At 43.5% G+C, this 72,089-nt stretch overlaps 2 protein-coding genes across 2 annotated transcripts; one reads left to right on the top strand and one right to left on the bottom strand.

Moving 5' to 3' along the window:
- Nucleotides 1–25,858: 25,858 nt before the first annotated feature.
- Nucleotides 25,859–30,546, bottom strand: LOC119521177 (vegetative cell wall protein gp1-like). The gene is made up of 3 exons (XM_037819226.1): nt 30,542–30,546; nt 29,636–30,073; nt 25,859–26,932 (listed from the first exon to the last, which is right to left on the bottom strand). Exons 1-3 carry the CDS (start codon nt 30,544–30,546, stop codon nt 26,923–26,925), a joined length of 453 nt encoding a protein of 150 aa, XP_037675154.1. The 3' UTR covers nt 25,859–26,922.
- A 104-nt stretch (nt 30,547–30,650) lies between these two features.
- ACP7 (acid phosphatase 7, tartrate resistant (putative)) lies at nt 30,651–64,007 on the top strand. Its single transcript, XM_037819225.1, has 12 exons — nt 30,651–30,768; nt 48,635–48,835; nt 49,111–49,293; nt 49,916–50,039; nt 50,277–50,339; nt 50,436–50,550; nt 50,639–50,746; nt 50,841–50,898; nt 50,977–51,044; nt 51,141–51,212; nt 62,728–62,865; nt 63,942–64,007. The coding sequence occupies exons 1-12, from the start codon at nt 30,651–30,653 to the stop codon at nt 64,005–64,007; spliced, it is 1,314 nt and encodes a 437-aa protein (XP_037675153.1).
- The last annotated feature ends 8,082 nt before the right edge of the window (nt 64,008–72,089 follow it).

Genomic DNA, 72,089 nt, shown 5'->3' with positions numbered 1-72,089 from the left:
GCGCCCCGCGCCTTTCCTCCTGGCTCTCCAGCTCCCGCTGCTTCCCGCTGTAGCCGCTGGTCCCCGGGCGACCGGATCGCAGGGGCCGGGCCGGGCGCCGCCGGGGCCCAGCGTCCCCCTAGCGCGGCTGTAAAGGAGCCCCGGGGCCGAGCAACTGCTGTTCTTTTGGTCAGGAATCCGAGGGGGAAGTCTCACATCCGTTTACAAGTTTCCATCGCCTTTAGGGCCTGGCGTGGTTCTGCCCAAGAAAACTTGCCGGTGGGCACGCAGCTGGCAGGTGACAGAGCTGGGATTTGAACCCAGGCACTCTGGCTCCAGAATCCCCAGAAATGATTCTTGCCCACATGGGGGATTCCCAGTGAGCAGTAGACATAAGTAAATGATAGAGCGTTGGGGAGAGAATTAAAAATAAAATCTCCTGCCAACCCCCCCACCCCCCCACCAAATCCTCTCTACAAATGTAGAAAAGAATGAAACCGTTTTATTCTTGAATAAGCATCAGACATGATAAGGTAGGGAGGCATAATAAGGAAATTGGAGAGTGTGTTGGAGGGTGATAAATGCCCTGGAAAATCGGCATGAAAGGGGGGTCAGGCATAAGCTGGGGGGGGGAGTAAGAGAGGGAGACCCTCAATCCTGAGAGATGGATCTGACTACTTTGCTGGCCTAATTTCTTTCCAACACATAACATTTTTGATAAACTTGTTATTATTGAGATTTTCAAATATATTCTAAAGCAGAGAAATCTTCAGTCCAACAGTTAACTCCGGGCCAATCTGGTTCATCTCTACCCCCACCCACCTGCTCCCACTGGAATAATTTGAAGCACATCTCAGACATCACACTTTTCTGTCTACAACAGCACATTATTTTTCATGTACTGTAATGCATGCATGGTGAAACTCTTTTTGATAATGGGTTATTATGATCCTATAACCATATGATTAAAAATTGGTTTTAAAAAATGGTTAAGAAAAATTAAGTAGGACAAAAGGGGAGACACTGTCAAAGTCTGACTGACACTGTCGGTCCCCTTTCCCATCCCTCAGTTCTCCTCCTTAGAGGTCATGCCTGTTAATTCCTGAATTACATCCCATGCTATAGTCTGATTAAAAAGAAAAACAAATATAAATGGATTCAAGAAGGGTCTACCACCTAGAATATAATGATTAGAGAATAATGGCTTTCAGGAGGGAGGGAGAGCACCCAGAGGCCATTTGGGAGATTGATGGGGGCATTCTGGTGTCCCAATAATGGGGGGGGGGTGCTATTGGGATGCCACACCCAGGACAGTCCCGCCCGGTGGAGGGCTGTCCCCAATTCCTCTGACTCAATATCCTGTGCATGCTCATATTGGAGGAAAGCCTGTTCATTTGGGCCTAGAACCTAACTTTCATTTTTTTTAAATTAAGCTTTTTATTTTGAAATACTTTCAAAATACTTACAGGACAGTTGCAAAAATAATACAAATCCCATCCAGAGAACTCCAGCACCTCTCCACCCCACCCCAGATACCCAGAGCCATCATTTTGCCACATTTCCTGTATCATTCTCTTAATCTGTCCATCTCTATCTAACTATCTCTTCTAAACATTGGGAAACAGTTTGACATGTTTCTTGAACACTTAATATTTCCACGTACATTTCCCAAGAATAAGGATATCAGTTTGTAACCACCTAAATATGGCATAAGTCCCTTTTGCATGTAAAGCGAAGTACATCCTCCCCCTTCCCCCCCTCCACTCACGCCCTTCTCCCCCCTCCCCACTTCCCCCCCCAGTGTTAACAGACACTGAATCTTCCAAGAATGCAAAGACTGGGTCAATTGAGGGAAGATTGTGCTTGGCTTTGTTGGAAATTTACTGGTTGTTCTCCAATGCAGAAAACCAGAAAATCTCTTCATCTAGGCAAAGCCAACTATGGTTTTTACGTAGCTGTCGCTAAGGGACTCCTTACGGAGGGTGGAACATCATAAGGAATACCAGTTCTCTGGGGAGCCTTTTGTGAGAAACAAGCACTATTCCTAAAAGGAGTAAACGCTCACCCGATTGTGGAGAAGAAAAGAATTTATTCACAATCTTGCAAGAACGGGCACCCAACCAAAACGTGGGGTGTTGGTGCACAGAACAATAGACCCAGCAGTATTTATTCCCTATGCCTAACCACAAGTCCCTCCTGTTTCTCCAGTGGCTGATACTTCAGAGGTTACATTCTATTCCACAAGCCTAACTAGCAGGGGCAAATTTGAAACATGCAGCCCACCCAAAGTGGAAACATTGGAAAAAAGTCTCCTGTGCAAACTTGAAACATTTGAAACAAGCCTCCACCCATCTTTCCTTTGTTCTTTAACTGCAGAGCCAGTCTGAGCTAGTTTGGTAACAAGTTATGAGGCTATTTTAGGAATCTCTACCCCCATCCCCCCACCCCTGCCCCACAGTCTCCACCTTGCAAGGACAGTGGAAGGATAAACAGGAGGACCGGCCACCAATTATAGCTTGGCTTCTTGACCCTCTGCCATTCCCCTGAGCTGCCCCCACCCTGTGTGAAAACTAAACTTAATCTAATTCTCACACTTTAAAGTGCAGATTCTACATTTCTAACAAATCAATTCCCAGGGGATGCTGTTCCGCCACACTTTGAGTAGCTCAGTCATAGTGGAATGAAGTGCAAGCATCATTTGCACACTGAAATACATATTATTTTAATTATAAATTGCTCCCCTTTTATTTCAACTGTAAAGTTGGGGCATTTTGTTAATATTTGAAGAATTATCTGTGGAGGTCAGTGTTATCTTCTAAAGTATGGCATTTCCAAGATAGTAAAGGCTGCGTGAAAAATTATTTGCTCTAAATAGGGGGCGTTGGCTTGGAGAGGGTTGAGTGGCAGTGCTGGTGGAAGATGGGGTGAGTGGGGGGTGCAGGTGCATCTCTTGGCTGCTGGAGGTGCGCTTAGGAAGTTGGGGACAATCCTGCCAGTTCAGTTTTCAGAAGAAGAAAATTCCTGTATGCTCCGGGCCATGGGAGGTGGGCCACACAAACAATTCCAAGGCTGTCAGAGGCGCCACCCGCCCAGCTTCCCGGCCCCCAGCTCCCCTCCCAGAGGCCTGTCTTAATAGGACTGGAGTAGCAATTGTGGCTGTCTTCTGATCTGAGAAAACAAGGCTGCAAATGGGCCCTTTGGGCAGAGGGAAGGAAGGAGCTGGACATGTGAAGTCCAGTTCACAAACCTTCTCTGCTCTGGGAAGGGTAAGGAGGGACTGGGAAAGAGGCTGACTCCAGAGAGGCAGGGCCTGGTCGAACCAGCCCTGGTGGGGAGAAGGGTGATAGAGAAGCTCCTTCTCCCTTCAGCCGGGGACCGCCTGCCTCTCCTGGAGGAGGCCGGGCGCCTGCGTGTGCCTGAAGAGTGAGGAGATATCGGAATATCAGTGTAAGACCCCCTACAGCTCCCCGCCAACCCGGCCTCCCAGGGACTCAACGGCACACATTGCGTAAAACCAAGCCATAAAACTCAAAAGCTCTTGCCCCAAAGAGGTAATTCCTCCTACGGAAGCCACACTTAAAAATAAGAAAGACCTTAAGAGAAGTTTGGTCAGAGCCTGTTTGCAAGGTTAAATGGCTTTGAAGATCAAAACGCAGACCTGCCTGGATGTTGGAAAGAAAGAACAGGTAGGCAACAAGGCTGAGGGGAGGGGGTGGTCCTGCGGGGAGGGGAAGGGGGGTAGTCTGGAGGGCAGGGGCATCTGGGAGGAGGGGAGGGTGCGGAGGGATGGGACTGGAGGGAGGAGTGGGGCTTCCTCTTCCCAGAGGAACCCACTTTATCTGCAACCCACAGGGCAGTCTGCCCAGGAAAGCCAAAGTAGCAGACCACCATGTGATCCTTCATGATAGGAAGGGCTGCTGCCACTTCAGACTTTCTGGCCAGAAGCATTGCCATATGCTGGCAACCACCTGTTTAGAAGACGTAATTTAAAAATCCCATATATTAAAAAGACATTAATAATTCCTTAAATGTGGCAATGGTATTGTGGTTATGTTAAAAAAAAAAAGTCATCATTTATAAATATATCCTCAGGTATTTGGGAGGAAATGATATATCTGGGATTGCTTTAGAATAATCCGGTGGGGGTTGGGTGGAAGTATAAATAAAAAGATTGGCCATGAATTCCAATAAACACATGAAAAGGAGATCAGTCCCCTTAAGCATCAGGGAAAAGCAAATAATTTAAACCAGTACATACCCACCAGAATAGCTAAAATAAAAAGACAGAAAATATCAAGTGTTGGCGAGAATGTAGAAGAACTGGAACTCTCATTCATGACTTACGGGAGTGGAGATACGGTGCCTCCACATTGGAAAACTGTTGGCAGTGTCCACTACAGCTGAATGCAGGCCTACCCCATGACCAGCAATTCCATTCCTGGGTAATACCCCCAAAGAAATGTGTGCACAGGTGCAGCAAAGATAGATACGAGAATGTTCACAGTGACTTTATTTATTCTAAGTCCAAACTAGAAACCAGCCAACGTCCACTCACAGTTGGTGAATAGATTGCGAGAAGGGATAAACTATGGCTAGATGCAACAACATGGATGGACTTCAGAAGCACAAGATTAAGCAAAATAAAACAGACACAAAGGAACATATAACTCTCTGATTCAGTTTAATGTAGTTCAGAAAAGAAAAAATGTATCTATGTTGTTAGAAGTCAGGGTAGTAATTACCCTGGGGAGAAGAGAGGCCGTGCCTGATATATTTCTTCGACTGGTTGCTGGTTACAGATGGGCTCAAGTTGTGCTTTTCTGTATGTACTTGAGACTTTAATAATGTTAAAACAGAACAAGCATGTAAACAAACAAAATAAAACAAGATTGACCCTGGGTTGATAATTATTGAATCTAGATGATGGGGAAATGAGGGTTTATTATGCTAATCTCTTTTGTGTATGCACAAATGTTTCCATAATAAAAACTAAAAAAAAAAAAAAAAAACATTCAATGAAACGGAACGAAAAGCAACAACATCTGTAAGGTGGCTCACTATAAATCCAAAAAAAGGATGCGCAATACTTTATGAAAAAATTTATAAACCGTTATTGAAGGGCATTAAAGGCGAGTGGAAATAACTGGAGAGCTATGCCATGATTAGCCAGTGTTGACACATGCAAGACTATGAGATCTCTACAAAGCAACATAGACCAATCCAAAAGTCAGGTCGTCAGTGCAAAACTCAACTTGCAGGTTGGTGAGTACAATATACCATTGATGTAAAACTTAAAAACACATAAAGTGATATGCTATGATAATTGTGGGACAAACATATGTAAAAAAGGGAGAGGAAAACCCCCACGATAAAAATCTTTCCCCTCAACTTCAGGACAGTGGTTATTTCTAGGAAAGTCAGAGGAAGGAGGAAGAGATGGCGTGTTTTGTTTGTATCTATAACATTTCATTTCTTTCTTTTCTTTCTTTTATTTATTTTTTAATAATTCAATTTTATTGAGATATAGTCACATATCATACAGTCATACAAAGCGTGCAATCAATTGTTCACAGTACCACCATATAGTTGTGCATCCATCACCAAAATTAATTTTTGAACATTTTCATTACCACACACACAAAAGTAATAAGAATAAAAGTTAAAGTGAAAAAGAACAATTAATGTAAAAAAGATCACTGGGTGCTTTTTTTTCTTTTTTTTGCCCCCATTTTTCATCTACCCATACTCTGGACAAAGGGGAGTGTGATCCACATGGCTTTCCCAGTCACATTGTCACCCCTCATAAGCTACATTTTTATACAATCGTCTTCAAGATTCAAGGGTTCTGGGTTGTAGTCTTTTATTTTTTTAAGCACAAGCAAATATCCCCAAATGTCAACACGGTTAAATCTGGGTGTTGGATCCATGGGTATATGTAATATATTATTTTTGGTCCTTTTCTGTAGTTTAAAGATGTTCATCGTTAACATTAAAAACAAATAAAACTAAAAATAATCTCGTGACTGCTCTTTAGGAACAGAACTGGGTTTAGAAGGGCTCAGTATTATTATATATTATTGAGTGCCTGGTGCTGTTAGGCTGCTGGGGTAGAGCTGTAAGTTAACCCTGCAAATCACACAGGAGCTCCTGATCTGTGCCCGCTCCTCTGGAGACAGTGGAATGGGGCTCTGCAGCTTGAAGCCTTGGTAATTGGGGAGGTGGGCAGAAAAATCTCACCCCTTCCCGCAGGAGGCTTTTGCTGGCCCACATATAGAAGGGTTTCCAGTTTAGGGGAAGGGCGAGGCTTCCTGGCAGGGCTGGACTGACCCTTAAAGCAAGGACAGAGGGGACAGACCAGAGCCTGGGGACTGGAGGGCAAAGGGAATAGAAAGGGCATGGGCTCAAGGAATCATTCATTCAGTTCATCAAACATTCCCAGCTTCCTTTCTTTCCAAGTGCTTTCCATGTACTAAACCTGGGCTTCTTGACAACACTATGGCATAAATACTATTAACTCCATTTTACAGATGAGGAAACTGAGGCACAGAAAAGTTAAGTACACAGAGCCAGGATGTGAAATCCAGCAGTCTGGCCTCTGAATCTACCTGCTTAACAATTCCTCTAGGTTCAGTGCTGTGTTCGTGGATTGTTGGGGCAGGAGGGTTAGGTTGGGGGGGAGGGGCTCCAGCACATGCCTCTACCCAAGCCTAGAAACCAGCTCCCAGGAGAGGTGATAGGAACCCATTTTGTCTCTAAACCTCGGGTGACACCACCAACCCAGACCCCATAAGATGTTCCATTTTAAAGCATTTATGATGTACCAGGCCTAGTGCTAAACATTTTTCATAAATGATCTCACTGAGTCTTTCCAACAATGGGCATCTTGATCTCCCTTTAGGGAGAACAAACAGGGCCCAGAAAGACCTTGCCCAAGGTCTCAGACTGAGGAGGTAGCCCCGCCAGGAACCCAGATCCACTTCTCCCCCTTCCCATCCCGGGCCAGACTCCCTCCTGGAATCAGGGAGCAGAGGCGCCTCCCCTCTGCCTCCTGGAGGCCACAGGGCCTCATTCCTGTCATTTTAATCGCTTTGCTCAGATCCTCATGGCCCCAGCCCCGTGAGGAGTCCATCACCATGTCCTCCTCAGTGGGGACCTGAAAAAGAGAGCAGGGTTTGGGAAAGGCTGCTGTGGGTGTGTCAGACACAGACACCCCAGCTCTAAGCGTGGTGAACACTCTGGAGGACTTTCCACACCCCTTTCAATCCCTTCTCTATCCCGGAACACCCAAAGGGTAGGGGCGTGAACCATTCACAGGGGGCAATCCTATTAGTCTAAGCCAATCACAGTGAACCCCATCGTCCTTGTCAGTGATTGGTTCTGGAGTGACCAGCTGACCCAGTTCTGCCCAATGGGATGCAAGGGGATGTTTGCTGGGGGTTTCTGGGAAAATGTTGCAGAAAAAAGGATGGCGGATGTAAGGCTAGGTGTAAGTGTTTGTGGTTTACTAGAAACTGTGTGGAAGAAGGGAGGGAGAACACCTACAATTTGGATGACTACCAAACCCTCACTCCCTGAGAGGTGTGGATTGAGAGCCTGAAAAGAGGGAATTAAAAGATCGGACAATGGATTTCCTTTAGGACGGGCGAGGTTCGGGATCAGCTGCTTGTGGTGAAATCTTACATTTGGGAAGTGTGGGCAATTGACAATTAAGCCATAGATGAGGCACCATTTTGCAGGGTTCTTGTGAAGATGCTAACACGCTCTTCAAGGGATCGTGGTATTGGTCCGGGGTTGAAGAAAACCCAGGAATCTATCACATGGATTGAGATTTTTACTTTTCCTGTAACTGGCAGTCTCCTTGACACATGGATCTGTCTACTAAGGAAGCTGCTTTCTTCTTTGATGTATCTTTGGAAGGGGTCCTCTCATTCCCCACTTGTCATGTTCCCAAAGAAGGGAGATATTTTCCATTCCGCTCCCCAGCTTGTGTCTGCCCCTCATTCCTCCCGGAGTAGCAAAAAAATGGTTCCTAGTACCTTTAATCCCACCAGAGGGAGGCCTGCATTTTGGAGAGGAAGTTCAGTTTGGGGTTGCTGGGAAGCCCACTATGGTCATCCATCTAAGCCTTATCAGCAAGCAGATATTGTGATCACCCAGTCTACTTCCCAAACAGCTTCAAATTCAGACAGGAAGCAGGGAGGCAGTATGGTGAGGAGATCAGGGCTGGTCCTCTATAGCCAGGCTGCCTGACTTCAAATCCAGCTCCATCTCTAACAGGCTGAGTGATCCTAAACATGTTTAGTCTCTTTGACTTCAGTTTTCCCATGTATAAAACGGGGATGATAATGGTACTTATCTCATAGGGCTGTGGAGAGAATTAAATTAGCTGATATTAGGGTATTTCATTGATTCTAAGATGCTCATTACATTGTGAAATTGCGATGGGTCTTAAAGTAGATGGTCCATTGGTGGTTTATTTGGCACTTTTTTTTCTTTCTAACATACTTCTTACAAACAGGGCATCTTAGCATTGATGAAATAGAGTATACATAAAAGCTAACAGTGCTTGTGGCACAGAAAATGCCCTATAAGTGTTAATCAGTATTATTACTTTTAGCTCCTTCTGAACACCCAACAACACTCTTATGATGTTTGAGCCACAGGTGCTCTCTCTCTCTCTTTCTCCCTTCCTCCCTCTCTATCTTTCCTACTGAATTGGAACAAGGAAGTAAGCTGCACTGGTGTTGGCAGCCTTCCAGCAGTGTGAGGGCAGCCAACCTCAACATGAACCTGAGACTAGAGACCACAGAGCAGAGAAATGGAGGAATCTGGGATGCCAATGGCATCACTGACCATCTGGATAAACCAAAAAACCTCTGTATGTTTCCTGTTACTTGCAGCCCAGAGCATTTATATATATGTGTGTGTGCATGTGTGTGTGATGGTGGTATATAAACGTTCCCCCAAAGCACTGGTGGGCTTCTGAGAGCTCTGGATATGGGCTTTTTATTTTGAAATACTTTCAAACTTACACGACAGTTACAAAATGAACCCTATACAGGAAACTCCAATATATATCTCTATCCCTGCAGATACCCAGATCCACCAATTTTAACACTTTGCCACGTTTGTTGAATCATTCTCTCTATCTATACATTTGAATGTAGGTTGCATACATCATGCTCCTTGAACACTTAATACTGCCATGTACATTTCCTAAGAACAAGGATATTCATTTATGTAACCACCTTAAATGCAGTTATCAAGTTCAAGCCATTTAACATTGATGTGAACTTACAGTATATATTCCAATTTTTTCATATGTCCCAATAATGTCTCTTTGATTCTTTTCTTCTCACTTGCTAATTCCCATCCAGAATCATGTATTGCATTTAATTGTCATTGTCTCTTTTGTTGCTCTTTCTTTTTAAAAATTATGGAACATACATACAACATAAACTTTCCCATCTCAACCATTTCCTGGCATACCATTCAATGGGATTAATCACAATTCACAACACTGCAGTACTCTCACCACCTTCCATCACTAAAATGTTCCCACCTTCCCAAATAGAAACCCTGTAGCCATTATGCATTAATTCCCCATTCCCTCTGCCCCCACTCCCAGCAAACCATACTCTAATTTCTCTACTTATGAGCTTGCATATTCTCCAATATTTTCTTTGTAGTTACCATGGGGCTTAAACTTAACATCCCAAATCCATAACCTTAAGTTACTTAGACACTGACTTAACTCCAATGCTATGTACAAACTATACCTCTCCAACACCCACCTTTATATAGGTATTGTCACAAATTACACATGTTTACACTATCAGTAAAAAACCACTGATTTCTCATTATGTTTTAGGCATTTGCCTTTTAGATCCAGTAGGACATAAAAAGTAGAGCCACAAACCAAAAAGATAATTGTACCACATTTGTATTTACCCATGTCATTACCCTCATGAGAGATCTTGATTTTTTTCATGTGGCTTTGATCTGTTGTCTCTTTTCCTCTCCTCTCAACCTGCAGAACTCTCTTTGGCATCTCTTGTAGGACCAACTAGTGGTGAAGAACTCCCCCAGCTTGTGTTTATCTGGGGACATCTTAATCTCTCCCTAATTTTTGAAAGACAGTTTTGCCAGATATAGAATTCTTAACAGCTTTCTCTTTCTTTCTTTCAGCTCTTTAAATATGTCCTCCCACTGCCTTCTTGCCTCCATGGTTTCTGAAGAGAAATTGGCACCAACTCTTACTGAGGCTCCCTTTAACGTGACATGTTGCTTCTCTCTGGTGGCTTTCAGAATTCTCTATCTTTGGCATTTGACAGTTTGATTATAACATGTTGATGTGGGTCTATTTGGGTTTATACTGTTTGAAGTTTTTTGAGCATCTAGGATGTGTATATTCATGTCTTTTGTTAAATTAGAGAAGTTTTCAGTCATCATTTCTTTGAATATTCTCTCTGCCCCTTTCTTTTTTTACTCCTAGGACTCCCACAATGTGTATATTTGTACACTTGGTGGTGTCCCACAGATTCCTCATCTCTGTTCACTTTTCTTCATTCTCTCTTCTTTCTGCTCCTCAGACTGAATGATTCCAATTGTCTGATCTTCGAGTTCACTGATTCTTTCTTCTGCCAGCTCTAATCTGCTGTGGAACCCCTCGGGAATTTTAATTGCTATTCCCATGGTCTTCAGTACTGTTTGCTTCCTTTTTGTAATTTCCGTCTCTCTATTGATATTGTTTGTGTTCATCTGTCATTTTCCTAATGTCCTTTAGTTCTTTGTCCACGTTTTCCTTTAGCTCTTTGAGCATATTTAAGACCATTTTTGAAAAAGTCCTTGTCTGATATGTCCCAGGTCTGGTCCTTCTCAATTTGGTTTCTAATGCTTTACGCTTCTCCTTTGCCTGGGCCATTACTTCCTGTTTTATTGTATGCTTTGTAACTTTTTGTTGAAACCTGAGTATTCTGATATTTTCGTGTCTTTAAACTTGTATACAGCTTATGTTATGACAGAGCTTTCCTTGATTTCTAGGGGCCAACAACAAACAATACAAAAAGGCAAAAGAAAGCACCTTTCCCAGTCTTTGCAGATTGGCCTGTGCAGGTGCTTTCCTTCATAGTTTATCCATACAATGAGTTTAGAGAAGAGCTCTAGGCCAAAGTGCAGGGGCCTCCCTGGTCCTTTCTGCACATGCATCCTTTCCTGGATATGTGTGTAGGGCCCTAGGAATTCCCCCATTTGTCTGGTTCCAAATGTCCCGTCTTCCCTAGGAAACAGTTTCCTCTGGTCCTGGGCACTGCACTGTTTGTCCTATAGCCAGTAATCCCTTGCCCCAGGCAGCAAAACTTGACTGCTCTCCCACAGCCTTCTGTAGGAGAGTTCTCTGAGCCGCCTTTTAGATGCAGGGCAAGTTCTGGAATGGCAAGCCCCTGAGCCACCACTGGACTGAACTGGGCCAGACACCTTGCTCCCAGTATGTGCACGAGGGCTACACTGCTCCCTCCATAACCAGGACCAGGGATCCACACAGGAAGTGCAGGCCAGCTCTGCGCTGAGTGGAGCAGGGGAGGGGGAGAGGCAAGTCAGGGTGCCATAAGTTCCTACTGATTTTAAGTAGCCTTTTTCTTGATCCAGCGTTCATCCTGTTACTTCAGTCCTTTATCTGTTTTCTGGAGCTTGGAGAAAGATGTTTCTGCCAGTTCTTGCTGTTTTTTCAAAGTTTCTGGGGGTGGGGTGGAGGGATGGAGCCTGGCAATCATTTCTGAACCTGGCAGGAGATATGGGCTGTTTTTACTAGTGGTTTTTTTTAGCTTCTCTCTGACTCCTGAGCCCCCTAAGAAATATTCCCTCCAGTAAGGCCTCTTTCCCCACCATATGCTACCAATCTCTGGGGAGCTGAGCCCAGTGGTCTGATTGATGGATAACACCAAAGCACTGCTCAGTCAGAGAGACTCAGAGGGGCTCTGATGCCCCGTTTCCCTCACACCATTGCCAGCTTCAAGCCCTTCTCCCTCCGGCTCTGTGGAGCTCCCCCCTCGTCACCTCCCCTCAGACACCCATCCATTCATCTCCGTCTTCTCTTCTACATCTCTAGGCAGTTTCTCACCTTTGGCAAAGCAACTTCTCTGGAAATTGTGGCTTATTTCCTCTTAGAACAGTATCTCCCAAGGAGTGGAATATGCTAGTGAGATTTTTAGGTGATATACCTATAATAAATATTTTCTTTGAAAAAGATTAAGCAATATTGGTTTTTCCTGTATAGTAGTTATAAAGTTAACTTTTAAAATAAATTAAACTTAAACTTGATTTAGAAAAAAGATATTAAAGTAAATAGTAGTTTGGTTAGTCCTCAGATATGGCAAAAAATCACAAGTGATCCACTGAGGTTCGGGAAACGTGGCCTTGGGGAAAACTTGCTGCTCTATTTTTTTCCACAGGTGAAAGCCCCCAGTTTGGCTTGGGCGTGAGACTCACCCTTCTTCTTTCTTGGTCTTTTCTTCATGGGCTTGGTTGGTATCTGGCACCCAAATGGCCAAAGTCAGGGCCGATGGCTGTCACCAAGCAGCAGTGTCTCTCTGTTGGGAGCCTTAAAAGACATACAAATTTACAATGATTCAAAGTTACCTACAACTCTTAGGAAACATCTGCTGAAGCAGTGCCTGCAGGTAATGCCCAAACTCATGCCCGCGGGGAGGGCAGGGGCTATGAACCGCTGGGTTAAGCTGTGGAATGAAAGGGACCTGGGTTCAAATCCAGGCTTTGATAATCACGAAGTGTGTGATGTTGGGCAAGATACCTAATCTCTCGGGCCTCAGTTTCCTCATCTGTAAAATGGAAATCACTAATAACAAAACCTACTTCCTGTTACAGTGCCTAAGAGATCTCAAATAGAGTCGAGGGCTATCCTGGAGGTTTCTCTTAAACAAATTCCAGCTAGACATCCCAAATGGCCACAGTATGCCGTGCCCTTACCAACAGTAGTCCTGAGATACCTAGGTCCCTATCTGAGGTTCTGTAAAAGATTCACTCACTAGGATTTATCTTTCAGAAACTAAAATCCTCCAGAGTGCTCCTATGCCAGACAAGTCCTAAAACCCAGAGGCAATAGCCTCTTTAAGAAGAACAATCAGATGCAGCCCCCTTCCCGATACTGTCAACACCCCCATTCAATATGAACAAGTTAGGGTGCTCACTGCCTAGACACCCCTAAAGATCGAGAAAGTGATTAACCAGAGGAAGGGAACAACAGACAAGATAGGATTTAACAAAGGATTAAGAATACTGAAACTTTATATATATATATTTAGATGCTAGGGTATTATATTGCAGGATAATATCTCTACTGAGAAATCTGATAATGAGAATGCTGTTTCCTTCTCTCCATGTTGCTCTCATACACCACCTGATGTTTTCTGTTCTCATAGTGAAGAACCAGTTATTCCTTCTGATATAGAAGCATATTTAACAGAACTTCCTAAAAACACTCAAGTACAATTTCCAAATGATAAAAAGTGGAAAGGCCTTACTATAATAACTGGGACAGATGATTCATATCCTTCAAGTCTTGTATTAGAAAATTATACTGAAGGAGAAGCTAAATAGTTAAAAGAACTGTGAATATTTTCAAGAAAGCAAAAAGGTCCTCTCATCTTTCTTAGATATAGATAACATGCAATTGCCTGCATGGGGCTGCAGCTGTTACTTGAATCATAGAGAAGTCGTAAATAATGTAACAATGTAAATAATGTAAATAATGTAACAAGGTTGAATATGGTCCAAATCAAATGTATGTTTATCAATATAATCTAATGGCTAAACTAATCACAGAATAAAATGAAAAGAAAAACTATATTAACAAGTTAGAGACAAGTAATAGTAATCTCCTAATTTTTAGTCTTTATACAAGTAAAAGTATGTTATATTGCTCTTACAGAAATCATAGCTTAATTAGTAAAAATATTATCAGTAGAGTTTTACAGGCATTCAGGGCTAAGTCTCTGATAACATGGATACCTTCCTTTGATCTTGAACCACTCATGGATCGAGATGCTTTGCTTCATGAGACATTCCTGTTCATGAAGCATCATTGAATGTAAAAATAGAATATGACTTAATTAAAGTTACTCTAAATCAAGATGCTATAAATTTTCTGTAACTCAAACAAGAGGGAGCTCTCTGATCTCATGTCCAGCTACATCTAGAGGAGTGGGGGCTCCCAGGCTTGGTAATGTATCAATTAATTTTTACGTTGTAAACTTGTTCCTTTTACCTTAAGTGCTCCTTTAGTAAAAATGTGTTAGAGTTGAATTCTTGCCTTGAGTGCTCTTTGCTTTTAAACTATTGTCTGCCCTTATACTTTTAATTGAGTGGGAGTTTACTTCATGAAGCCCAAACATATTAAATCACAACCTGATTAGGCTCAGGCCTTTTCTAACGGAGATCATAGGTTTAAGGTGTAAAGAAACGAACCCGTGACAATTAGAATAGGCAGAAGGAAATAACTGAAATGGTGGAAACGTAACCTATAACATTCTTTGAAATTTGCTCTATAGCTATTCATTGAATTGTGCTTTGAAAGTTTTCACCTTTCTGCATATACCCTATATTTCACAATAAGGAAAGAACTGAAATTGTGGAACTGTAACCTATAACATTTTTTGAAATTACCTGTATAACTGCTTGTTGAGCTGTTAACTTTGGAAATTAACACCTTTCTGTATATATGCTATATTTTACAATAATGCAAATAACTGAAATGGTGGAACTGTAATCCATAACATTCTTTGAAATTTGCTAACTACTTATTAAATTGTACTTTGAAAGTTATGGATATATAAAAGTTCACCATTTAAAAAATACATTAAAAAAAAAACAACAACAAAAAACCTACTTCCCGTGCTGTGAGAACTAATGGAAATAAGGAATATAAAATGCTTTGAGTGCCCGAAGAGATGTAGGCTTAGTGGATGCTAGGAGTTACTGCAGATGGAGGGCCTGTCCGCCGCCCCCTGCATCCAGGGGCCAAAAGACACTGTGGCCAACCCCATAGCCAAGCCTTTTCTTCCCAGCTTTTCTCCAAATTGAGAGCCTCTATTTTGTTTAGGTACCAGATGACGCTGTTCTCAGGGAATCTGTTTCATTTGGGACATGGACGTCCAGGTCTGTGAGCAGACCACTCAGTGGGAGGGCTTTGGGGATTTTGTCCTGCTTGATAAAAATCATGTGCATTGTGTACACCCCCTATAGCTGCAGGGACTCTGATAAGGAGGGGGCAGGAGGAGGGGTCTCTGGTGAGGCCCAGAGTGAGGATATGATCATGCAGGAAACACCTGTGGCCATCTTAGGACAAGAGGCATCAGGTGCCAAGCTGGATGCCAACATGCTGAGGGTGCTGGAGGAGGAGAAAGAGGGACAGAGCTGTCTGTTGCTGCCATCGCTGGGCCACTGCACTGACCCAGGCATAGCTCTGCCTCAACTCTCCTGGTTATGAGGGAGAACAAATATCCTTGCTGTCAAAACCTCTTTGAATTGGGTTCCCTTTTATTACAGCCCAACACACCTTGGGTATTGTGGCAGGAGTCGCCAAGACCACCCTCAGGCTCAGTGATTTGCTAGACAGGCTCATGGGACTCAGAAGTTGTTATACCCACAGTTATGGTTTATCACAGTGAAAGGAGACAAAGCAAAATCAGCAAAAGGAAAAGATAAATGCCATCAAGCCTGGAGGAGATCAGGTGCAAGCCTCCAACAGTCCCCTCCCAGTGGAGTCACATAGGACGTGCTTAATTCCTCCAGCAACAATGTGTGATGACACGTGTGATCGGTTGTCTCCAGGGAGGCTCACTTGAGTCCAGGAATGCAGGGTTTTATTGGAATGCCTGCGTGACTGACTGCAGTTACTGAAGCTCCAGACCCCTAGAAGGAAGGCAGATGTTCACTGTAAAGGTTCACTGCTTGCACAAACTGCCTTGACACACTGGTACGGCATGGTTCAAGACCCCAAGGGTGCAGAACATTCCACGAGCTCAATTTCCAGGCACAGGCAAAGGACAAGAAAAAAGACAACAGGTCCTTCTGGGGAATGTGCAAGTTTGAGCAACTCCAGCCTGCTAAGTTAACTCTTTCTGGCACAGGTATGATCATCATCCTCATTTTCTTCTCTGAGGAAATGGAGGCCCCGTGAGGTTAAGAAACTCACCCAGAGCCACCCAGTTAATAAATGACGGCACTCTTAACTCCTTGTCATGGCTGCTTCAAATGTCCTTTTTTGACTTGGCCACACCATGGGGGCCCATCCTTGGGACAGAGAAAATGTGACTGAGAGTTGGATTGCCCCAGAGGCCTGCAGCCTGCATCCCTGGGACATCTGGAACACTGAAGTGACCAAAGGAATAAAAGGAGGGAAGCCGCCAACCAGGAAAGGAAAGGAACTAGGAGGAAGCCACTCAAAGAGATGGAAATGTCAACAAATTTCCTTAAGATGGAACTTGTTTGGGAACCTGTTGACACTGGGACAGAAAGAAGAGGCCCAGGCCCAGAACATTCAGGAAGTGTCTACAGGGTAGGAGGAAGCTGCAGACAAGTGGGCGAATGGGAAGGGTAAGTGAAATCGGGTTTCGGCTGTGCTAGTTGGCTGCTTATAGCCTTTTCTTTCCTCTTCCACTTCCCCCCACACAATGACCAGGCAGCCCAATATTTACAACCAGGACCCCAATATATGGGGTCTAAAGCAGTGCTTTGGAATTGTGGTAGACACTCACTCTCAGAGTGTCTGCTCTCCCTCAAGGGTGTTTGGGAAACTGGGGGGAGGTCTTTGGTTATCACAGTGATTAGGGGGAGCCATGGGCCCTTTCCTAGGCAGGGAACTAGGGGCTCAGGTGTCACACCGTGTCTGCAGACAGTCCTATGCCATGGCCCACCTGATGTTCATGCTGGAGGAGAGCCTGTTTATAATTACCTGGGCCCACAACTAAACTTCATTTTACTCACAAACAATATTTTAAATTTTCTAGGAATGCAACTATCGGGCAAAACAAGGGAAGTTTGTTGATTGTTTGGAACTTTCCCAAGAGCTGTTCACCATTTTGGTATTTCAATGGCAAATATGGTGAATTTGTATCTGTTTCCATTTACGACAGTCCTGACAGTATTTACGAGGATTCGGTCCCTGCTGCAGGAGCCTGACCCCATCATTATTTTTTTACAGCTTAATTAGGCCTCAGCCTTTCCATTATTTTATTATACATTACCTTCCTTTTATTCCTCCTTTATATTACACTAAGGACATTTATCTTGATTTTTTTAAAACATTTATGTCGATGGGTTATATTATACATAAATTTCATTTCAGTGTAGTAAAGGGAACATATAAAAATATTTATTACAAAATGACTCTATGATGAATTATGAATGATTACAATAGAATCTTCTGGCCTGATCTCCTCTTTGGACCAGTAGCAGGACGAGCTGTATAATTTTCAGGACCCAATGCAAAAGGAAAGTGTGGGACCCCTTGTTCGAAAAACAGGGAAAAAGTGCTAGTGTATATACTAAAACATAAAAACAAAAACCAAACCCCAAAAAACTTAATCGATGGTGTTAAAAATTGGCAAAGCAGTTGCAGAGGGCATGGGGTGGAGTGGGAGGGGTGGCAAGAGGATTGACTGCAAAGGGGCAGGAAGGAACTTTCTGGAGTTGATGGAAGTGTTCTCTACCTTAATTGGGGTGGTATACAATTGTCAGAACTCATCAAACTGCATGTTTAAGGTGGGTGCATTTTATTGTAATTATAATGTAAATTATACCTCACTCAAACTGAATAAAACTACATTTTTAAATATTTGCATAGAAAATTAAAAATTATATATTTATTATAGAAAGGAGTCATTGGACCTACTAGGGCCTTGAAATCTATTAAGTGGATTTTGACCAGCATTCAGAAGTAAAACTGCAAGAAAACAGAATAGACAATCTCACCCCACACTGCCCACGTCCCGAAGAAACTGATTTGTGAAACTTACCCAAGTTATATATAACTTTCAATTATATAATAGATGCATGTATATACGTGTGCACTGGGTTATGATGTAGATATATAATTTCTTATTTTGAATTATAATTTTAAAAGTTTAAAAAACACTCAAATAGTAGTTGTCAAACTTTTGACCATGTTTGCCTATTTCTCGGCATATATCTGCTCAGGGCAAAGTTTTCACAGATGAGATTGGATGTGAATGGGCCTTTCAAATCAGTTTCTTGATGATTTCTAATTCTTTTGTGTCTATATATCAGATGTGATTAGATTATCATTGTTTTACCCTGGAAACTTGCAAATCAGAACTTATCCTTGCAAAAGGAAGTTAGTATTTAACAGAAACCAGGAAACCAATTATTTTTGTAACTCCAATAACAGAAATTACAGGGAAGGGAGAAAAAAAGTGGTGGTATATGAGCTAAATCCTCATCTTTTAGAACGAGGAGTTAATACATAGTCTAAGTTTGATCAGTCCAGAAATAACAATAACAATATGGAAAAAAATACAAATTTTATCTCATACAAAGGGCTGATTTTCCTAAAACATATAGATCTCCCACAAGTCCAGAAGAAAACCAACAATCCTGTAGAAAAATGCACATAGAATATGGACAGATAGTTCATAGTAAAGCGGCACTTAAATATATCAGAAGAGATAAGATCTGACTTGAGAGTAAGATAAATAAATGCAGATTAAAACAGCAGAGATACCCTTTTCCAGTAAATCAAATTGGTAAAGCACAAAAAGATTGGCAACACCTTGCAATTCTCTTTCTCCAAGGGAAAGAGAAGACATCACCTGTAGGTGTGTGAAATTGGTACAACCTCTGCCGTGGACAATTTGAGGTATTCGTCAGAATTAGAAATGCATCTACTCTCAGACCCAGAAATTCATGCCAAAGGGGAATGGCTGATGCATGGAGTACAAAAAGACGGTCCAAGGCATTCATTGCAGCCCTGTTTGAAATAGCAAAAGATGGGGATCAATCTAAATGTCCCTCAATAGTGGACTGGTCAAATAAGCCACAGCAATTCCAAAAGACGGCGTAATGCACAGCCACGAGAAGCCAACGGATCCAGGTTCGTCGAGGTCACCACAAGCTTAAATCCAAAGTTCAATCCTCTTTCTTAACACCCTTGGCCCCCCAGCAGCATGTGACCCGGTTAAGCACGCCATTCTTCTTTTCCCCTTGGCCCCTGGAGACCCCGTCTGCTGGCCGCTCCTTCTCAGTCTCCAGGGCTCAGTCCGTGGTCCTCTCCTCTTGCCATCCTCACCCCTCCCTTGGTGCGCTCATTAGGTCTCCCGGCCTTAAGTACCACCCATAAGCTGTTGGCTCCCCAATTTCTCTCCCCAGCCTGACCTTGCCCCTGAACTCCAGACTCCTTATGCAACCACTTATTTGACATTTGATGTCTCCGTCTAGTAGAAAATAGAATTCCTGGTTTCTTGCCCAAATCTCTTCCCTCTTTCCTATCTCAGTGGGCAACTCATCCTTCCTTTCAATCAAAAGCCTTGAAGTGAGTCTTCTGTTTTCCTCACATCCTGTATCCAATTGGACATCACAATCTGTCATCTCGACCTTTAAAATCGATCTACAGTATGCCCACCCTTCCCTGCCTCCATGCCCCTCACTTGGCCGTGTCCACGCTCACCTCCTGCCCAGACCGTCACGGTGGCCTCCTCCCAGCTCTCCCAGCTCTCCCAGCTCCTGCCTGTTCCCCCCATGCTCACCGAGTTGATAAAAATAGACCCTTCCAAAGACACTTCACCGTGAAATTTCAGAACTCTGGCAACAAAAAGATTTGACAGGCTTCAGTAGGGGAGAAGGAGACAGAAAATATAAAAGAAGCAAGAATCAGAACAACAAAGAATCAAGAATCAGCATGGTTTCAGACTTCTTAAAAACAATTCTGCAAAATTCTGAAGGAAATGGATTTCTGTCCCTGAATTCTATCACCAGCCAAACTATCATTCAAGTCAGAGGGGAGGTTGAAGACATTGCCAGATGGGCAAGGTCTCAAAAATTTACCTCCCTTGAAACTTTTCTCAAGAAGCCACAGGTTATTCCAGGAGTTAGCTTAAAAAAGAAAGAAAGAGAGAGAGACAGAACGAACTATTCAGGTTTTCAGCTTTAAGGCATCTTAGGGCAAGTTTATTATTTTTTTCTCATCAGAAGTGACCAAATTAAGATGGTGAGACCTCTGTCTGGGATATCTTTGTCCCCTCCGTACTCTACCCCCCTCCCCAACCACTACAGGACTGATTATGTGCCCCTTATGTTGAGGTGACCACTGATGTACTGTCCTGCCTCCTTTTAAAAAAGGAAAGAAAATTACATTTTTGCCACCGATTTAGCCATATGAAACGTCTCATCACTCTTTTATGAGTCTGAAGCTACTGTCTCTTAAAAGTGCAATCTCATGCATTGTATCAGCCAGTGCTGGAGAAATCTTGAATAGCTTATGTACAAAACTTTTTTTAAATTTTATATTATTTCGAAACTTTGCTTCTTTGGGATTGCAGAGCACTGGCCACCCCATCTGACTGTGGGTGCTCTCTACAGTCTGGGCTGTCTGTATGCTGAATTTTACAATTCCTTTCCCCACCCAGGTTCCCTTTTTGGTGAGGTTTCTGTGAGGTCTATTAGGTGTGCATCCTGCAGCTTACTGGCTTAAAATGTACCCTCCTTGGTGTGGTCTCTTTTGGGGGCAGATTGGGAGAAAGAGAAACCAATAATGCAACTGTTTCAATATTGAAAATTGAAATTTCTTTTGGAAATAAAGAACCAGTCCCTCCAAAAAAAAAAAAAAAGAAGAAGCTACAGGATGTAGTAGCCCTACCCAAATGAGAACATCACCAAGAAAGAGGAAGAGCTGGGATCCAGCACACAGGGGAGCTAACACAGGAAGGAAGAGGGGAGTCTCCAGGATAATGATGAAGGAAAATCCCAGCCTGGCAGCCGGGCATCCGGGGTGGAGGGCAGTCCGTCCAGATAGGAACACGTGATTCCTGGGACAGGTGTGGTGAGGGCTGCCAGTGGCAGCCTGCCAGTCTGCCAGCTGCTGTTGTTTTGTTTTGCTTTGTGTTTTAACCTGAGGAGAAAATGGCCAGGTGAACGTGACCGCATTCTTGTCTGTTCTTGACTTGCTTTGACAATTGCAGATGGAGATCCTGCTCTCCCTCCATGTCTTACTGCCAGATCCACTGAGGATACTCATTTCCCCCCAAAAAATGTGCTGGTTGGTACACTCCTGACAGCTTGCGGAAGGCTGGGGTGTTCTCAGAAGCAGACCTGGCCCTGTGAGGGGCCCTGTTTGTGGGGAGCCATGTGTTTTCTAGGGCCCACTCGTGCCCTTGCCCACTGAATTCTCCAGAAAGGGCTCATGCAGACTCTCAGGGAAGCTGACGACAGATTTAGAGCCAGATGTGGCCCAGCTCCTCCTTGCTCAGGGGCCTTCACGTAAGACTGGCCAGACTGCCTTTTAATTATGCAGCCAGACAGCCCTTGCTCTCGAATCAGTTTTTAAAAACTCAGCCACATAGTGGAGAAACAGAAAACCCAAATAAAGCCTGTCGTCTAATTAAAAATATCGTACTCACGTAAATTTGATTTTGACCATGGTTCTATAAGATGCTGATTATTAGACAGAACCGGGCAAAGGGTATACTGGAACACTGTACTATCTTTGCAACGTGTCTATAAATCTTAAATTATTCCAAATTAAAAGAATTTTAAAAACTGTTCGATAGTATAGTGTTGGGGGATCCATGCATAGGTGATAAAATATAAAGAAAAGCAAGCAAATAATTAACAGAAGTCATGATAAAGATCCCAGGGGACTTGAGGGGGCGGGGCACAAAGGTGATGTCAGAGCCACTGATAATAATCTGCTTCCTTACAGGTTTTTAAATGGTTGTTCTTTAAACTGTACATACAGATTTTATATTCTGTTCTATGTTATGTGAAGCATAACACAGTTTAAAAATTGGGGGTAATATGTTGCTCAATGCCTAATTGTAATCTCCTACCACCAATGACAGTCCCAGCCAGAGCAAACAGGCAGCATCAAAGTTCTCAATTCTGTGTCCTTGGGAAAAAAAATCCTTCCCTTCAAACAAAACCAACTCCCAAGAGGCCGTTCCATTCCATGAACGTGTTCCATGATTTTGTTGTTCCTTTCCTAATATATCACTATTCGTATATTTAAGATATCATTGCTCCTAAGGGCAAGTCAACCACATTCAGTGTTATTCCATCATTGTTCTCAGATTTTTTTTTTTAATTAGGGAAGTTGTAAGTTTACAGAAAAATCATGCATAAAATACAGAGTTCCCATACGCCACCCTATTATTAGCATCTTGCATTAGTGCGGTGCATTTGTTGCAACTGATGAAAACACATTCTTATAATCATACTATTAACTATAGTCCGTGGGCCACTTTTGGGTTCACTGTTTGTGGTGTACAGTCTTATGGATTTTCTTTAAATTTTTATTCTAGTAACATATTTATGACCAAAATTTCTCCCTTTTAACCACATTCAAAACTGTATTAGCGCTTGCACAATGTTGTGCTACCATCATCACCATCCATTATGTTTTCAGATTTTTAACCCCAGCTCTAGCTTCCTCCCAAACCACCATTCAGTGATCACTCCCAACCCTTGAGGAAAAACAGGCTGTCTGCATGCGGCTCACCCAGAAACAAAAACTTTCTGCTCGTCTTTCTTGGTTGTTACAACCACCTTGTAATGAGGATGCATAAAGCACCCAACACTTCCTGAGTGCTTTAGAAATGTTGATTTTTTTTCCGAAGGTAATTTTTAATAACATTGACTTTTATCCCTTATATATTGACTTTAAAATCTTCCTCCACCCCTCGAGAGGACTCCAGTGGAAAAATATAACCAATATAGTACAATAAGTACTTGGGCAAATAAGGAGAGCTTACATTTGGTGAGGGCTTGTTTTTCTCGAGGCCCTAATTCTGGATCATGGGGAACCCTCTTGCCCACCCCATGATAGGACAGTGCTGGGCAATGCCCCTGGCTGCCACCGAGGATGTAATAGCAGGTGTTCTTGGGCAGAGGTTTGACGTAGAGACAGTGGAGCCCAGCATTGAGGCCCCAGGGGCAGAGGGTCCTGGGAATGAATTCCAGTTGCTTCTCTGACCCTCAGTTTCCTCTTCTAGAAAATGGGGCAAGGAATGTACGTAATCATGCACATCATGCCTGACACATAGTGAGCACCCAACTGGCTGTGGCCATGATTATGACAATGAGGCCTCAGATGAGTGGGAGACTGAGTGCAGGAGGGCTGCTCTGAGTCTGGCACTGGAAGCTTCCATATCTGAGAAGGGAGTCACTCTTCCTTCTTGACCCAATTCGAGGCAGGGTGACATCTCTCTCCCAGGTGAGCTGTGTCCTGGGCACGCCCCTCACCTCGGTGGCTCACAGGTCCCCTGATGTGTGACATCACAGACAGTCAGGCTGAAGTCATGGGGGCCAAAGGCTGGGATGGGAGGAAGTGGTTCTCTGCTTCCCTCTTCTTCCTGGTCTCAAATTCTTAGTCTATTTTGGAGACCCAGCACTTAGCTGAAGCAGAGGCTCTGGGGTGTGGGTGCTGGCCAAGGCAACCCCTGGCAAGGAAGGCGGTATAAAGGGGCACTATAGAAAGTGGGTCCATGCTTCTCGTAGTCATGAGGATTCATTCATTTACCCAATCATTTAACAAATCTTTATCGCACACCTATGGTGTGTCAGACAGACAAAATCGCTGCCTTGCTGAAACTGACAGTCTAGGAGGGAAGTTAGACAATAAACATAATAAATAAGCGAATATTATAGTCTGTATGAAGGTGATGGGTGCCGTGGGAAAATATGGTGCAGGCAAAGGCAGGGGGTCGGCAAACTACAGCCTGAGGAGCAAATCCAGCCCACCATCTGTTTCTGTACAGCATGCATGCTAAGGAAGGTTTTTACAATTTTTTAATGGTTGGGGGGGGGGTCAGAAGAATAATATTTTGTGACATGTGAAAATTATATGAAATTCAAATTTCCATCTCCATCAGTAAAGTTTTATGGGTACGCAGCCATACCCATTTGTTTCCGTGCCGTCTATGGCTGCTTTCAAGTGGTAAAGGCAGAGCTGAATACCTGTGACAGAGACCATGTGACCCACAGAGCCTAAAATATTGAAGATCTGGCCCTTTGTAGAAAAAGTCTTCAGACATTTGGCTCAGAGCGTCGGGAGAAGTGTGGGGAAGGTACTGCAATTTTATGTTACATAGGAAGGATCCTGAGAGGGTTGCACTTGATTCAAGTCCAAAGGCAGGAGGGAGGGCTTTAGCTACCAGGTATTGGAGTTGGACCTAATCCTGGCCATCTGGTTCCAGAGGCCTGGCTTTTACCTGTTCATGCCATCTCCCTTCTCTGTGTGGATGATGTAAGCCACACAATGAAATGTCATGCAGCAATTATAAAAGAATGTTTAGAAGAGTCCAGTAAAAATAGAGTCAAGCAAAAATAAAATCAGGCTATGGTATGATCACAACTCAACCTGAATCCTGTGCCCAGGTTAAAAAAAAATGCTCCATTGACGGGTATCCACTGTTACCAGAGGTAGCTTATGGACACTGAGTGGTGGAGTAAAATCCTGTTTCAGAATAATTGTAGCTACCATTTGTTGAGCTCTTTCTTTGCACCCTGACCTGCATTAAATGCTTTACATGTTGTATCTTTCCAAGCACTTGTGAGGCAGGCACTGTTATGCCCATTTTAGAGATTAGGATCCTAGAGCTTAGCGAAGGGAAGGCACACCCAAGAAGTGGCAGAACCAGGACTCAAACTCAGGTTTGTCGATTCCCTGAGTCATCAAACTCCTCTGGCTCTTTCTACATTCTAATTTTTCAGTAATGAGGTGATTTTTCTTTCATAATGGAAAAATACTTCAAAAAAGAAGTCTCCTTAAGAAAGTAGACTCATTTATGTTTATTTTATTAACCCTGTGTATTAACTACTTTGATAAAACTTAAAAAGCCCTACCTCACACCATATACAAAAGCAGTTCCAGAGAGTTTGCCAAGCTAAATGTAATGAAAAATAATAAAGCTTTTGGAAAGTGATATAAGACAATATCAGCATGATTTGGAAGTATGGAAATATTTCCTAAATTTAGACATAAAAATCATTTTTCATAAAGGAAAAGATTGATAAACTGGACTACACTAAAGTTAAGAACCTCTGTTCATTAAAAAATACCATTAAAGCGTGAGAAGGCAAACTATAGAGTAGGAAAAAAATGTTTGCAGGATATACAACTTTCAAATGGCTCATATCCTGAATATATAAAGAACAAATCCATTAAAAAGAATGGACAGCCTAATAAAAACCAGGAATGACTCTTGAACACGCACATCACAGAAATGGATATCCCCAAGGTGAATAAACAAATGAAAAGAAGTTCAGTTTTATTATGTTAGGGAAATGCAAATTAAAACCACAATGAGATATCACTCATTGTGATATGCATCCACCAGAATGGCTAAAAATAAACTTCTGACAATGTCAAGTGTTGGCAAGATGTGGAGCAATGGAAATACCCAAACATGGCTGGTGGGAGAAGAAATACAACCACTTTGGAAAACTCTTTGGCAGTATCTGTAAATACCCCCCCCCCCACACACACACACACTCTGACCAGCCATTATGCCCCTGGATTTATTCCCAAGAGAAATGTGCATATGTTTACCAAAAATGTGTGCTACAATGTTAAGAGCAGTACTATTTGTCAGAGTCCAAAAAATGGAAGGAACCAGACGTTTTAAGTCAACAATTGGTAAATAAATTGCAGTGTATTCACACAATGGACTACTACGCATCAATGAGTAGGAATGGATTTCATTATACATGCAACCTGGATGAATGTCACAATCATAATATTGAGCAAAACAAGCTAGACACAGCTGTATAATTCTATTTACATTATGCACAAAAACAGGCAAAATGAAATTACCATGCATAGGGAGGCATACTTAGGTGGCAAATCCTAAGTCATGTAAAACTCAGGATTGTGGTGACCTTCTCGGGGAGGGAGAGAGCAGTGCCTGGGAGGGGGCCTGAGGGGCTTGTGGGAAGCCGGCAGTATTTTATTTCTTCACCTGGGTGGTGGTTACAGAAGATGTGTTCACCCTGTCATAATTTGTTAAGCTGTATGTTTATGGACTTTTTGGTATGGATGCCATATTCACAATAAAAGAGGTTTAAATAATTTTAAACAGCTGTAGAAAAGTAGGATCATCATAGTCTCAGCTTGCAAACAGGGTAGACCAGATGTTTCGGGTATCAGAATAATTCAAAGTGATATGTATGGCATTTGCTTTGTGCTTGCCCTGCTCTAAGTATTTTTGTGTTTTTTTTTTATTATTATTATTCTATAAACTTATCTAATCTTCACAACAACCCTGTGAGGTAGTTGCTATTATCATCCCCATTTTAGGGCTGGGAACTGAGGCACAATGAGGTTAAATAACTTGCCTAAGCTAGTCAATGCCCAAGCTAGATTTAAACCCAGGCCATCTGGCTCCAGAGTAGATGCTCTGTTCACCACCACAAGATTATTTTCTCTAGCGAGTAGACTAAAAAATAGGGAAATGGGAGTATATTTCTCAAAGCACAAAAGTATCCAAAAAAGGGAAACTAGAAATAGTGCTACAGCTGTCTTGAGAGTAGGGGAAGGGTGGGGGCATGAGCAGGGGTGGGGGGTTGGTGAGTGACCCGTGAGCCTCATCCACCTTATTGGGGACCAACGGCTCTAGAAGTCAGTAAATCCAGAAAGCCACTCTCTGTGATTTTGATTCCACGGGGCTTCAACCTGGATTAGTGGATGGAATTCAGGAGCTACATGAACCTGGATGGGAAAAAAAATCACCTGTTTATTTTTACTCCCCTTGAACCCAGCTGTTCTTCAGGTATTGTCTAGGGATCCTGGGGGTCCCCAAGATCTTTCATCAGAGCCTTTTTGGATCTATTTTCATAATACTAAGTTGTATTTGTCTTTTTCACACTCCAAGAGCTACCTGTGTGATGACATCATCACTGATGATGAATAGAATGCATTTGTGTGGGTTCTTGTGTTTTAAAACTTCTGTTTTATTTTCTTACATAGGAAGTATTAATAGATATGACCTACTTATACAAAAGCTCTTTGGGTTCCTCAGTAATATTTTCTTTCTTTTCTTTCTCTTTCTATATATTTTTTTCTCCATAATTTTTAAGAGTGTAAGGCTTAAGGACCATGGCTGTAACCTTAATTTAGCACTTCTTTCTGACACGAACAAGGACAACAAACAAGACTATTAGCAGAACCCAGGGCTTTGTAACCAGAAGAAATCACAGATGTTTTAAAATCCCATTCAGGTTGTTCAGGAATCTCAAATATCTTCTGTATGCTCACCAAAACTTCTAAACTACCACAATTTTTGGACTTGCTGCTAGATCTTGAAATTCAATGCATTAATAAAGAAGCACATATATTACTGTATCATATATTTGCTTTAAAAATACTTTTATATCTGTAGTTGAATATAATTGGTTTCCTTTGTAATCTGGTGTATTTGCTTTATGCATGTAAGAACATAATTCTGAGAAGGGCTGTCATAGGTGTCTTTAACACAAAAACAGTCAAAAGAACCCCTGATTCTGGAAGATATCCAGAACAGCTAAAAATAAGGGGAGGTTATGAAGCTCATTACTGCACAGGAGAGGCTAAACCTGCTTATAATTGTGCCTAAGAGTCTACCCCTGAGTACCTCTTTATTGCTCAGATGTGGCCCTCTCTCTCTAGCTAAGCCACCTAGTTGGGTGATCTCGTGGCCCTCCCCCCTACATGGGACCTGACTCCCAGCGGTGTAAATATCCCAGGATATGACCCCCGGGGATGAATCTGGACCCAGCATCGTGGGATTGAGAACATCTTCTTGACCAAAAGGGGGATGTGAAATGAAATGAAATAAAGCTTCAGTGACTGAGAGATTTCAAATAGAGTCGAGAGGTCACTCTGGTGGACATTCTTACACACTATATAGATAACACTTTTTAGGTTTTAATGTACTAGAATAGCTAGAAGTAAATACCTGAAACTATCAAACTCCAACCCAGTAGCCTTGACTCTTGAAGATGATTGTATAACAGTGTAGATTACAAGGGGTGACAGTGTGATTGTGAAAACCTTATGGATCACACTCCCTTTATCCAGGGTATGGATGGATGAGTAGAAAAATGGGGACAAAAACTAAATGAAAAATAGGGTGGGAGGGGGGGATGGTTTGGGTGTTCTTTTTTATTTTTATTTTTTATTCTTATTCTGATTCTTTCTGGTATAAGGAAAGTGTTCAAAAATAGATTGGGTGATGAATGCACAACTATATGATGGTACAGTTGATTATACACCATGATGACTGTATGGTATGTGAATATATCTCAATAAAACTGAATTAAAACAAAAGAAAAAAAATAGATTGGGGTGATGAATGCACAACTATATGATGGTACTGTAAACAGTTGATTGTACACCATGGATCATTGTATGGTATGTGAATATATCTCAATAAAACTAACTAAATAGATAGATAGATAGATGATAGATAGATAGATAGATAGATAGATAGATAGATAGAATTTACAATTGAGGGCCCGGGACTGGAGATTGGTGGTGCTTGAGGGCGGTTAAGAGCCTGGCTTTGTATTATATTTTAAGCTGTAATGGAGACTGACAGGAGATGGGGGTTGGTGGGGATCCAAACAGCACAAAAGGTTCATCCGAACTCTGCCCCCTCCTGCCTGCGGCACCCAGTGCCAACCTCTGAAATCAGTGTCCCTAAACCACACACACCCCTATACCCTGAATTTACAAAGTCAAATAGTTGGACCATTGAATCCGCAGGCAGGAAGAGTGGGCAGCACGGCACCCCCAGACCTCTCTTTCTCTCTCGCGGCTCCTGAAGCCATTCTCGATGCTTAAAGAATTCACAAAAGTTTACACAGGGAAAACTCACACTTGCCCCCGCCCCCCAGGCCCCTTCCCCAAAGTGGTTTCTGGAGTTTCTGCATTCATAACAACAGCTGATTCCTATCCAGCTCCTACTTTGGGCCAGGCCGTGTTCTCAGACACGAGGGTGACGACCCCCTCAATCCTCACCGCGGCCTATGGGGTATGTCTCCATTTTACAGATGAGAAAACTGAGGCCCAGAGAGGTCAGTATCTCGCCTAAGGCGCGTAGCTCGTCAGCCGCGCTGTCCTTCGTGGATTTTGAAATTTTGTTTTCAGGATGCCCTCGGGTCGTGGGGAGGAGTCCGTGTGGTCGGCTTAGGGTGGGGGGTGGGCGGTCAGGAAGCCGGAAGTCCCTGCGAGGAAGAGGATGCCCGCGCGGCGGGAAGGGAAGGGGAACCCCCCCCACAGGGTCCCAGCCTCTGGGTCCCGCATCCCGTGGGGCCGGAGATTGGGGCCGGGGGCTGTGCTCCGGGGCTTCTCCGACTGTGTGGGGTGCAGCGCGTGGGGGACAAAAAACAAACAAACAAACAAAAAAACAGCCTTACGTGTCCTGGCGCTCACCTGGTGGCCGGCTTGGAGGTGGCGGCGGCGGCGTAGCAAGCCTTCCCGGGTCCCCTCTTCCCGCACCCCGCCCTGGGGGTGGCGGGCGGGTGGGCGTGAGGCGCCCGGGACCGGCCAGACCTGTGGGACGCGGGGCCCTGGCTGTCTGGGGAGCCCGTCACCCCGAGGCGGCCTGCTCTTCCGGGGCCGGGACGGCTGTGGGCGGCGGGAGGCCGGGGCGCCTGCAAACTCATAAATACCGCCGCGGCGCCGGCTGCGGGAGACGCGCGTGCGGGGCTGCCGGCGCCCCAGAGGGTGAGCCGGGGTCCGGGAGGGCGCCCCCTGTCCCAGCTCCCGGCCGGCTCCAGCCCGGCAGGTCCGCGGGGAGCTGGAGCGGGCGGGGAAGGGGTGGGGAGGGGCGTATGCAGAGGCGGGACCGGGGTTGCGGGTGGCGGGCCCCTGGAGCGGGTGCAGACGGGACCGGCAGGATGCCATGCTAGGCAATCTGGGCAATAAGGTCGAGGAAACGGGGGTTGCTAAGAAAAGCAGATGGAGTGCTGGGTTTGGGGTGTCCAAGGGCAAATTTCCTCTCGGGACTCCCCACCCCAAACCTCTTTCCTTGCCAGTGAGCCAAGGTTAGAGCTCAGGAGCCAGGTCTCTCTGGGTTCCCATCCTGGCTCCTCCACACCCCCAGCTGTACAAATGAATCTCAGTTCCTCAGTTTCCTCATCTGTGAAGTGGGGATGATGATAGTGGAAGTGCTACGGTCGTGGGATCTGGAGGCGATTCCACGAGTTAAATGTGCACAGCGCACAGTGAAGCTCAGAGTGTCGCTCTATAAAGATCATGATTGTGGTTTTCTCTCTCCAGCATCTGGATAACCATCCCCCTTGAGGATCTTCCCATCATCCTGCCTCCCTCCCCCACGTCATTGTCTGACTGTCTCCATTCTCCATCCTCCATCCTCCCAGGCCCTACCTGCTGTCCCTGACCCAGTCTGATCCGCTCACCCACCCCACTCCCCAATTCCCCTACCATGCACCTCCTTCATCCCTGCTGGTCCTGCTGCTGTCTGCTCATCTTCTTCCTGGGAGTCCAGGGGGCCCCAGGGGCTCCCAGCGCCACCCCTGAGCAAGTCCATCTCTCCTACCCAGGTAAGTGTCTGTGACCCCTCCCCACACCTCCCCCAGAAGGGTGCCTCATGGTTGGATTCAGGAATCTCACATTGATTGCCACGGGACCTTGGGCAGGGGGCTTGTCCTGCCTGAGCCTCAGTTGTCCGCCTCTGTTAAATGGGGATTGCAAGCAGTGGTGCCTCTGGCTGTATGGGAAATAGGAAATGATTATGGTGTCTAGTCTATAGTAAGCACCCCCTAATAGGGGCTGCTTTTGTCCTTGCTTATTGTGTCACTGGCATATCTCTAGGAGCTGATGCATTAGTGCACAGTAGACCCTAAAAGCAGTTGTGAAGGAAATCAGTGAACAAATGATGACAGAACCAGATTGCCTAGCCCCCTCCATCCCTTCTCACCTCCTCCCAGCAAGGTGTGCTTCTGACCCTTGATCAAGGCGTGGTGGTGGTAGAGTATGGGCTCTGGGGCTCTGGGCCCTCTCGACCCAAAGTACCTGAGTTTGGATCCCATCTTTGCTAATACCTGCTGTGTGACCTTGGGCAAGTGACTTAACCTCTCTGGGCTCAGCTTCTTTATTTGGACAGTGAGGTAATATTAGCCTGACGTCACAATGGCATGGTGAGGAGAACAGTGCTTAGCATGTAGCAGTGGTCTCAGGACTTCTTTCTAAAAATTATAGAGAATCTCAAAGAGCTTTCATTTACATGAGTCATAGCTATCAATATTTGCAAGTTAAAACTAAGACATTTGAAAATGCTTATTTATAAAGTCCTTTTAAATTAGCACTAATAAATATTATATATTAATACAAATGATATTTTAATGAAAAATAACTAATTTACAAAATGAAAATTTTGTGAGACATGTGGCATTGATTTACTTCTTAGCAAACCTCTTTCAGGTCTGGCTTACTAGGAGACAGCTGGGTTCTTCTCGTATCTGCTTTTGCGTTCAGTCTGTTGTGATGATGATGTTTACATGCTTTAGATGATGTATATGCAGAAAATCTGCTCTCACACAGACATGCCTTTGAAATAGGGAGACATATTTTAAAAGCAGTTTCAGATAATTGTGGGCATTCTTCTTTGATACTATACCAAAACTCATCAAGCAGTAGTTTCTCCTTTTTCTTCTTCTTTAAAAAAATTATTTTACCTGTTTATTTAGGAATAGTTTTTGGCTCACAGAAGAGTTGCATAGATAGTACATTGTTGCCATTTCCCCTTCAGCCAGCTTTCCCCGATGTTAACATCTTTCCAAACCATGGCACAGTTGTCAAAACCAAGAAATTAACATTGGCATGATATTGGCTAAACGGCACACTATATTCTGACTCTAAGTGCTTCCACTAATGTCTTTATTTTGGTCCAGGATCCAATCCAGAATCCCATGTTGTGTTTAGTTATCCTGGGTCCAGTCTCTCCTGTGACAGTTGCTCAGTCTTTCCTTGTCCTTAAAGTCTTTGCTGCTTTTAAAGAAAGTTGTTTCAGATAAGCTAATGAAGGTAATCTCAACGTTATGGGAATGCTCAGGAATGATTATGGTCTGCAAACTTTCTAGGGTACAAATTTTATTCTTTGTAGTTCATATTGGTTAGTACTAAGTAACACTATGTTGGAAGGATCATGTTGGAAGCAGTGCAGTTATTTTAGGTTATCTGTTTTTCTTAATCCTTTGTTTCGTTTTGTTTGAATTGTTTTTTTTTTCAAGTTTTCATAAAGTAAAAAAAACCTATTGCATTAAAAAATTAGCTTCATTGTAGTTATTTTAGGTTATTTAGTTTTTCTTATACCTTTGTTTGATTATGGTTTGTTAATTTTCTTGGGGTATGGTAGGAACATGTTGGAAGAAAGTAGTTATTTTAGGTTATTTGTTTTCCTTAATCCTTTGCTTTGTTATGTTTGAAATGTTGTGTTTTTTGTTGTTTGTTTTAATTTTTTGATAAATAAAGTTAAAAGAAAGTAAAGAAGGTTTTTTCTTAAAGGTTAGTTGCAGTGTGGACTCAGAAAGTGTTTAGATGCTTTAGATGATGTATATGCAGAAAATCTGCTCTCACACAGACATGCCTTTGAAATAGGGAGACGTATTTTAAAAACAGTTTCAGAGAATTGTGGCTATTCTTCTTTGATACTATACCAAAACGGTGAGCTGGCTTTGCCGTTCTTGAGCCGAGTGACCTTGGACAAGGCCTTTTAACTGGAGGCCTCTGTAAAATGGGAAAGACAATAAAACCTGTGGTGCTGCTGCTGGGAGCATCTTGGTGAAGTTACAGCAGTCCTTTGTTTGGCCTTTGCAGTAATAATAGTAAATACACTCCTACCAAGTGCTTTATATGGACAACTCTTTTAACCTCGTTTCAACCTTAAGCTGTAGTTGCTATCGTTGTTCCCATTTTACAAAGAAAAAACTGTGGCTCATGGAGGTAAAGAGACTTACCAAATTCCAGGCAGAATCTGAACCCAGACAGGCTGGCTCACTAGGCCGTAGCCTTTGTTTTTAAACTTTTTCTTTTGTAGTAATTATAGATTTAACAGAAAAGTTGCAAAAATATTACAGAGCGTTCCTGTATCTCCCTCTTCTGTAGTCCCCTAATATTGTTCAAACAAGGAATGGGTATAGAGATGGGTACCTTCTGGTTAATAAAACTACAGACCACATTGGAATTTCAGCTTTTTTTCCCACTAATGTCCTTCTTTGTTCCAGGATCCAATCTAGGATCCCACACTGTATTGAGTTTGTAATACTTAATCTCCTTTGAGGTCTCCATTTCTCAGTCTTTTCATGGGCTTGACCTTTTTGAAGAGTGCCAATCAGTTGTTTTGTAGAATGTCCCTCAGTTTGGGTTTGTTTGATGTTTTCTCGTAATTGTGTGTTTGGGGGCAAGACTGTCATAGATGTGATATTGTGTCCTTTTCAGTGTATCATATCAGGGGGTTCACAATGTCGATATGACTTATTACTGTTACTGGTGATATTGAACTTGATCCCCTGGTTAAATGGTTGCCTGCTTAATTTCTCCATGGTGAAGTTACTCTTCTTTCCTTGTATTTAATGAATATTTGGGGAGAGATTACTTGAAACTATGCAAATTCTGTTTCTCCTTGAACTTTCATCCACAAACTTTAGCATCCATTGCTGGCTTTTATCTGTGACAATTATTATTCTGGTGTTCGCCTAATTCTGATTTTCTAATTTTCTAATCCCCTCTTTCAGCTAAGTGAAATTTTATTGTAAGGCAGAGCTGACTTTCCCCTTTTCATTTACCCATGTATTCAATTTTTTTAATCTCAGTATGGACTCATGGAAATTTATCTTATTCTGTGGGTTAAAATACAGTACTAATGTTACTTATTCTGTTGCTCAAATTTCCCCAGATTTGGTCTTTGGGAACTCCTTCAGGTTGGCTCCTGGGTTCTTTTGATGTCTCCAACATTTTTGGATCACGTCCACACTTTCTGGAACCACAGTTTATTCTAGGTTCACTTTGTAGATTCCCTGTCCCAGCTCTGGAATCAACTACTTCCCTAAGGACCCCTGATTCCGTTTATTAGAGAACAGATATTTAAAAATGAAGATATGAGCTGAGTGCCATTGCTTCTAAACTCTCTCAGGGATCTGAGCAAGGCCATCACTATGTGCGTGATTACCAACCGGCCCAGGCACACGTCTATGACTTCCATTCCTTTATTTGTAACTGCCTTCCCCAACGCTGAGAAACCTGACTCTCATTTCTCATTTATCTGTTTGGTTCTAGTAAAGCAGTTTCAGAACTCTATCCCCATCTCCCTGTAAGAAACACTTCCTGACCAACGACAGCATTTACTTCCGGTCCTTTTAGTCTGTAGCTTAGAGTCCCCAGGTGAGACAGTTGCCCACAGCTACCTTACTTCCCCACCCTCTCCGGTGTGGTTAGGGTATTCAAAATAGAGTTACGCCTATTTTTTAGTGTCTATGTTCCACATTGGGTTCCCCCCACACCCTGGTTGGTTTTAATTGTTTGTGCATTTTGGGGTGTGTGAAGGAAACATGTAGCCTGACTATGGTTCGAAGCATCAGAGCTATACCAACAGACAGGCTCAGAGAAGCCTGGCTCCCTCCTGGTGCCCTCTTCCTGCTCCATTGCCCCCTTTACCCACCCCTTTCCCACTGACCTCCTGTAAGTCACCCTTCTCTTTAGTTTCTGCTATATCCTTCCTGTATTTCTCTTAAACAAAGGAGCAGGCACCTGTGTATTTTCTTAGCTCCCCTTATATGAAGGGTAGCCAATTATAGCCGATTGTAGTACTTTTTCCACTTCGCCTTTTTTGTTTTTTAACAGCGTGTCCTGGAGATCATTCCAGATCAGTTTTCTTCGAGCTTGTCCTCATTCCTTTTCACAACTGCATCATGCCCCATTGTGTGGCTATAACACAGTTCATTCGGCCACTCTCCGATGTATGGGCGCTTAGGTTGCTTCTAATATTTTGCAATTCCAAGCAATGCTGCAACAAATTACCTTGTGCCAATACAAAAAAAAAAAAAAAGGGTATTTTTGTCTTGCTGGAGTAAGAACCAATGCTCTTAATATCACACTATACCATGTAGCATTTTTACAACCTTGATTTGGTTGCTAACATTTAAGAATTTGGAGATATCACTCCTGGGATATAAAAACCATTGTATGGAGATTTACTCTAGAAATGTAGGCAGATTTGGCAACTGTGAGCCTCTTCCTACATGACAGCTTCCATCAGAGCTGAGTGAAGGCCACCTCTCTTAGACAAGGCACAGGCTACCATTGGCGATACTCCCCACAACTCCCTGCTGCCTTACAGCTGGCCCTTGTCCCCATTTATATCACCCAGCTAGACATCTGAGTTTGCAAGCCCTAAATGATATCAGGTGTATAAAGCGTTTGGCATAATGTCTGCACATAGTAAGTGGTGATATTAATAATAATAGCTAACACTCATATAACCCTAACTAGGTACCAGGTACTGTTTCAAGTGCTTTACTTTTATTTATTCATTTAAGCCTCATAACAACATTGTAGGGGTAGATACTATTATGATTCCATTTTACAGATAAGGAAACTAACTCAGAGATGTACAGCAACTCACCCAAGGAAAGCACGGCTTGGAAATGGTAGAGCTGGGAACGTGTGCCCTTAACTACTGTTCTAGTTTGCTAATGCTGCCAGAATGCAAAACACCAGAAATGGATTGGCTTTTATAAAGGGGGTTTATTTGGTTACACAGTTACAGTCTTAGGGCCATAAAGTGTACAATGTAATGCATCGACAATTGGCTGCCTTCACTGGAGGATGGCCAAAGGCGTCTGGAAAACCTCTGGTAGCTGGGAAGGCACGTGGCTGGTGTCTGCTTGCTCCCAGGTTGCATTTCAAAATGGCATTCTCGGATTGGGGCAAGATGGCGGACTGGTGAGCTGTATGTGTTAGTTACTCCTCCAGGAAAGTAGGTAGAAAGCCAGGAACTGCATGGACTGGATACCACAGAGCAATTTGACTTTGGGCATACTTCAAGCAACACTCATGAACACGTCGAACTGCTGAGATCAGCGAAATCTGTAAGTTTTTGCGGCCAGGGGACCCGCGCCCCTCCCTGCCAGGCTCAGTCCTGTGGGAGGAGGGGCCGTCAGCGCTGGGAAGGAGAAGGGAGAACTGCAGTGGCAGCTCTTATCGGAAACTCATTCTACTGATCCAAACTCCAACCAGAGATAGACTGAGACCAGACACCAGAGAATCTGAGAGCAGCCAGCCCAGCAGAGAGGAGACAGGCATAGCAAAAAACAGCAAAGAAAAACTCCAAAATAAAAGCGGAGGATTTTTGGAGTTCTGGTGAACATAGAAAGGGAAAGGGCAGAGCTCAGGCCCTGAGGCCCCTATGCAAATCCCGAAGAAAAACTGATCTCTCTGCCCCCTGGAGCTTTCCTTAATGGCCCTAACTGCTTTGCCTCTTAGCATTTCAATAACCCATTAGATCTGCGAGGAGGGCTTTTTTTTTTTTTTTTTTTTTAACCTTGTTTTTTTCTGTTTCTAAAACAATTACTCTAAGAAGCCCAATACAGAAAGCCTCAAAGACTTGCAATTTGGGCAGGTCAAGACAAGAGCAGAACTAAGAGAGCTCTGAGACAAAATGCAATAATCCAGTGGCTGAGAAAATTCACTAAACACCACAACTTCCCAAGAAAAGGGGGGTGTCCGCTCACAGCCATCATCCTGGTGGACAGGAAACACTCCTGCCCATCGCCAGCCCCATAGCCCAGAGCTGCCCCAGACAACCCAGTGTGGGAAGTGCTTCAAATAACATGCACACACCACAAAACTGGGCGTGGACATTAGCGTTCCCTGCACCCTAAGCTGGTTGTCCCAGAGTTGGGAAGGTGGAGCAGTGTAAATTAACAAAGCCCCATTCAGCCATCATTTCAGCAGACTGGGAGCCTCCCTACACAGCCCAGCAACCCAGAACCACCCTGGTGGACGGCACTCACCTGTGACATAGCACAGTCATCCCTCAACAGAGGACCAGGGGGTGCATGGCCTGGAAGAGGGACCCACTCGCAAGTCTCAGGAGCCATACGCCAAAACCAAGGACTTGTGGGTCAGTGGCAGAGACAAACTGTGGCAGGGCTGAACTGAAGGATTAGACTATTGCAGCAGCTTTAAAACTCCAGGAACACCAGGGAGATTTGATTGTTAGAGCCACCCCCCCTCCCTGACTACCCAGACACACGCCCCATATACAGGGCGGGCAACACCAACTACACATGCAAGCTTGCCACTCACCAAAAAGGCAAAGCAGGGGAGAACTGGCTTGTGGAGAGCAGGTGGCTCGTGGATGCCACCTGCTGGTTAGTTAGAGAAAGTGCACTCCACGAAGCTGTAGATCTGATAAATTAGACAAGGACTTCAATTGGTCTACAAATCCTAAAAGAACCCTATCAAGTTCAGCAAATGCCAAGAGGCCAAAAGCAACAGAAAATTATAAAGCATATGAAAAAGCCAGACAATATGGATAACCCAAGCCCAAGCACCCAAATCAAAAGGTCAGAAGAGACAAAGTTCATAGAGCAACTAATCAAAGAACTAAAGATGAACAATGAGACCACAGTACGGGATACAAAGGATATCAAGAAGATCCTAGAAGAGCATAAAGAAGACATTGCAAGACTAAATAAAAAAATAGATGATCTTATGGAAATTAAAGAAACTGTTGACCAAATTAAAAAGATTCTGGATACTCACAGTACAAGACTAGAGGAAGTTGAACAATGAATCAGTGACCTGGAAGATGACAGAACAGAAAATGAAAGCACAAAAGAAAGAATGGGGAAAAAAATCGAAAAAATTGAAATGGACCTCAGGGATATGATAGATAATATAAAACATCCGAATATAAGACTCATTGGTGTTCCAGAAGGGGAAGAAAAGGGTAAAGGTCTAGGAGGAGTATTCAAAGAAATTGTTGGGGAAAACTTCCCAAATCTTCTAAACACCATAAATACACAAATCATAAATGCTCAGTGAACTCCAAATACAATAAATCCAAATAAACCCACTCCAAGACATATTCTGATCACACTGTCAAACACGGAAGAGGAGGAGCAAGTTCTGAAAGCAGCAAGAGAAAACCAATTCACCACATACAAAGGAAACAGCATAAGACTAAGTAGTGACTACTCAGCAGCCACCATGGAGGCGAGAAGACAGTGGCACGATATATTTAAAATTCTGAGTGAGAAAAATTTCCAACCAAGAATGCTTTATCCAGCAAAGCTCTCCTTCAAATTTGAGGGAGAGCTTAAATTTTTCACAGACAAACAAATGCTGAGAGAATTTGCTAACAAGAGACCTGCCCTACTGGAGATACTAAAGGGAGCCCTACAGACAGAGAAACAAAGAAAGGAGAGAGAGCCTTGGAGAAAGGTTCAGTACTAAAGAGATTTGGTATGGGTACATTAAAGGATATTAATAGAGAGAGGGGAAAAATATATATGACAAACATAAACCAAAGGATAAGATGGCTGATTCAAGAAATGCCTTCACGGTTATAACATTGAATGTAAATGGATTAAACTCCCCAATTAAAAGATATAGATTCTCAGAATGGATTTAAAAAAATGAACCATCAATACGTTGCATACAAGAGACTCATCTTAGACACAGGGACACAAAGAAATTGAAAGTGAAAGGATGGAAAAAAATGTTTCATGCAAGCTACAGCCAAAAGAAAGCAGGTGTAGCAATATTAATCTCAGATAAAATAGACTTTAAATGCAGGGATGTTTTGAGAGACAAAGAAGGCCACTACATACTAATAAAAGGGGCAATCCAACAAGAAGAAATAACAATCATAAATGTTTACGCACCCAATCAAGGTGCCACAAAATACATGAGAGAAACTCTGGCAAAACTAAAGGAAGCAATTGATGTTTCCACAATAATTGTGGGAGACTTCAACACATCACTCTCTCCTATAGATAGATCAACCAGACAGAAGACCAATAAGGAAACTGAAAACCTAAACAATCGGATAAATGAATTAGATTTAACAGACATATATAGAACATTACATTCCAAATCACCAGGATACACATTCTTCTCTAGTGCTCACGAAACTTTCTGCAGAATAGATCATATGCTGGGACATAAAACAAGTCTCAGTAAATTTAAAAAGGTTGAAATTATTCAAAGCACATTCTCTGACCACAATGGAATACAATTAGAAGTCAATAACCATCAGAGACTTAGAAAATTCACAAATACCTGGAGGTTAAACAACACATTCCTAAACAATCAGTGGGTTAAAGAAGAAATAGCAAGAGAAATTGCTAAATATATAGAGACGAATGAAAATGAGAACACAACATACCAAAACCTATGGGATGCAGCAAAAGCAGTACTGAGGGGGAAATTTATAGCACTAAATGCATATATTAAAATGGAAGAAAGAGCCAAAATCAAAGAACTAATGGATCAACTGAAGAAGCTAGAAAATGAACAGCAAACCAATCCTAAACCAAGTAGAAGAAAAGAAATAACAAGGATTACAGCAGAAATGAATGACATAGAGAACAAAAAAACAATAGAGAGGATAAATATCACCAAAAGTTGGTTCTTTGAGAAGATCAACAAAATTGACAAGCCCCTATCTAGACTGACAAAATCAAAAAGAGAGAAGACCCACATAAACAAAATAATGAATGAAAAAGGTGATGTAACTGCAGATCCTGAAGAAATTAAAAAAATTATAAGAGGATACTATGAACAACTGTATGGCAACAAGCTGGATAATGTAGAGGAAATGGACAATTTCCTGGAAACATATGAACAACCTAGACTGACCAGAGAAGAAATAGAAGACTTCATCCAACCCATCACAAGCAAAGAGATCCAATCAGTCATCAAAAATCTTCCCACAGAGGGTCGGGCAAGATGGTGGCATAGAGAGGAGTGGAAGCTAAGTAGTCCCCCTAGAACAACTACAAAAAACCAGAAACAACTAGTAAATAATCCAGAATAACTGCGGGGGGGACAAACGAGACCATCCACTCATCATTCACCAACCTGAATTGGGAGGAATGCCCGAGAACACAGCATAAAATCTGTAAGTAAAACCTGCGGAACCAGGTCAGGAGACCCCCTCCCCCATAGCCCGAGCTGCGGAGCCTCGTGGTGCCACAGAGAAGCTCTCTCCCAGCAAGCGAATACAGCTCAGCTGAGCTCCAACTGGGGTTTTAAGTAGCGAGTGTGAACTGCTCACTACAGGTACGCAGCCCCAAAAAACAGACAGAGGCTTTGGGTGACGACTGACCTGGGAGAGCCGGAGGGTTGCCTTGGACTGGGTCTAAAGGGGACTATCTGTTTCTTTTTTGGCTCAGTGGAGAAAGCCCCAGTCATTTTCAGTTTCCAGGGCTGTGACTCTGGGAAGGGTGGAGACACCACAAGCAGAGAGCGAGACCATTGAAATGCTAATGACCTCCACCTGAGGGGTCTGTCTTCTCTAGGAGGAAAGGGGTGGGGCCCTTTCCATTCAGAACCAGACCCCAGAGCTTGGGGGAACATGGCCATACCTCCTCACACCAGTCAAGAATTATAGGCTAACAGGCGCCACCTGCTGGGCAGAAAAGCACAGTGACCCGAGGCATCAAAGGGTGGAGCAATTTTCTAAGACACACCCGCAGGGAAACCAGATACTGAATATTTCTTCCCTCTGGGACCTGAGCCTGTTCTGGTCTGAGAAAACCCGATTTGGATAACCAAGGAAACCATGCCTAGACAACAGAAAATTACAGCCTACACTAAGAAAAACAAAGTTATGGCCCAGTCAAAGGAACAAACGTACACTTCAACTGAGATACAGGAATTTAAACAACTAATGCTAAATCAATTCAAAAAGTTTAGAGAAGATATTGCAAAAGAGATAGAGGCTGTAAAGGAAACACTGGGCATATATACGGCAGAAATCAAAAGTTCAAAAAACCTACTAGTAGAATCTATGGAAATGAAAGGCACAACACAAGACATGAAAGACACAATGGAAACATACAACAGCAGATCTCAAGAGGCAGAAGAAAACACTCAGGAACTGGAGAACAAAACACCTGAAAGCCTACACGCAAAGGAGCAGATGGAGAAAAGAATGAAAAAATATGAGCAACGTCTCCGGGAACTCAAGGATGAAACAAAGTACAATAATGTACGTATCATTGGTGTCCCAGAAGGAGAAGAGAAGGGAAAGGGGGCAGAAGCAATAATAGAGGAAATAATTAATGAAAATTTCCCATCTCTTATGAAAGACATAAAATTACAGATCCAAGAAGCGCAGCGTACTCCAAACAGAAGAGATATGAAGAGGCCTACGCCAAGACACTTAATAATCAGATTATCAAATGTCAAAGACAAAGAGAGAATCCTGAAAGCAGCAAGAGAAAAGCAATCCATTACATACAAAGGAAGCTTAATAAGACTATGTGCGGATCTCTCAGCAGAAACCATGGAGGCAAGAAGGAAGTGGTGTGATATATTTAAGATACTGAAAGAGAAAAACCACCAACCAAGAATCCTGTATCCAGCAAAGCTGTCCTTCAAATATGAGGGAGAGCTCAAAATATTTTCTGACAAACAGACAACGAGAGACTTGGTGAACAAGACACCTGCCCTACAGGAAATACTAAAGGGAGCACTACAGGGTGATAGAAGACAGGAGTGTGTGGTTTGGAACACAATTTTGGGAGATGGGAGCACAACAATGTAAGTACACTGAACAAAGGTAACTATGAATATGGTTGAGAGAGAAGATGGGGAGCATGTGAGACACCACAAGAAAGGAGGAAAGATAATGACTGGGACTGTGTAACTTGGTGAAATCTAGAGTATTCAACAATTGTGATAAAATGTACAAATATGTTCTTTTACGAGGGAGAACAAGCAAATGTCAACCTTGCAAGGTGTTAAAAGTGGGGAGGCATTGGGGGAGGGATGCAATCAGCATAAACTAGAGACTGTAACTAATAGAATCATTGTATTATGCTTCCTTTAATGTAACAAAGGTGATATACCAAGGTGAATGCAGATAAGAGGGGGGGATAGGGGAGGCATGTCAGACACTTGACATTGGTGGTATTGTCTGATTCTTTATTCTACTCTGATTTAAGGTTATTTTTCCTTTTGCTGCTTCCTAGCTGTCATTTTTTTTTGTTTCCTCTTTCTTTTGCCTCTCTACCTTCTTTGATTCTCCCTCCTGCCTTGTGGAAGAAATGTAGATGCTCTTGCTTAGTATGAGCAGAATGTTCAATTAGGATGAACTTAAATGTTTGGAAATGAACAGGGGTGTTGGTAGCAAGATGTGAGAATAACTAACAGCGCCGAATGGTGTGTGAATGAGGTGGAAAGGGGAAGCTCAAAGTCATATATGTCACCAGAAAGAAAGTTGGAGGTCAAAAGATGGAAATGTATAAAACTGAATCCTATGGTGGGCAATGTCCATGATCAACTGTACAAATACTAGAAATCACTTCATGAACCAGAACAAATGTATGACAGTACAATTAGAAGTTAATAATAGAGGGGCATATAGGGAAGAACTATATACCTATTACAAACTATATACTACAGTTAGTAGTATTTCAACATTTTTTCATGAACAGTAACAAACGTACTATATCAATACTAGGAGTTAACAATTGAGGGGGGTTGGTTAGGGATAGGGGAGGTTTAGAGTTTCCTTTTCTTTTTTCATCCTTCACTTTATTTCTTGTCTGGAGTAATGAAAAGTTTCTAAAAATTGAACAAAAATTAAGTGTGATGGATGCACAGCTGTATGAGGATACCCAGGGGCAAGTGATTGTACACTTTGGATCTTTGGATAATTGTATGGTATCTGAACAATCTCAATAAAAATGGAAAAAAAAATTAAAAAAAAATGTTACCAATTAAAAAAAGAGATTAAAGAGAAAAAAAAAAAAATCTTCCCACAAATAAATGCCCAGGGCCAGATTACTTCACAGGGGATTTCCACCAAACTTTCCAGAAAGAACTGACACCAATCTTACTCAAACTCTTTGAAAACATTGAAGAAAATGGAACCCTACCCAACTCATTTTATGAAGCTAACATCAATCTAATACCAAAACCAAGCAAAGATGCTATGAAAAAGGAAAACGACCTGCCAATCTCACTAATGAATATAGATGCAAAAATCCTCAACAAAATACTTACAAATCAAATCCAAAGACACATTAAAAAAATCATACACCATGACCAAGTGGGGTTCATTCCAGGCATGCAAGGATGGTTCAACATAAGAAAATTGATCAATGTATTACAACACATTAACAATTCAAAAGGGAAAAATCAATTGATCATCTCAATAGATGCTGAAAAAGCATTTGACAAAATCCAACATCCGTTTTTGATAAAAACACTTCAAAAGGTAGGAATTGAAGGAAACTTCCTCAATATGATAAAGAGCATATATGAAAAACCCACAGCCAGCATAGTACTCAATGGTGAGAGACTGAAAGTCTTCCCTCCAAGATCAGAAACAAGACAAGGATGCCCGCTATCACCACTGTTATTCAACATTGTGCTGGAAGTGCTAGCCAGGGCAATCCAGCAAGACAAAGAAATTAAAGGCATCCAGATTGGAAAAGAAGAAGTAAAACTGTCATTGTTTGCAGACGATATGATCTTATATCTGGAAAACCCTGAGAAATCGATGATACAGCTACTAGAGCTAATAAACAAATTTAGCAAAGTAGCGGGATACAAGATTAATGCACATAAGTCAGTAATGTTTCTATATGCTAGAAATGAACAAACTGAAGAGACACTCAAGAAAAAGATACCATTTTCAATAGCAACTAAAAAAATTGAGTACCAGGAGTAAACTTAACCAAAGATGTAAAAGACCTACACAAAGAAAACTACATAACTCTACTAAAAGAAATAGAAGGGGACCTTAAAAGATGGAAAAATATTCCATGTTCATGGACAGGAAGGCTAAATGTCATTAAGATGTCAATTCTACCCAAACTCATCTACAGATTCAATGCAATCCCAATCAAAATTCCAACAACCTACTTTGCAGACTTGGGAAAGCTAGTTATCAAATTTATTTGGAAAGGGAAGATGCCTCAAATTGCTAAAGACACTCTAAAAAAGAAAACCGAAGTCAGAGCACTTACACTCCCTGACTTTGAAAGTTATTATAAAGCCACAGTTGTCAAAACATCATGGTACCGGCACAAAGATAGACATATAGATCAATGGAATCAAATTGAGAATTCAGAGATAGACCCCCAGATCTGTAGCCGACTGATCTTTGATAAGGCCCCCAAAGTCACTGAACTGAGTCATAATGGTCTTTTCAACAAATGGGGCTGGGATATCCATATCCAAAAGAATGAAAGAGGACCCCTACCTCACACCCTACACAAAAATTAACTCAAAATGGACCAAAGATCTCAATATAAAAGAAAGTACCATAAAACTCCTAGAAGATAATGTAGGAAAACATCTTCAAGACCTTGTATTAGGCGGACACTTTCTAGACTTTACACCCAAAGCACAAGCAACAAAAGAAATAATAGATAAATGGGAACTCCTCAAGCTTAGAAGTTTCTGTACCTCAAAGGAATTTCTCAAAAAGGTAAAGAGGCAGCCAACTCAATGGGAAAAAATTTTTGGAAACCATGTATCTGACAAAAGACTGATATCTTGCATATATAAAGAAATCCTACAACTCAATGACAATAGTACAGACAGCCCAATTATAAAATGGGCAAAAGATATGAAAAGACAGCTCTCTGAAGAGGAAATACAAATGGCCAAGAAACACATGAAAAAATGTTCAGCTTCACTAGCTATTAGAGAGATGCAAATTAAGACCACAATGAGATACTATCTCACACCGATTAGAATGGCTGCCATGAAACAAACAGGAAACTACAAATGCTGGAGGGGATGTGGAGAAATTGGAACTCTTATTCATTGTTGGTGGGACCGTATAATGGTTCAGCCACTCTGGAAGTCAGTCTGGCAGTTCCTTAGAAAACTAGATATAGAGTTACCCTTCGACCCAGCGATTGCACTTCTCTGTATATACCCGGAAGATCGGAAAGCAGTGACACGAACAGATATCCGCAAGCCAATGTTCATAGCAGCATTATTCAATTGCCAAGAGATGGAAACAACCCAAATGTCCTTCAACAGATGAGTGGATAAATAAAATGTGGTATATACACACGATGGAATACTACACGGCAGTAAGAAGGAACGATCTCGTGAAACATATGACAACATGGATGAACCTTGAAGACATAATGCTGAGCGAAATAAGCCAGGCACAAAAAGAGAAATACTATATGCTACCACTAATGTGAACTTTGAAAAATGTAAAACAAATGGTTTATAATGTAGAATGTAGGGGAACTAGCAATAGAGAGCAATTAAGGAAGGGGGAACAATAATCCAAGAAGAACAGATAAGCTATCATGTGTAAATTTAACGTTCTGGGAATGCCCAGGAAGGACTATGGTCTGTTAATTTCTGATGGGTATAGTAGGAACAAGTTCACAGAAATGTTGCTATATTAGGTAACTTTCTTGGGGTAGAGTAGGAACATGTTGGAAGTAAAGTAGTTGTCTTAGGTTAGTTGTCTTTTTCTTACTCCCTTGTTATGGTCTCTTTGAAATGTTCTTTTATTGTATTTTTTTTAATTATTTTTTTCTTATTTTTTTATTTTTCATACAGTTGATTTAAAAAAAAAAATTTAAAAAAAACAACAGCAAGGGAAAAAAATATGTAGAGCCCCCTTGAGGAGCCTGTGGAGAATGCAGGGGTATTGGCCTACCCCACCTCGATGGTTGCTAACATGACCACAGACATAGGGAACTGGTGGTTTGATGGGTTGAGCCCTCTACCACAGGATATACCCTTGGGAAGACTGTTGCTGCCAAGGAGAGGCTAGGCCTCCCTATAATTGTGCCTAAGAGCCTCCTCCCGAATGCCTCTTTGTTGCTCAGATGTGGCCCTCTCTAGCTAAGCCAACTTGAAAGGTGAAATCACTGCCCTCCCCCCTACGTGGGATCAGACACCCAGGGGAGTGAATCTCCCTGGCAATGTGGAATATGACTCCCGGGGAGGAATGTAAACCCAGCATCGTGGGATGGAGAACATCTTCTTGACCAAAAGGGGGATGTGAAATGAAATGAAGTAAGTTTCAGTGGCTGAGAGACTCCAAAAGGAGCCAAGAGGTCACTCTGGTGGGCAGTCTTACGCACAATTTAGACAACCCTTTTTAGGTTTAAAGAATTGGGGTACCTGGTGGTAGATACCTGAAACTATCAAACCACAACCCAGAACCCATGCATCTCGAAGACAATTGTATAAAAATGTAGCTTATGAGGGGTGACAATGGGATTGGGAAAGCCATAAGGACCACACTCCCCTTTGTCTAGTTTATGGATGGATGAGTAGAAAAATAGGGGAAGGAAACAAACAGACAAACAGACAGACAAAGGTACCCAGTGTTCTTTTTTACTTTAATTGCTGTTTTTCACTTTAATTATTATTCTTGTTATTTTTGTGTGTGTGCTAATGAAGGTGTCAGGGATTGATTTAGGTGATGAACGTACAACTAACTAGGTAATGGTACTGTGAACAATCGAATGTACGATTTGTTTTGTATGACTTTGTGGTATGTGAATATATCTCAATAAAATGAAGATTTAAAAAAAAAGAGAAACACAGAGGGTGACATGGTAGTAGGAATGAGCAGGCTACCTTCAGGGGTTTGTGAAAGGATCATTAGGGCAGCCTGAGGACACTGAGAGATAAGTCATAATTTCAGAATACGCAACTATTCTGTCTCAATAAAAACCAAATGATAGAAGAAGTACATAATCTGGGATATGCTCTCCCTTGGCCCATCCATCACTCCTTCCCATCCCTGTGGTTGATATCAATGATTATTACTTGAAATATTAAAATTAGGGTCCATTCCATGAAGATGAAAGGATAGGCCATCTATAGGCATCCACTAACCAGTTAGGTGAAATATTGAACCATAAGAGAGCATCTTCATCAACCATTTTAAAAACCAGCATTTCAGAGCCCCCTTGAGGAGCTGGTGAAGAATGCAATGGTTTTGAGTTCTCCCACCTAAATGGTTGCTGATGTGCTCACAGACATAGGGGACTGGTGGTTTGATGGGTTGAGCCCTCTACCACAGGACTTGCCCTTGGGAAGACTGTCGCTGCAAAGGAGAGGCTAGGCCTCCCTATAATTGTGCCTAAGAGCCTCCTCCCGAATGCCTCTGTGTTGCTCAGATGTGGCCCTCTCTCTCTAGCTAAGCCAACTTGGCAGATGAAATCACTGCCCTCCCCACTACGTGGGATCTGACACCCAGGGGAGTGAATCCCCCTGGCAATGTGGAATATGACTCCCGAGGAGGAATCTAGACCTGGCATCGTGGGATGCAGAACATCTTCTTGACCAAAAGGGGGATGTGAAATGAAATGAAATAAATTTCAGTGGCTGAGAGACTCCAAAAGGAGCTTAGAGGTCACTCTGGTGGGCACTCTTACGCACAATTTAGACAACCCTTTTTAGGTTCTAAAGAATTGGGGTAGCTGGTGGTAGATACCTGAAACTATCAAACTACAACCCAGAACCCTTGAATCTCGAAGACAATTGTATAAATATGTAGCTTATGAGGGGTGACAATGGGATTGGGAAAGCCATATGGACCACACTCCCCTTTGTCTCATTTATGGATGGATGAGTAGAAAAATGGGGAAAGAAAAAAAAAGGCACCCAGTGTTCTTTTTTACTTTAATTGTTCTTTTTCACTTCAATTTTTATTATTATTTTTTTGTGTGTGGTAATGAAAATGTCAAAAATTAATTTTGGTGGTGAATGCACAATATAATGGTACTGTAAACAATTGAATGTATGCTTTGTTTTGTATGACTGCATGATATGTGAATATATCTCAATAAATAAGAATTTAAAAAAAATGGCATTCTCTAAAATGTCTGCATCAGCTTCCAATGGCTATCTTCAAAATATCTGTCTCAGCAGTGTGTTCCTTATGTCTGAGCTTATATAAGGCTCTAGTAAACTAATCAAGGCTCATGCTGAACAGGCGTGGCCACGCCTCCATGGAAACACTGAACCAATAGGTTCCAACCAAATCCACACTAATACGTCTGGCCCCACAAGACTGCAATAAAGAATATGGCTTTTTCTAGGGAACACAATATATACAAACCAGCACCACTACCAAATGTTCAAGAGCTCTTACAGCTGCAACTGGTCCTCATTCCTTCTGTATAACCTCCCGTCCTGCCTCCCTGATGGCCCCCTCTGTACCTTTCTCCCCAGGTGAGCCAGGCTGCATGACTGTCACCTGGACCACATGGGTCCCAACCCGCTCAGAAGTGCAGTACGGGCTGCAGCCGTCAGGGCCCCTGCCCCACCGGGCCCTGGGCACCTTCAGCCTCTTCGTGGATGGGGGCATCCTCCAGCGGAAGCTCTACATACACCGAGTCACGCTGCGGGGGCTGCTGCCTGGTGTCCGATATGGTGAGAAGGGTTTTGAGCAGAGGTGCTGAGGGGGGACAGGAAGAGAAGTGGCGTATGAGCCAAAAGCCACCACCGGCAGGTGGCTCAGGCCGGGCTGGGAAGTCTTCTGCTATCTGCAAGCCTATTTTATGAGCCCCTGGGGAGAGATGGAAAGAAGGGGCATGGGTCAACCCACTCAACCCCTGCTTATCCCCTCTAGTTGAAGATGGGAAGGGATTGGAGAAGGGGTCCTGGGGTGGCCCCCAGCTGACTGTGACCTTTTCCTCTCTCCTTAGTTTACCGCTGTGGAAGTAACCAGGGCTGGAGCCGTCGGTTCCGCTTCAGGTCCCTAAAGAATGGGGCCCACTGGAGCCCCCACCTGGCTGTGTATGGGGACCTAGGGGCTGACAACCCAAAGGCTTTACCCCGGCTGCGCAGGGACACCCAGCAGGGCATGTACGATGCCGTTCTCCATGTGGGTGAGGCATCGGCAGGGGTGCGCCTGGAGGCATGGGGGGTGGGAGCCTGGGTGGGAGGCAGTGTCGGGACCGTGGAAGGGGCGGACGCTGGAGCTGACGTGGTTCTGAAGGGAAAGGGGATGGCATTGGCCGTGGAGATTGGTGACTGTGGCTAACCAGGCTGTCCAGGTTAAAACCCCAACTCCGACACGGCCAGGTGCACTGACATTCTCCTCCAATGTATTATTATCAGAGATAAGACGAGTGTGGAATTCACTGGACTCTTACGATGACTAAATGTGTTAATATGTGTATAGCTCTTACAGTGTTGCCTGGCATGTCCTAAGTGCTGTATGTGTTCATTGTTGTTGTTAACTGTTGTCGATGTTGTTGTAGTTTGAGGAGACAGGGACTGAGATGGGAGACGGGGATGGGGGCTGGTGGGATCAGAACGCAGGAGACTCACATGGCCCCGAGGGGGTCCCAGGATCCGAGGATCAGGGAATGGTTCTCAGAGCAGATGCAAAGTGGGGAAGGGGGGTGGTTTGGAGGCCGGGGGTGCCCCACGTCCAAACATCCAGGTCTCTCGATTCCAGCAGAGCCGTGTCTGTGTCCTCATGCTCTCCCCACCCCCATCCTCCAGGAGACTTTGCCTATAACATGGACCAGGACAACGCCTGTGTCGGGGACAGGTTCATGAGGCTCATTGAACCCGTGGCGGCCAGCCTGCCATACATGACGTGCCCGGGGAACCACGAAGAACGCTAGTGAGACCCTGGGCTTCAGGGAGGGCAGGGGCCAGATCAAGAAAGTGGATTGTTTGATGACTTCTTGGTGTCTAACCTTAGTCCCTCATGCTGCAGCATCTCATCTGTGGTGGGGAGAAGAGAGGAGAAGTGATGGGTTGACTTGTTAGTCTCTTCCTCTGGGCCTGATGGTGGGGAAGGGGGGTGGGGGCACTGGCAGCCAGTCCCTCACCCCCTCTTTTACTTGCTTTTATCCAGTAATTTCTCTAACTACAAGGCTCGCTTCAGCATGCCAGGGAACAGTGAAGGCTTGTGGTACAGGTAATCTAGGGCCCTGGGGGGTTGGCCTTCCTCCCCTGAAGGATGAGGGGTGCAGAGGAGACCCTACCTCTGACTCTTGCCCTTTTACCCCTGCAGCTGGGATGTGGGCCCAGCCCACATCATTTCCTTCTCCACGGAAGTATATTTCTTTCTCCATTACGGCCGCCACCTGGTGGAGAGACAGTTCCGCTGGCTGGAGAGTGACCTCCAGGTAAGCTGGGTGGAGGTCCCTTTGGTTTGTCGGCCTGCCTCTCTCCCCGCCCCCACCCCTGCTCCTCACTCTGGGTCCTTCTTTCTAGAAAGCCAGTAAGAATCGGGCAGTCCGGCCGTGGGTCATAACCATGGGTCACCGACCCATGTACTGTTCCAACGCTGATCTGGATGACTGCACATGGCACGAAAGCAAGGTAAGGACCCCTCCTCTGGGGGGCCAGTTGGGGGTGCCAAGAGCCAGGCGGGGGCAGCCTGGGTCACCCCTCACCTCCTTGCTTGTCCTGTCAGGTCCGCAAAGGCCTCCTCGGCCATCTCTATGGATTGGAGGATCTTTTCTACAAATATGGTGAGTGACCCTGGGACCCCCAGCCCCATGCCCCAAACCCTGGATTCAGGGGCCTGATGTTCACTTGCTCTGTCTTAGGGGTTGATCTGCAGATATGGGCTCATGAGCACTCGTATGAACGGCTGTGGCCAATTTATAACTACCAGGTGAGGCACAGGGAGGGCCAAGGGCATCAGGGGACATCTGGTCGACCCCCTGGGCATGGCTTGATGTGACTTTCTTCCCTTTGTCCCCTCCTGCAGGTATTAAATGGCAGCAGAGAGAAGCCCTACACCAACCCTCGAGGACCTGTCCATATTATCACAGGATCTGCTGTGAGCAGGGCTGGGAAGGGTGCTTTGGCTTCTCTCCTCCAGCTATTTTTCGAGAGCTGACCTATAACCATCTGGATGCCCCATGTTTTAGACATCTGATGTCATTTAGCTTCCATCACTATCATAGTGGTTAGGTACTCCAGTAGCATGCACAGTGTGCAGATGCGGAACAGAAGCTCAGAGGGGATAAAATACTTGCTCAAAGACATGATTGAATAAGTAGCAGAGATGGGAGATTGGGGAGGCAGCCCAGGGTTCCAGGGGCAGACAGTTTATTATGATCATTTTAACTAAACTACAGACTTTATTCAGATTTCACCAGCTTTTTTATCGAGGTCCTTTTCCCACTCCAGGATCGCATTGCATTTAGTTGTTGAATCTCCTTGTTCTCCTCCAAACTGTGTGCAAGTTCCTTAGTCTTTCCTTCCATCCTTTTGGAAATCACTGGTCAGTTATTTTCAAGAATGTCTCTTGATTTTTATTTGTCTGATGTTTTCTCAAGATGAGATTCAGAAGCAACATGTCCTTCTCCATGCATCACATTAGGGGGTCCGTGATATTATATATGTCTTATGACTGGAGATGTTTATCCAGATTACTTGGTTGAGGAGGTTCCTGCTGGGTTTCTCCACTGTAGTTTCTGTAGTTCCCTTTTTAGTTAATAAATATCTGGAGGAGATACTTTTAGACTATGTAAATATCCTGTTTCTCCTCAAATTTTCACCCACTAATTTTAGAATTCATCAGTGCATCTTTCTACACCATATTATCGCTGTGGTGTTCACATGGTGATTTTTTTATTTCCCTCATTCTTCCTACATTTATTAGTCAGAATCCTCCTGGAAGGAAGAGTTGTCCCTTCTGCCCATTTGTTTATCTGTTTGTTTGTTTATATCAATATGGGCTTATGGGTAATCTATTTTATTTCTATGGGTTATAATCCAATATGACTATGATTCATTTTGTTGCTCAAAATGCTCCAGCTCTGGCCACCAGGAGCCCTTTTGGGTTGGCCCCAGAGCCCTTCCGACAGGCTCCATCCTTTGGTAAGGACTTTCGGACTTGCTGTCACTACAAGATACTCCACACTTGTCTTGGGTTTCCTGCCCCTTGGAATCAGCCACCTCTCCAAGGAGGGAGGGCCAATTTTTTTTTTTACTTGATTCTTGCAAATTATTATTATCAAAGTAATAACCACTCATGGTAAAAATTCAAATGGTACAGAGGGCATAAGTTGTAGACAGATGCCCACACTCCTTCATCCGGCTGTCAGCTGTCACATCCTGGGTCGTGGATGGCATTTTAAAGTGTTCTCTGCACATACAAATGAAGACTCGAGGGAGACGTGCTACTGTATCACCCACTGTAAAAACCATTTAGATCATGTTTCGTACCTCGTGGTTCTTAACCTAGACTGCACGTTACAGTTACATGGGGAGTTTTTAAAACGCCTGGTGCCTGGGCCCCACCCCAGACCAAACACCAGAATCTCTGTGGGCTGGAATCGGACACCCTGGGCAGCCACCACTGGAGCAGGAAATGAATTATTTTCAGCACCAGATGGCTTTTCATGCCCCTTGCCAGTCAGTCTCTGTCACAGGCAACCACTACTCTGACCTCTCTCAGCACAGATTAGTTTTTTCTTAAAATTTTTATGATACAAAGAATTTCCATATCCCCTTCACTTGGATTCCCCAAATGTGAACATTTGATCACATTTGTCTGGACTTTCTCTCTCTTTCTCTCTCTCTCTATATGTATATGCACACATATATATATTATATATATACACACACACATATATTTTACCTCTCTATATGTCTATATATCTCTCTCTATATAAAGATATCTCTATATATGGTATGTAAAGTATAATCATCAAATTCAATTGGTTCACACTGATCATATATTATTATCTCATCTACAGATCTTATTTATATTCAGCCAATCATCCCATAGGATTCCTTTATTATTATTTTTTTTTTGGTTTCTAATTGGTTTTTATTTTCATTTTTATTTGGAGCTGTTCTACTAGCCATATCCTTTTTTTAAAATGCAGTTTTATTGAGATATAATCACATAACATACAATCTTTCCAAAGCGTACAATCTGTTGTTCACAGTATCGTCATATAATTGTGCTTTCATCTATTGGTCATACCCTTTTATTGACAGCTACCTCAAAGCCCTTTTTTTTTTCAAATCTTCATTTTATTGAGATATATTCACATACCACACAGTCATACAAAACAAATCGTACATTCGATTGTTCACAGTACCATTACATAGTTGTACATTCATCACCTAAATCAATCCCTGACACCTTCATTAGCACACACACAAAAATAACAAGAATAATAATTAAAGTGAAAAAGAGCAATTAAAGTAAAAAAGAACACTGGGTACCTTTGTCTGTCTGTTTGTCTGTTTGTTTCCTTCCCCTGTTTTTCTACTCATCCATCCATAAACTAGACAAAGGGGACTGTGGTCCTTATGGCTTTCCCAATCCCATTGTCACCCCTCATAAGCTACATTTTTATACAATTGTCTTCGAGATTCATGGGTTCTGGGTTGTAGTTTGATAGTTTCAGGTATCTACCACCAGCTACCCCAACTCTTTAGGATTTTTTTTTTTTTTAATCATCATTTTATTGAGATATACTCACATACCATGCAGTCATACAAAACAAATTGTACTTTCGATTGTTTACAGTACCATTACATAGTTGTACATTCATCACCTAAATCAATCCCTGACACCTTCATTAGCACACACACAAAAATAACAAGAATAATAATTAGAGTGAAAAAGAGCAATTGAAGTAAAAAAGAACACTGGGTACCTTTGTCTGTTTGTTTGCTTCCCCTACTTTTCTACACATCCATCCATAAACTAGACAAAGTGGAGTTTGGTCCTTATGGCATTCCCAATCCCATTGTCACCCCTCATAAGCTACATTTTTATACAACTGTCTTCGAGATTCATGGGTTCTGGGTTGTAGTTTAATAGTTTCGGGTATCCACCACCAGCTACCCCAATTCTTTAGAACCTAAAAAAGGTTGTCTAAAGTGTGCGTAAGAGTGCCCACCAGAGTGATCTCTCGGCTCGTTTTGGAATCTCTCTGCCACTGAAGCTTATTTCATTTCCTTTCACATCCCCCTTTTGGTCAAGAAGATGTTCTCCATCCCACGATGCCGGGTCTACATTCCTCCCCGGGAGTCATATTCCACGTTGCCAGGGAGATTCACTTCCCTGGGTGTCTGATCCCACGTAGGGGGGAGGGCAGTGATTTCACCTTTCAAGTTGGCTTAGCCAGAGAGAGAGGGCCACATCTGAGCAACAAAGAGGCATTCAGGAGGAGACTCTTAGGCACAAATACAGGGAGGCCTAGCCTCTCCTTTGCAGCAACCGTCTTCCCAAGGGTAAAACCTATGGTAGAGGGCTCAACCCATCAAACCACCAGTCCCCTATGTCTGTGGTCATGTTAGCAACCATCGAGGTGGGGTAGGCCAATACCCCTGCATTCTCCACCAGCTCCTCAAGGGGGCTATGCATATTTTTTCCTTGTTTTTCTTTTTTTTTTTTTTTTTAACTTTCCTTTCTTTTTTAAATCAACTGTGTGAAAAAAAATTAAAAAAAAAAAAACATACAATAAAAGAACATTTCAAAGAGACCATAACAAGGGAGTAAGAAAAAGACAACTAACCTAAGACAACTACTTTACTTCCAACATGTTCCTACTCTACCCCAAGAAAGTTACCTAATATAGCAACATTTCTGTGAACTTGTTCCTACTATACCCATCAGAAATTAACAGACCATAGTCCTTCCTGGGCATTCCCAGAACGTTAAATTTACCCATGATAGCTTATCTGTTCTTCTTGGATTATTGTTCCCCCTTCCTTAATTGCTCTCTATTGCTAGCTTCCCTACATTCTACATTATAAATCATTTGTTTTACATTTTTCAAAGTTCACATTAGTGGTAGCATATAGTATTTCTCTTTTTGTGCCTGGCTTATTTCGCTCAGCATTATGTCTACAAGGTTCATCCATGTTGTCATATGTTTCACGAGATCGTTCCTTCTTACTGCTGTGTAGTATTCCATCGTGTGTATATACCACATTTTATTTATCCACTCATCTGTTGAAGGACATTTGGGTTGTTTCCATCTCTTGGCAATTGTGAATAATACTGCTATGAACATTGGCGTGCGGATATCTGTTCATGTCACTGCTTTCCGATCTTCCGGGTATATACCGAGAACTGCAATCGCTGGATCGAATGGTAACTCTATATCTAGTTTTCTAAGGAACTGCCAGACTGACTTCCAGAGTGGCTGAACCATTATACAGTCCCACCAACAATGAATAAGAGTTCCAATTTCTCCACATCCCCTCCAGCATTTGTAGTTTCCTGTTTGTTTCATGGCAGCCATTCTAACCGGTGTTAGATGGTATCTCGTGGTCTTAATTTGCATCTCTCTAATAGCTAGTGAAGCTGAACATTTTTTCATGTGTTTCTTGGCCATTTGTATTTCCTCTTCAGAGAGCTGTCTTTTCATATCTTTTGCCCATTTTATAATTGGGCTGTCTGTACTATTGTCATTGAGTTGTAGGATTTCTTTATATATGCAAGATATCAGTCTTTTGTCAGATACATGGTTTCCAAAATTTTTTTCCCATTGAATTGGCTGCCTCTTTACCTTTTTGAGAAATTCCTTTGAAGTACAGAAACTTCTAAGCTTGAGGAGTTCCCATTTATCAATTTTTTCTTTTGTTGCTTGTGCTTTGGGTGTAAAGTCTAGGAAGTGTCTGCCTAATACAAGGTCTTGAAGATGTTTTCCTACATTATCTTCTAGGAGTTTTATGGTACTTTCTTTTATACTGAGATCTTTGGTCCATTTTGAGTTAATTTTTGTGTAGGGGGTGAGGTAGGGGTCCTCTTTCATTCTTTTGGATATGGATATCCAACTCTCCCAGCCCCATTTGTTGAAAAGACCATTATGACTCAGTTCAGTGACTTTGGGGGCCTTATCAAAGATCAGTCGGCCACAGATCTGGGGGTCTATCTCCAAATTCTCAGTTCGATTCCATTGATCTATATGTCTATCTTTGTGCCAGTACCATGCTGTTTTGACAACTGTGGCTTTATAATAAGCTTCAAGGTCGGGAGTGTAAGTCCTCCGAATTCGTTTTTCTTTTTTACAGTGTCTTTAGCAATTCGAGACATCTTCCCTTTCCAAATAAATTTGATAACTAGCTTTCCCAAGTCTGCAAAGTAGGTTGTTGGAATTTTGCTTGGGATTGCATTGAATCTGTAGATGAGTTTGGGTAGAATTGACATCTTAATGACATTTAGCCTTCCTGTCCATGAACATGGAATATTTTTCCATCTTTTAAGGTCCCCTTCTATTTCTTTTAGTAGAGTTATGTAGTTTTCTTTGTATAGGTCTTTTACATCTTTGGTTAAGTTTATTCCTAGGTACTTGATTATTTTAGTTGCTATTGAAAATGGTATCTTTTTCTTGAGTGTCTCTTCAGTTTGTTCATTTCTAGCATATAGAAACATTACTGACTTATGTGCATTAATCTTGTATCCCACTACTTTGCTAAATTTGTTTATTAGCTCTGGTAGCTGTATCGTCTATTTCTCAGGGTTTTCCAGATATAAGATCATATCATCTGCAAACAATGACAGTTTTACTTCTTCTTTTCCAATCTGGATGCCTTTTATTTCTTTGTCTTGCCGGATTGCCCTGGCTAGCACTTCAAGCACAATGTTGAATAACAGTGGTGATAGCGGGCATCCTTGTCTTGTTCCTGATCTTAGAGGGAAGGCTTTCAGTCTCTCACCATTGAGTACTATGCTGGCTGTGGGTTTTTCATATATGCTCTTTATCATATTGAGGAAGTTTCCTTCAATTCCTACCTTTTGAAGTGTTTTTATCAAAAAGGGATGTTGGATTTTGTCAAGTGCTTTTTCAGCATCTATTGAGATGATCAATTGATTTTTCCCTTTTGAATTGTTAATGTGTTGTAATACATTGATGGATTTTCTTATGTTGAACCATCCTTGCATGCCTGGAATGAACCCCACTTGGTCATGGTGTATGTTTTTTTAATGTGTCTTTGGATTTTATTTGCAAGTATTTTACTGAGGATTTTTGCATCTATATTCATTAGGGAGATTGGCCGGTAGTTTTCCTTTTTTGTAGCATCTTTGCCTGGTTTTGGTATTAGATTGATGTTAGCTTCATAAAATGAGTTAGGTAGTGTTCCATTTTCTTCAATGTTTTGAAAGAGTTTGAGTAAGATTGGTGTCAGTTCTTTCTGGAAAGTTTGGTAGAATTCCCCTGTGAAGCCATCTGGCCCTGGGCATTTATTTGTGGGAAGATTTTTGATGACTGATTTGATCTCTTTGCTTGTGATGGGTTGGTTGAGGTCTTCCATTTCTTCTCTGGTCAGTCTAGGTTGTTCATATGTTTTTCCAGGAAATTGTCCATTTCCTCTACATTATCCAGTTTGTTGCCATACAGTTGTTCATAGTATCCTCTTATAATTTTTTTAATTTCTTCGGGATCTGCAGTTATGTCACCTTTTTCATTCATTATTTTGTTTATATGGGTCTTCTCTCTTTTTGATTTTGTCAGTCTAGCTAGGGGCTTGTCAATCTTGGTGATCTTCTCAAAGAACCAACTTTTGGTGATATTTATCCTCTCTATTGTTTTTTTGTTCTCTGTGTCATTTATTTCTGCTTTAATCCTTGTTATTTCTTCTACTTGGTTTAGGATTGGTTTGCTGTTCATTTTCTAGCTTCTTCAGTTGATCCATTAGTTCTTTGATTTTGGCTCTTTCTGCCTTTTTAATATATGCGTTTAGTGCTATAAATTTCCCCCTCAGTACTGCTTTTGCTGCATCCCATAGGTTTTGGTATGTTGTGTTCTCATTTTCATTCATCTCTATATATTTACCAATTTCTCTTGCTATTTCTTCTTTAACCCACTGATTGTTTAGGAGTGTGTTGTTTAACCTCCAGGTATTTGTGAATTTTCTAAGTCTCTGATGGTTATTGACTTCTAATTGTATTCCATTGTGATCGGAGAATGTGCTTTGAATAATTTCAATCTTTTTAAATTTACTGAGCCTTGTTTTATGTCCCAGCATATGATCTATTCTGCAGAAAGATCCATGAGCACTAGAGAAGAATGTGTATCCTGGTTTTTTGGGATGTAATGTTCTATATTGTCTGTTAAATCTAATTCATTTATCCGAGTGTTTAGGTTTTCAGTTTCCTTATTGGTCTTCTGTCTGGTTGATCTATCTATAGGAGAGAGTGATGTGTTGAAGTCTCCCACAATTATTGTGGAAACATCAATTGCTTCCTTTAGTTTTGCCAATGTTTCTCTCCTGTATTTTGTGGCCCCTTGATTGGGTGCATAAACATTTATGATTGTTATTTCTTCTTGTTGAATTGCCCCTTTTAATAGTATGTAGTGGCCTTCTTTGTCTCTCAAAACATCCCTGCATTTAAAGTCTATTTTATCTGAGATTAATATTGCTACACCTGCTTTCTTTTGGCTGTAGCTTGCATGAAATATTTTTTTCCATCCTTTCACTTTCAATTTGTGTCCCTGTGTCTAAGATGAGTCTCTTGTATGCAACGTATTGATGGTTCATTTTTTTTAATCCATTCTGCGCATCTATATCTTTTAATTGGGGAGTTTAATCCATTTACATTCAACGTTATAACCGTGAAGGCATTTCTTGAATCAGCCATGTTATCCTTTGGTTTATGTTTGTCATATATATTTTTCCCCTCTCTCTATTAATTTCCTTTAATATACCCATACCAAATCTCTTTAGTACTGAACCTTTCTCCAAGTCTCTCTGTCCTTTCTTTGTTTCTCTGTCTGTAGGGCTCCCTTTAGTGTCTCCAGTAGGGAAGGTCTCTTGTTAGCAAATTCTCTCAGCATTTGTTTGTCTGTGAAAAATTTAAGCTCTCCCTCAAATTTGAAGGAAAGCTTTGCTGGAGAAAGTATTCTTGGTTGGAAATTTTTCTCACTCAGAATTTTAAATATATCGTGCCACTGCCTTCTTGCCTCCATGGTGGCTGCTGAGTAGTCACTACTTAGTCTTATGCTGTTTCCTTTGTATGTGGTGAATCGGTTTTCTCTTGCTGCTTTCAGAACTTGCTCCTTCTCTTCCGTATTTGACAGTGTGATCAGAATATGTCTCGGAGTGGGTTTATTTGGATTTATTCTATTTGGAGTTCGCTGGGCATTTATGATTTGTGTATTTATGGTGTTTAGAAGATTTGGGAAGTTTTCCCCAACAATTTCTTTGAATACTCCTCCTAGACCTTTACCCTTTTCTTCCCCTTCTGGAACACCAATGAGTCTTATATTCGGACATTTTATATTATCTATCAGATCCCTGAGGTCCATTTCGATTTTTTCGATTTTTTTCCCCATTCTTTGTTTAGTGCTTTCATTTTCCATTCTGTCATCTTCCAAGTCACTGATTCGTTGTTCAACTTCCTCTAGTCTTGTACTATGAATATCCAGAATCTTTTTAATTTGGTCAACAGTTTCTTTAATTTCCATAAGATCATCTATTTTTTTATTTAGTCTTGCAATGTCTTCTTTATGCTCTTCTAGGGTCTTCTTGATATCCTTTGTATCCCGTACTATGGTCTCATTGTTCATCTTTAGTTCTTTGATTAGTTGCTCTATGAACTTTGTCTCTTTTGATCTTTTGATTTGGGTGCTTGGGCTTGGGTTATCCATAGTGTTTGGTTTTTTCATATGCTTTATAATTTTCTGTTGTTTTTGGCCTCTTGGCATTTGCTGAACTTGATAGAGTTCTTTTAGGATTTGTAGACCAATTGAAGTCCTTGTCTCTAATTTATCAGATCTACAGCTTCGTGGAGTGCATTTTCTCTAACTAACCAGCAGGTTGCATCCACGAGCCACCTGATATCCACAAGCCAGTTCTCCCCTGCTTTGCCTTTGTGGTGAGTGGGGGAGGGAGTCTTGTAGGGTCCAATTGGTGTACCAAGCTTGCGTGTGTAGTTGGTGTTGCCCGCCCTGTATATGGGGCGTGTGTCTGGGCGGTCACGGAGGAGGGGTGGCTCTAACAATCAAATCTCCCTGGTGTTCCTGGAGTTTTAAAGCTGCTGCAGTAATCTAATCCTTCAGTTCAGTCCTGCCACAGTTTGTCTCTGCCACTGACCCACAAGTCCTTGGTTTTGGTGTATGGCTCCTGAGACTTGCAAGTGGGCCCCTCTTCCAGGCTGTGCACCCCCTGGTCCTCTGTTGAGGGATGACTGTGCTATGTCACAGGTGAGTGCCATCCCCCCAGGGCAGTTCTGGGCTGCTGGGCTGTGTAGGGAGGCTCCCAGTCTGCTGAAATGATGGCTGAATGGGGCTTTGTTAATTCACACTGCTCCACCTTCCCAACTCTGGGACAACCAGCTGAGGGTGCAGGGAAGGCTAATGTCCACGCCCAGTTTTGTGGTGTGTGCCTGTTATTGGAAGCACTTCCATCACACTGGGTTGTCTGGGGCAGCTCTGGGCTATGGGGCTGGCGACGGGCAGGAGTGTTTCCTGTCCACCAGGATGATGGCTGTGAGTGGACACCCCCCTTTTCTTGGGAAGTTGTGGTGTTTAGTGAGTTTTCTCAGCCACTGGATTATTGCCTTTTGTCTCAAAGCTCTCTTAGTTCTGCTCTTGTCTTGACCTGCCCAAATTGCAAGTCTTTGAGGCTTTCTGTATTGGGCTTCTTAGAGTAATTGTTTTAGAAACAGAAAAAAACAAGGTAAAAAAAAAGCCCTCCTCACAGATCTAATGGGTTATTGAAATGCTAAGAGGCAAAGCAGTTAGGGCCATTAAGGAAAGATCCAGGGGGCAGAGAGATCAGTTTTTCTTCGGGATTTGCATAGGAGCCTCAAGGCCTGAGCTCTGCCCTTCCCCTTTCTATGTTCACCAGAACTCCAAAAATCCTCCGCTTTTATTTTGGAGTTTTTCTTTGCTGTTTTTTGCTATGCCTGTCTCCTCTCTGCTGGGCTGGCTGCTCTGATTCTCTGGTGTCTGGTCTCAGTCTATCTGTGGTTGGAGTTTGGATCATAGAATGAGCTTCCGATAAGAGCTGCCACTGCAGTTCTCCCTTCTCCTTCCTGGAGCTGACAGCCCCTCCTCCCACGGGACTGAGCCTGGCAGGGAGGGGCGCGGGTCCCCTGGCCGCAAAAACTTACAGATTTCGCTGATCTCAGCAGTTCGACGTGTTCATGAGTGTCGTATGAAGTATGCCCAAAGTCAAATTGCTCTGTGGTGTCCAGTCCACGCAGTTCCTGGCTTTCTACCTACTTTCCTGGAGGAGTAACTAAAACTTACAGCTCCAGGATTCCTTTAAATCAAAACAAAGAACATTTTTTTCTGGTCCAGGATCTTCTCTAAGATCACGTGTCGTATTTAGGGTGCCGTGTCTCTTTAGCCTCCTTCAGTTGGAAACCTTTCCCAGTCTGCCTTCGTTTTCTGTGACCTTGACAGTTTTGAAGAGGACAGCGAAGTTGTTTTGCAGAAGATCCCTCACGTGGGTTTGTCTGCTGTGTGTGCATGATGGGGTCGCAGTTATGCATTTGTGGTGGGAATGTGCAAGAGTGATGCTGTGTTCTCAGTGCATCCTACCGAGCACCCCACGAGATCTCCTTACCATCGCTGAGCCTCAGTTTTCCCATCTGAATACGTGGTATCGATCTGTCCCATTACCGATGGCCTTCACTTGGATCCCTTGGTCAAGCCCTGACAGGTCTCCTCCACCATACAGTTTCTTCTTTTCCCCCTTCAAACGAACACATGTCCATGGGAGACACTTTGGATGATGCAAATATCTTGTTATTCCTCAAACTTTCACCTGCTAGTTTTACCATCCAGCAATGATTCTAGCGTCAATCAGTTATTATGATGATGGCTGAAAGATGGTGACTCTTTCTAGCTCCGTCATTCTCTCTGCTCTTACTGCCTGAGTTTTACTGCGAAGATGAGCACTCCCTCACCCCCCAGGCACTGATGTTTTTAAAAAGCTTTCCTTGAGGGTCTCCTTTGCAGCCAGGTTGAGTCTCACCAATGTCTTTTATTCTGCAACTTGCTTTTCCCCTTAACAACACATCTTGGTCATCTCTCCGTATTGCCCTCTTCTGTGATGGCTACGCTGTGATTAATGTAGCTGACCCCCACTGATGGGCATTTGGGCTGCTTCCAGTTCAGGGCTTTTATAGAAAATGCTATGGTGGACAGTCTTGTTGTACAGTGTGTGCACTTTTCTAGAAGTCAGAGACCTGGGGCAAGGAAAGCCTGTCTGGGTCAAAATGCTCAGTTGTGAGTATTTCTGAGGCCAAGTCATCACCGACTTTGTCTTCCGTGGGGTAGACAGGGCACTGGCCCACAGGTCCTTCTGCTGCCCTGCGGGTCCTCCAGGGGCCCCCAGCCCCGGATCTGACTGATTCCCCCTGGCAGGGCTGTGAGGAGCGGCTGACCCCCTTCACCATCCGCCCGCGGCCCTGGAGCGCCGTACGTGTGAAGGAGTATGGGTACACGCGGCTACACATCCTCAACGGGACTCACGTCCACATCCAGCAGGTGTCCGACGACCAGGTCAGTGGGGGGAAAGCCTGGCCCTGGTGTTCTGTTAAAAGTGAGGAATCTGGAATCAGACTACCTGGGTTCGAATCCTGCCTCTGCTACTTACCAGCTGGATAACTTCAAGCAACGGATTTGACTTCTTTGAGCCTCAATGTTCCCATATTTAAAATGGGAAATGTAGTTCCCATCTCATAGGATGATATGGGGATTGAACGACTCATTACATACAGAGTGCTCAGAGTAATATCTGGAACATATTAAATTCTACAGGTGTTTGTCATCAGGAGGTGGTGGGAGGCAGGTAAAGGGGAAACGATATGATGTGTGTGTGGAAGGGGTGACTTAGGGTTAGATGGGCTCAAATAATAGTGACTCATCTTTCTTTTTACCATTGTAATTTGAAAAATGATAATAATTAGGATTTAGTGAACACTTGCTGTAATGCAGGCCCTGGACTGGACAATTTACACTTACCAACACTTCAAATCCACCCCTATAGGTGGATTTCCATTTTACAGATGAGGGGCAGTGAGGCTCAGAGAGGGGAAGTAAGTCTCCCAGGGTCACACAGCTGAAGGGTGGCAGATCAGGGAACTACCCCAAAGACCATGTTCTTTTCATTACAAATAACTCCAATTTATTGAGTAGCACATGTGCAGATACCAGCATTTGTGTGTCTTATCCCATTCAGTTCTCATGATGCCCCTGAGAGGATCATTCCGTTCTTATCCACACTTTATAGAAGATGGAAATTAGGCCCAGAGAGTTGGATCACGTGTTTAAGGCTGCACTGGGTTTGTGCTCTAAGGGTAGTAGCCTATGCATTTATAGTCCTTGCCATGTGCCAGCCCCCCTTTTAAGCCCTTTACAAATAATATCTCATTTAATCCCCACAGTGCCTATGAGGTAGGCACTATTACTATCAGTCTCATTTCTCAGATGAGGAAAACTGAGACTCAGAGAGGTCTAACAACTTCCCCAGGTCACACAGCCCATCAGAAAGCAGAGCCAGGATTTGAACCCCGGTACCTGGTCCCAAGATCTGGGCTTTCAGCCTTGACTGCTTTCCCTGTTTTTGACTCTCACAGGATGGGAAGATCGTGGACGACATCTGGGTGGTGAGACCCCTGCAGGGCCGAATGATGTACCTCTAGGGATGGGGGCAGCTCTCATCAGGAACCCTGGATCTTGCTGCTTGGCTGCTGTCCACCAGAGCTGCCCAGTCCCGGGTGGGGAAGTCAGGGCTAGCTCTAACTCCCCTGCCCTCCAGAGGCCCCATGTGGAGTGGACGCGGCTCTGAGGCAGCTGGGAGCAGCTCTCCCCTCCAGGAGAGATGGGAGCCCTGGCTGGCTGTGGAGAGAGGGCCAGAGTGTGGACACAGAGTGAAGCCAGTGAGTCTCAGGCAGGCACAGCCCCGCCCACCTGCATGGCCCTGATTGACAGCTCTGTGGCTGTGGCTCTGCGGACTCCCGTTCCTGCTGGGGACGCCCCCTGGCCTCCTCCTCTTCTGGCCACTTCTGGGGGGCGCCTGGACCAGCCTGGGGTCAGCCGGCGGGCGCGGCCGTCCTGACACCACGCGCCGGCAGGTGGCGACCAAGGCTGTCAGCTCCCAGCCCAGCCCTCAGAACCGACCAGCGGCCTGGCTCCTGCTTCACTTGCCGAGGAGCACTAACTAATGTCCCTCGGTGCCTCAGCTGCCCAGCCTGGCACTGTCTTATCCGGGAAAGGGGAAAGTGTAGCTCTCCCACCTCCCAGGTAGGGCAACTGACAAGCCACATTGGATCACAGACCTGCCGTTTTGCTCCCTCCCTTCCTTTCCTCCTTCCTCTCATTCCCGTCTTCTGTCATTCATTCCATCATTATTTATTGAGCATCTGCCCTGTTCTTGGCACTGGAGAGACAGAGGTGAACAAGCCAGGCAGAGATCTTGGCTCTTGTGGAGCTGACATTCTAACCGGGAGCCAGGCAGCAAACAAGATAAATAAGTAAAAATGATAACGGGTCAGTATTAAATGCAACAGAAAACCAGGGGGAGGGGGTGGAGAGTGGGGAGCCATTGCAGTTTTCACTAGGGTGGTCAGGGAGACCTCACGGAGAGGGTGACATTTCAGCTGAAGGAGGGAGGAGGAGAAAATGGAAGCCAGTGTGGACGGACGTCTGGGGGACAAGCGGTCCCAGGCAGAGCGGACAGCCAGTGCAAAGGCCCTGGGGCAGGAGTGTGCTGCTCTGCTCAGCGAGGAGGCCAGCGTGGCTGAGCAGGGAGAGCGGAGGTGATGGCGGGGAAGTGAAAGGGGGTGCAGATCTGCTGGGGCCCCAAAGCCCCGAGGGAGGACTCTGTCTATTACACTGAGTGAGATGGAGTCACCAGGGCTCTCAGAGGGGGCCTCCCAATCTGACTCTGGTTCTCCTGGCCAAGGCTGAGCTCCAGTCCCAGGGCCCAGGGCTTCCCCCTGGGGAGAGGCTGTGTTCCCAGCTCCAGGGGCTGACCTCAGCCCTATTCCTCTACTGTGCTATTTTAGCCACCTCGGATCTTGTTCCCATCCACCCCACAGTGGGCTTCAGGTGCTTGGGCCTCCTCACAGTTTCTCCGCAGCCCAGAAAGAGAAAGAGGCAGAGTGGCTTTCTCACCGCAGGGCTGCCTGTGCACTGGCCGTTCGCCCTGCTGGGAGGGCTCTCCCGGTTCATCCCAGGACTGGCACCTTCTGTCTCAGGTTGCAGCCCCAGTGTCCCCTCCTCAGAGGTCTTTCCCTGACGACCCCAGATAAAGTAGCCTCGTCTGCTCTTGGCCCCATCCCTGTTTTCCTTCAATAGCTCTTGGCATTCTATAGTTCTCTTACTGATTCATTAGCTTCCCCCACTGGATGGGGGTTGGTGAGGGTGGCATCCAGGGCAAGGTTCATTCCTGGGTGTACAGGCCTCCTCCATGAAGCCCTCCTGGACCCTTTCTCAGGCTGGGTTGGGGCCCCTGGGAGTGGCCTCACCCCCACCCCCCCATGCTCCCCTGGGCTTGACACTGTCTGGGGGTGGGACTGTCTCCTCACTGGGCTGTCTGCCCCAGGAGGGTGGGGCCCAGGGCTGCACCCCAGCATTGCCCAGCACAAGGTAGATGCTTAATAAATATTTGTAGCCTTAATAAGGCCACCACATGCCAGGCTCTGGCCGGGCAACACCAGGGCCAGCGGTGATTCCACCCCAGCCATGCTGGTAAGCAGCCAGGGAAACACGGTTACCCAACCAGGTGATGGGTATTGAGGGAATGTCACCGAGGATGGACCAAGGCTGTGAAGTCACAGCAGAAGAGTCACCACAGGCTGTGGCCAGGGACCCGAGTGGGGTGCCCTGCATGGACATGTTCTGAACGTGCCAGGAGGTGGGGTCCAAAGAGGGCTGTGGCCTGGCTCTGGGACCAGAAAGAAATGGTTCGAATCCCAGCTCTGCCACTTCCGGTGTGACTGTCACCAGCCCTCTCTGAACCTCTGGTTCTTCGCCTGTAACATAAGGATGATAATACCTGGCAGGGTTGCCTTAGGGAATTAAATGAGCCTGAAAGCAACATTGCTGTCCTTGACTCTTCTCATGCTTCCCCATCCAGTTACCTAGGTGAATTCTGTTAGCTGTGCCACTTCCTGGGGCTCCAAGGCTCCCACCTTGGGTCTGTCCACCCTCGTTTCCTGCCTGCTCTCTGGTCTCCCTGCTCCCCCCTGCCCCCACAGTCCATCTCACACAAAATAAAAGGTGAGATCCTCTCCGAGGCCCACAGGGCCCCACCCAACTGCACAGGATCTGTCCCCCTCAGCTCCCTGCCCTCACCTCCCACCACCCCCCCCCTCACTCCCTCTGCTCCCTCTGCTCCAGCCACACTGGCTTCCTCAATTACATCAGGTTACCTCCTCCGTTTGTACTGGCTGTTCCCTCGGCCTGGCATGCTGTTCCCCCAGGTGTCCCCATGGCTCCCTTCCTCTCCCTCCTTCAGGTATTCGCTCAATTTCACCTCCTTGAGGCCTTTCCCAACCACCTTGTTTAAAACAGCTCCCCCACCCCTCACTTTCACCCCCCTACACCTCCCATCCCCCTTCCCTGCTTTATTTTCCTTCAGAGCACTTAGACCATGTGCCCTCCTATACAAATACATGTTTAATTATTTACCCTTTGTTTCCACTAGAAAGTGTGTTCCCCAGGCTCAGGGATTTCTACCCATTCTGTTCACCCCTATAGCCTAGTACCCAGTACATGGTAAGTGCTCAATAAACATTAGTTGAAGAAGGAAGGAATGATACATAGGGGTAAAATGCCAAGCCCAGCATTTGATACTGAGGAAGCATTACAAATGGGCAGAATGGCAGTGATGTAGGGGAATCAGATAAAGGCCCAGCCCATGGGGAGCTCCTACTTCAGGGTGCCTGGCAGACAGGCACGTACCGCCAATTGCAACAGGGGTGACATGACGTGAAACATGCACAGGATGTTGCAGGCTGTAGGGCCAGAGATCCTGAGGCTTCTGGGAGGTAAAGCTGAGCGAGGCTTTTGCAGGCTACACAGATGCCTCCCTGGCAGGCTGGGGGTGAGTGCTCCCAGGAAGGGCAGCACAGCTGAGGGAGAGCTCATGGGGAGGCTGGGGGTCTGAAATCGCCTGCCTCCACCGAGTGCCTACAGAGTGACATGAAGGGGGAAGCTTATGGGCCTCTGGATTCATTCATTTTTGCTCAAATCAGTCAGAACTGGTTTCTGTTGATTTCCACTAGGAACCATGAAACACACTTATGACCATCCAAGAGCTGGAGACATTATGATGGCTAAGACAGTGTTTCTGCCTTCGTGAAGCTTAAGGTCTGCTGGGGGAGACAGAAAGGAAACCATGAAATCATTGACTAAACCCTACAAAGATACTGTCAGATGGTGATCAGTGCTCTGAAGAAAATGCACTGGAATAATAGTGTGGGATGGCAAAGGGGATCTACTTTTGGTGTGGTGCCCAGGGAAGGCCTCTCAGAGGAGGTAACATCGGGGACAAAGGATAAGGAGTTGGTCAAAGCAAAGACCTAGAAGAATGACCCAGGCAGAGGGCATAGAAGTGCAAAGGCCGTGAGGCAGACCAAGCTTGTGCACTTGGGGGACAGCTGTGAAGCCAGAGTGACTGGTGTGATGTGCATAGTGGTGCCAGATCAAATGCAGGAAGCCCAGCTAAACTTGAATTGCAGATGAACAACAAATAAGTTTTCGTATAAGTATGTCCCAGATACTGCATGGGATATACTTATATTAAAAAAAAATTTCAATGTTTGTCTGAAATTGAATTTTAACTCGGAATCCTGTATTTTTATTTGCTGTATCTGGCAACCCTAGGAATGAACTTAGGGGGTCTGTGGCAGAGGGAGGAGAGGGAGATCAGAACAGAAGACCTAGAGAAGCAAAAAAGGTGAATGAAGGAGACATTGGTTTCTCTCCAGGTCCTGCAATGCCCAAGGAGGCAGGATGCTCTTTGAGGTTTTTGGGGGGAGTCTCTCCCAGCCCCTTTCCTCCTTCCAAGACCTGCCTATAGATGTTTGACATACCTTTTCAGCAAATTTCAAAACTGGTAATATGTTTATTTCAGATGAAAAAATAACATGCTCATTAAAAAATAAAACAATGCAAGAATGAATAAAGTAGAACTGGAAATTTCCCTGCTGTCCTATCCCTAACTACTTCTCACTCTTAACATTTCAATATTTCTCTTCACAACCCCTGATTTAAAAAAATATACTATCATATGATATAGATGAGTGTATAGCCTGGTGTTCTTTCCCACTTAAATTAACAAGGACATAAAAATCATCTCTCTCTACTGCATTTTTTTTTTTATTACAACGAGTAAATCTTACATTTTAGAACAGTTTTAGCTTATGGAAAATTGGGGAAATGGTACAGAGAGTTCCCATAAACACCTGCACCCAGTTTCTCCTTTCTTTAACATCTTGCATTAGTGCAGTACAATGGTTACAATTAATGAACCAATATTGATACAGTACTATTAACGAAAGCCCCTACTTTATTCTACTGCATTTAAAAAACCATTTCACTATAACTCTATTGAGATATAATTTAATACAATTAACTCTACCCTTTAAAAGGTACATTTGATGAGTTTTGACGGATGTGTACGAAACCACGGCCACTTGATCTTCACGCCACTCCTCCCTGCCTCCACTCCCACCACTCGCCCCCTCTCTTTCATCAGAACGTTTTCATCACCCACAAAAGTTGCCTCCTGTCTCTTTGCAGTGAAACCCTTCCTCTGTCCCCAGTACCTATGTTCCATTTCAGACAGAATTCTTTCACCCAGCCTCATAGATTTGTGATTCAACCACGTTGTTGCACTTACCAGTAATTCCTTCCTTTTTATTGCTGAGTAGTTTCATAGTATGTATGTATGTCAGAGTGTTTATCCATTCACCAGTTATTGGACATTTGGGGTCATTTCCATCTTCTGGCAATCATGAATTACAGCTGCTGTGAACTTTATGGTACAAGTCATCGTGTGAACATATGTTACATTTCTCTTGAGGAATGGATTGCTGGGTCCCGTGTCATCCACATTTTTTAAGTGGCTGCAGAGATGTTTTCCCTGGCACAGGATTTTTATTTCTAGCTCGGCTAATGAGCTTATTTTATTTTATATTATTTGCTCATTTGTTTATTATTTATCTCTCAAGCATTTGTTGTCTGAAAAATAAGAGAAGTGGTTAGGAGCCCAGACCCTGCCGGTGTGACTTTGGAGAAATTACTTAATCTCTCTGTGCCTCAGTTTCCACATTTGTACACTGGAGTTAACAGTAGAAGGAATTAAATGAGTTAAGACATGTTAAGTGTTTACTGTAGGGCCTGCTACCTAGAAAATGCTCAATAAATGTTTGCATTCATTATTATTAATATGTGTGGCAAACAGTAGGCATTCAATGAATAGTCATTCATTCAGTGAATGCTGTAAAAGCACCAGCTTTGAAGTCAGACTTCCTGGTTAAAATCCAAGCAGAGTTGCTTACAAGTGGTGGGGCTTTGTACACTTCCCACCCTATCCCCTGCCTTAGTTTCCTCATCTGTAAAATGGGGCTAAGGGAACCCATTTTATAGATATATGGTGAGAACTAGCTAAGATCACGTAGGGAAAGTGTTTAGAGAGGGTCTGGCATAGAAAGCAGTGGAAAAAATTGGAAGCAACTTAAATGTTCAACAGTTGATCCCTAGAAGTGGAATTGCTATCAAAGGATAAACAGTTGTTACATTTCTTGATCACAGTCCCCCAGGTGGGTTCTGAGAGTGGTTGTTATCTTGTATTCTCATCAGCATTGATTATAACACTTAAAAAATTTTATGTGTGAATGGCCAGAAAAAATCAGTTAAATATCCATTTCATTATTTTCTTGTTTGCCAATTCCCTTTTTTCTTACTCATTATTCAGTTGTATTTTTTTCTTCAGTTGTATTTTTTTCTTCTTGTTCGTGTCCTTTGCCTATTTTCCTGTCGTATGTTCATCTTTCTTTTCTTATTAATTTGTAAGTGTTCTTTACACATGAAGGACAGAAAATGTTGCTTGTCATACTGTTTTAGTTTGGTAATGCTGCTGGAATGCAAAACACCAGAGATGGACTGGCTTTTATAAAAGGGGGTTTATTTGGTTACACGGTTAGAGTCTTAAGGCCATAAAGTGTCCAAGGTAACACACCAGCAATTGGGTACCTTCACTGGAGGACGGCCAATGGTGTCCAGAAAACCCCTGTTAGTTGGGAAGGCACGTGGCTGGTGTCTGCTCCAAAGTTCTGGTTTCAAAATGGCTTTCTCCCAGGATGTTCCTCTCTAGGCTGCAGTTCCTCAAAAATGTCACTCTTAGTTGCACTTGGGATATTTGTCCTCTTTCAGCTTCTCCGGAGCAAGAGTCTGCTTTCAACAGCCGTTTTCAAACTCTCATCTGCAGCTCCTGAGCTTTCTTCAAAGTATCTCTCCTGGCTGTAGCTCCTCTTCAAAACATCACTCACAGCTGCACTGCGTTCCTTCTGTTATGTCAGCTCATTTATATGACTCCTCTGATCAACTTAGACCCACCCTGAATGGGCGGAGCAACATCTCCATGGAAATTATCCAATCAGAGTCATCACCCACAGCTGGGTGGGGCACATTCCAAAGAAACACTCAAAGAATTACAATCGAATCAACACTGATAACATCTGCCCACATAAGATTATATCAAAGATAATGGGGTTTGGGGGACACAATATATTCAAACTGGCACACATACATACATTGCAACTTGACTTTTCCCTTGATCTACAGAATTTTATAATTGTTACATGGCCAAATATGCCTCCACCCTTCCTTTCCCTCACAGTTCCATCTTTTTTCCCTAAAAGGCTGACTTTCCTCTCCCAGGGACTTGAAGCAGCAGGGACTGATTGTCAAGCCTGAAAAAGCTCTTGGGGCAGGGTCTGTCACTGGGATTGTTCCAGGTTTCTGATCTCTGACTGGGAACCCTAAAAAAGTTACAAGGGGCTCTCCCAAACATGGGCGCTAGAGTCTAATGCCCCTGCAGTCTGTACCAGGCCCTGAAGTAGACAAAGATTACACCTGGCCCTCCTCCCATCCCTGTGATCTGGATAAGGTGCCATCATCTCAGCTACTGGTCTTGTGTTTTTTTTTTTAAACAGACAATCTGTAAGGTATAAAGATTTCAAAAGAACACAAAAACAAGAATGTTTAATGCTGGTCAATGCTAGCGAGGATACTTTAAAGGGCACATTCTCTCTGGCGGGAGCGTGAATTAGTTCCCTGTAGTGCAATCTGGCAATGTGGGTCCCAGGCCGTAGGGAGGCAGCACAGGGCAGTTAGCGGGACCTGGAAGTCAAAACTGGGTTTAAGCCTGAGCTTTGGCCCATTAGTGCATGCAACTTTGAGCAAGTGTAGTTACTTCTTTGAGCCTCAGTTTCTTCTTCTGCGAAACAGGAGTAATCATAGCCCCAGCTGTTAAAATTACACGACTTACAACCATGTTGGGAGCATAGAAATGCTCCAAACATGGGAACTGTAAATATTATTATATCTTAAAAATGCACATTCCCTCTGACCCAGCAGTTACATTTGTGGCAATGTGTTCAAAGGAAATAATTAGACATGTGCACAAATATTTAGCTGCATGGATTTATTTGGGTAAAATTTTTATAATAGCAAAATATCACAGCTCAGCTGTTCAACAAGAAAGAGTGATT

This window comes from Choloepus didactylus, chromosome 27 (genome assembly GCF_015220235.1).
Source record: "Choloepus didactylus isolate mChoDid1 chromosome 27, mChoDid1.pri, whole genome shotgun sequence".
In the NCBI taxonomy this organism is placed as follows: domain Eukaryota; kingdom Metazoa; phylum Chordata; class Mammalia; order Pilosa; family Megalonychidae; genus Choloepus; species Choloepus didactylus.
The sequence above is the reverse complement of the archived record's forward strand: the minus strand, read 5'-3'. Positions and strand labels throughout refer to the sequence as shown.

What these genes read in the sequence shown, in the direction of transcription:
- ACP7 (XM_037819225.1), top strand. Translation starts at nt 30,651, where the DNA reads ATGCACCTCCTTCATCCCTGCTGGTCCTGCTGCTGTCTGCTCATCTTC. An exon ending in GGCCAATTTATAACTACCAG is followed by an intron (nt 51,045 to 51,140) that starts GTGAGGCACAGG and finishes CCCCTCCTGCAG; the next exon opens with GTATTAAATGGCAGCAGAGA. An exon ending in ATATTATCACAGGATCTGCT is followed by an intron (nt 51,213 to 62,727) that starts GTGAGCAGGGCT and finishes TCCCCCTGGCAG; the next exon opens with GGCTGTGAGGAGCGGCTGAC.